Raw genomic sequence first — 65,317 nt, forward strand, 5'->3', positions numbered from 1 at the left:
CTATCGGGGTTGGGAAGTTGTCCATCCATAAAATGGTCTAAGAGCCAGAGACACTTAGATATGTGCTCTGGAATCTAGGAATGAGGTTATCTTGGATCAGGGCTGTCAAATGCGTGGCCCGGGTACGCTGGTCATGCCTGTGTCCGGTTTGGCAAAGGGGAAAAATGTCACAATACATCACATGATGCTGCCACAATGATGCGAGTTTGACAGCCTTGTCTTAGATGATCTCTTGCATAAGCATTATTCACAGATGAGACAGAGTGGGGATACCAGGAAAGTTGATTGTTATTTATGTGACTGATGGGTAATAAACTCTGAAAAATCCTGCAGACCTAACAGATCAGTAATAGCAGAATACAAGAGACTGGCAAGCAAATTTCGCATCCAGCGCTGGGGCCAAAGAGCCACTTTCTAGGTGCAAGTAAAGAAAGTGATTGACTCAGAAACAGAAATTGTGGTTTCCACAGAAATAGAGAGGATGACTCCTGGCAACAAACTTTACAGTTTTTAGGATGCCCATCCTGGGGTGATAGAGAAAAACTGGTTGCTAGGTTACAATCACACCAGCTGGAAGCCAACTGAAGAACAAAAATTGACCTCTCTCACATGCCTGTTCTGAGCTTTTGCACACAGCTTGGAGCAATGGTGTGAAGAGAGCTTGAAAAAAAGGGTTTGATAAAAAGAGGCTCAGGATTGTTTCTGGGGAGGTGGTGGGGGAGATGTAAGATGTAAAAAAGATCTTAGAGTCAAAAGAGGAAAAAGTGAGTTGTTGGCAATAGCCTTGCCTTGCTAGCCCAGATGGATCAGATTAACAACTTGAAAGCACAGATGCGGCTGGACAGAGCTTTAAGCCATGTTGCCCAATTGGAAAGGGAATTCAGGAATTTTAGTGGAGAATAAGATTTTGGGGGTATTATGATCTGTTGAAAAAATAATTGTGTCACCGATTGTGTTATGTCTATCTTAAAAGAAGAGCTGCAACAAAAAGTTTATTTGTTTATTAAGTATCAGCTGCCATCTTCGCTTTCTTTGAAGTTTGCTAGCACCTGCCATAACCAGCCCAGAGGGAGGTGGGAGAGGGGGCATTTGGGAGGGGAAGAGTGCTGAAGGTGTGAAATAATGCTATGGGAAATTTGGGAGTATGGACACTAACAGAAATCAGAGGTGCCAAAGCAAGCCATCTTCCTGCCTTCAAGGACACACCGGCCCTGGGAAAGGAATTAACAGCAGCGTCTGATGCATCAAGTTCCCAGAACATTGGAACGGAACCTGATTGGACTTCTCACAGGGGGGAAGGTTTTGGACATTGGGGATTGATTTCAATATATGATTTTCAATGAGAAAATTCTGATGGATGAGGAAATAATTAAGAAAATAATGGAATGTGCAGAAATGAGTAGATTGACAATGGCAATTAGAGAACAAGAAGAACAAGATTATTATAAAATTTGGAATTTATTTTATGAATGGCTGGATAGAAGAGTAAGAAATTGAAATATGTAAATACAGTATAATATATTATTACTGATAAACGGATGAGTTAGATAGAGTAAGAAAATGAATGTGAAATATATCATTGAAAGTCAATAATTACAATGTTAAGGATAATATAATAAGTGATATATGTGATATAAAATACTGATTAGAACGATTATAAACATATATAAGTAAAATATGTATGATAATGTTATTATGTGCACAAAGAAATATGTACCCAACTGACACATTGTTGAACAGAAAGGTTTTATTTGTTTGTTTTTATTGTTGTTATAAAATTAAATATATATGTGTGTGTCATTGTGTGTGTGTGTGTGTGTGTGTATATGTATATATATTTGTTTTCTTAAGTTTTCACGGGTATTTATATGTATGGTATTCAGCTTGGTTCGGGTATTTTCCCACATCATTATAGTTGTGCTTTTAAAGTTGTAGCAATGTTTCGGCAGAATCTCATCTACCATCATCAGGCTTGTGTATTGTGTTCGTCTGTGAGTCAGACTTTCACAGCCATTTCTGTTTTAAATTTGGTGCTAGCCTATGCTGTGCCAGAATGGTTTTTTTCTTCATCCTAATTGGTTGGGAGTCTTGGTCTGTGTTTATTGTTCTTGGAGTTTGCTGTGTTCTGCTTGATTGGTGTTTCTAATATCTTCTGTCTGTTTGTGGCTTTTTTTGTATCTTGATTGGCTGGCAACATTGTGTTTCCTGTATTGGAGGCTTTTAGTGTGGCTTGGCTCCGAGTAAATGGACGGCTATCATTTATTAGGAAGCTAGGTTTCATCTGGGTGCCTGGTTGGGGTGTGTTTGAGCTGGAGGTATCAGGGGGAATCTGTTTGTGCCCAGGTGTTTGGCTGGCTTGTGGTGTGGAGATTTTTTTTGTTTGAAAGTGCAGGCTTCCAGATAATTGACAATCTGGTGACACCTGAAAGCATGAATAGAAGAGATGACTCCATCAGACTGTGAAAGTTTGACTCACAGACAAACACTATACAGAAGCCTGATGATGGCAGATGAGATTCTGCCGAAACGTTGCTACAACATTGCTACAAATACCCGAACAAAGCTGAATACCATACATGTAAGTACCCACAAAAACTTAAGAAAACAAACATATATATGTGTGTGTGTGTGTGTGTGTGTGTTTTCTTAAGTTTTCGCAGGTACTTACATGTATGGCATTCAGCTTTGTTCGGGTATTTTCCCACATCATTGTAGTTGTGCTTTTAAAGTTGTAGCAACGTTTCGGCAGAATCTCATCTGCCATCATCAGGCTTCTGTATAGTGTTCATCTGTGAGTCAGGCTTTTACAGAATGATGCAATGTGCGCGTGACTCCCCCCCAGCCCCCTGCGCACACGACCCCCGCACTGCACACTTCTGTGCATAAAACCCCCATGTGCCGCATGCCTCTGCACATGCGCACGTGTCTTCCATGTGAGCATCTTCCCCCACACATGCGCATAGATACCTGACAATCAGTTGGCTGGCGGCAGCACACGCATGCACAACGGGGTTTCAGATTTAAATTTGGGGCAGCCTATTGCTGTGCCAGAATGTTTTTTTCTTCACCCTGATTGGTTGGGAGTCTTGGTCTGTGTTTATTGGTCTTGGAGTTTGCTGTGTTCTGTTTGATTGGTGTTTCTAATATCTTCTGTCTGTTTTTTGGCTCTTTTTGTATCTTGATTGGCTGGCAACATTGTGTTACTTTATTGGAGGCCTTTAGTGCAGCTTGGCTCCGGATAAATGGACGGCTATCATTAGTTAGAAAGCTAGGTTTCATCTGGGTGCCTGGTTGGGGTGTGTTTGAGCTGGAGGTATCAGGGGGGATCTGTGCCCAGGTGTTTGGCTGGCTTGTGGTGTGGAGATTTTTCTGTTTGTGAGTGAAGGCTTCCAAATGATTGACAGTCTGGTGGAATCATCCCTTCTATTCATGCTTTCTGGTCTTTTTTCAATCTCTATGGCTTCTCTGATGATTCTGTGGCTGGGGTTTTCTATGGTGGCTAGGGTTTTGGTGCCATTGAAGTTGATGCTATGACCTGTGGCTTCCATGTGTTGGACTAGTGAGGAAGTGTGTTCCAGCTTTTTGACTGCATTTTTGTGTTCATCCAGGCGTGTGCTTATTCTTCTATTGGTCTGTCCAATGAATGTGGCCAGGCATGAGGCACAGGGGACTTCGTATATGCCTTGGCTTTCCAGGTCAATGGCACCAAAACTCTAGCCCTTTGGTGGTCCAGGTCAATTGACAGAGTCAGATTTTGAGGCCTCTTGCAGAAGGCTGAGAGGGTGGGGCAGATGTCACTTCTGGGGGCACCATATTCCATATTCTTCAGATTGCACATATCACATTCGTGCCCATGGGGAAAATGTTTGGGGACTTTGTATGAGGAAGTGTGAAAGCCAGAGAACTGTCATCCAGTGGCCCAAATAACCCCTGATTATTGGGGAGCTGGGGGCTGAAGCCATTTTACATCAGATGGCTAGAAAAACCATAGGGTGATACACCACTAACTTTTTTAAAAAAAAGCATAGAGAAAAATAGGAAACTTAAGGTAAGAAAAATAGTAATCAAAATTATTTTTGATGAAATTTGAATCAACACCATTTTAATTAGACCATGTTGTAATCATTGTGTTAATATGGCTTGGGGGATGGGGGACGATGCATAACCTTTTCAGCCCAACAGCAGTTTTTTTTTTCTTTGAAAATATTTTGCTTCTCATGTAAGAAGCTTCTTGGATGAGAAGCGAAACCCTTAAAAAAAAAACACAAGAAAGTCTAGTTGCCTTTTGGAAAAGCACCTTTGGAACAACCATGGATCTGGATGATTGAAAATCTCCATAGACAACTCCTAGGGAGGATTTGAGAGCTAAATGTGAGGATTTGCAATGTCTCTATGATGGTAGAAGAAAGAAAGCACCACTTGGAAGCCTTGGATGATCTGTTTGGGGATACTTCAGAAGAGCATGAGAAATAGGAACAACTTCTAGCAGCAAATTACCTTGATGCATACTTCTCCAAGTTTACTCATTGTTGTAAAGTTTTGCTGGATTAAAAGCCCTTGCAGTTCCACCAGATCGATTTTCTAGCCTTCAGAAAGAAAAGAACACTGTTTGTGATACTTGTACTACACAGTAATTGCTGAAAAAGTCAATGCCTTTGCTGGTGTATACTTACAATAGCTTCAGACTTTCAGTGATACATTTAATAACGAATTAAATTAGATACGGGATGGGACAGAGGAAGATACAGGTGGAGCTTTGTCCTCTATGAATCTATAGCACCTTTTGGTGGCCATTTAACTTTCATGGCACCTTTTTGTGCCCAGATGTACCAATAAAACATACCCCGTCTCAATGCCTAGTGCCACTCTAGGAAAACAAAGCCCAGGAAGTAGTTATGGATGGAACTAAAATGATAAATACATCCTAATCACCTAGGATGTGTGCATAGCGGATTAGGTAGACTCCTCTTTTTCTGGCAAATTGCATGAAAGAGAATTAGTTCTGAAGCTGCCCCTATACAAATGAGGAACACTAATCCAGATAGTCCTGTCCTGTTAACTCATGTGGTATTTCCTCAGCAACATCTAAGAGCAGCGGCAGCCTTACACAAGAGCTGCTATCTGATCCTTCTAGTTAAAGACGCCCAGCATTTAATCAGGCAGATGAGAAGTGTATCTGTTGCCTTTCCCATCCCCATGGCTTCAAAAAGAGGCAATTTCCTAATGTGTTTTTTTTTCTCCCAATTTCCTTTTAGATCAGCCAGTAAATTCTGCAAGAGGCTTGGCATGTGTTTTGATGACAAGGGTCTCTGGGCTTGAACTCAAACAGAATTAATTGGACATCACAAATTCCTTCACGGGGCTGCTGCCAGTGAAAGGAATAGCAACCTTGAAGTGGATCTTAATCTTGCTCAATTAAGATGAAGGCAAGTCCACTTACTACCAGGCCTTTGGAGTGAAGTTGGTGGATGCCAGTCACAATAAAACGGAGAACTGGTTGTAGGACATATAAATATTTTTTTTTCCTGTGAAGTTGGCTGAATGGTTTGGTCAAAATTTCTAAAGCACACATCAGAAGAGAAACCAAAGATTTGCCCCCGAAAGGAAGCTGCACATGTGACTGATGCATTTCAAGAGAGAAAGAAATGAGCCTAAGCTGAAATCTTTGCACCCAACATGAGAAGGATTCAGAAAAGGGCGGAACAGAGAGAAATTGTCACCGGTCCTGAAGAAATACTATCCAGGCAGAAGATATATTAGTTTGGGATGCACCGTGAGATTGGAGGATAAAAGCATTTAGACTTATATACCAACTTTACAGTGCTTTACAGCCCTCTCTAGGCGGTTTTACAGAGTCAGCCTATTGCCCCCAACAATCTGGGTCCTCATTTTACCCACCTCAGAAGGATGGAAGGCCGAGTCAACCTTGAATCTGGTGAGATTCGAACTGCCAAATTGCAGGCAGCTGGCAGTAAGCAGAAGTAGCCTGCAGTACTGCATTCTAACCACTGCGCCACCATGGCTCTTGCGGCTATGCACCACGGTTACGCTAGTTCTGCCATCATACCAGGCAAAAATGATTTTTTGTACTATTAGTTCAATTATTACAGAATGATTATGTGCAATTCACATCATTCCACCAATGTAATCCTTTCTCTTCTGCCATAGTACCAATGATAACTTACTGGCAACTTCTGGAAGACTTGCAACACTATATATTGAAGGAGTGCTCTCTTTTTTTTGCAAATCTCAGTTTCAATCTCAGGGAAACAATATTCACTTAGATCAGTTTCCTAAATTAGCTATTGATTCAAACAGGTCATGGAACTATCTTGATTCCCAAAACTCTGAATATAGGAAATGTCTGATAATATCATTTCATTTTTAGTTTCCTAGCATCCAAATAGCCATTGATCAATGTGAGTTTTCAGATAGGGAAGTCTAAGATTTTCACAGACTCAGACTATGTTTAAGCAGAAGATCAATTCTTCCTGTCCCAAATCTAAAGTTATACCTAGGGCACATGCTATTAACCTTAATCTGATGGGACACAGTGGTGCCATATATTATCCCATCAGAAGCAGAATATATTTCTTTTAAAAAGGCTTGACCATCTCATTTATAAGACATATCTATTCTCATCTCAGCAGATTTTTTTTTATATTTGGTCTGCCTCTGAAGATTAATTCAAAATGGTCTGGATAAAATGCTTCTCAGTTCTGGATAATAGCGCTCAAAAGAGAGTATAAACCTATTAAACAGTGTAGAGGAATATAGAATATAAGGAAGAAGTGCAAGTACCATTAAGTAAATGAAAACTTGATTCTGAAAAGACAAAATACAAGAAAGACATTCAAAACAATTCTTTCTAGAGGAATATTTAGGCAGGTTTCCAAGTTCATGTTATTACGCCCTGTGACAATAGCATTCCAATAGTCCTTGTTTTGTTTGTTCCATGTCCAGGCCCAATGTAAGGGTTACTAAATCAACTGTAAAGTCCTAACAAATTCAGAAATGTGCCAGGATGTGTCCTCCTCCTCCTCCTCCTCCTCCTCCTCCTCCTCCTCCTCCTCCTCCTCCTCTTCTTCTTCTTCTTCTTCTTCTTCTTCTTCTTCTTCTTCTTCTCTTCCTCCTCCTCCCCCCTCCCTCCTCCTCCTCCCCCGTCCCTCCTCCTCCTCCTGAATTCCCGCAGGGTCCACTTTTGGGATTATTGAATGCCACTTTGCACAGTCAGCTGCATCTTCAGGGTGGAGGCCTGCGGCTTGCATATCTTTGTTGATGGAGACTTGCCATCTCTGTTTTGGATGCCTGTGAGATAGCTGACTATTGACGTCTAGTTGGTAAGCATTCTTGGCAATGGTGGAAGGTGCAGGACATGTCCATACCAGTGGAGCCAGCCTTCTCTCATCTTCTCTATAATTGGTGCCACACCAAAATGTTGCCAAATGGGGTCATATGTGATGTGGTCAAGAAGGGAGATGCCCATTATTCAACAGAGCATTCACATTTCCATGGCATGGAGATAACTTTCGGTCCCTGATTTCTATTTTATTGATGCAAATGCAAATATCATTCAGGGATTTTTGTCAGGGCAAAGATGGAGCAGTAATCAGGAAAGACGCAGCCATGGTCATGCAATCAAAGTCGCCATCTTGATTTTTTTTTTTTTAACCCACTGATACATTGTCACCAAGTGAACTGAAACTGAAATTTTGATTGATGCAATTGGGTCCTCTGGGCTATAGGAGAAAGAAGAGATGGCTTCTTGACTATTATGGGAACAAGGCAAAGGGAACATAAATTCACCTAATCTTGCTGGTATAAATGTTGCTAGTTTATTTGAAGGAAAAAAATAGCCTACTATGGTCATGCTGGGAAATACAGGGGTGGGCTGCTGGGGGGCTGGCAAGGGTTCGAGAGAGCCCCTAGCTCATATTCTGTGCAATTCAGAGAACCCCCAAAGCCCATCCCTACCCCCCCCCAGAGTCCCCACGCGGCCCGTTTTGGTGCGTGCAGGGTGCGTGCGGAGCTTGAGGAGGGTGAAAAACGGGCCTCCCAGAAGTTCAGGAGGGCCGTTTTCGCCCTCCCAGAGGCTCAAGGAAAGCCCCTGGAGCCCGGGGAGGGCAAACACCACCACCCCCGCCGTGGTGCAGGAGGCTGACTAAGCCATGCCCACCTGGTGATCAGGCAGAACCCTTTACTAAAAATTTTCAAGCCCACCCCTTGATAAATATTACTCTTATTCTGAAGTTATAGTAATAGAATCTTGCAAGCCTGAATGCCCTTCCTTTTCTCCCTCCCTCCATCTTCCTGAGAGCCAGGGAGGTCTTGTCTGCAAGGCTTTCTCAGATTACGGTTCTGCTCCAGACGCAGGTTTCTTTATCTGGTCATTGTCTTAGTAATGGCTCTTTCTTCCGTTCCTCACCATTCCTTCTTCCTATTATAAGTGAAGAAAGTTGGATGAGAAGCAAGGACTGGCTGCTTGGGTCCCTCAACACAGTACCTGTGGATCCCCATCTGCAGTTAAGGACCTCCTGATTCCTTCCAAACTCTCTGCTTATTTTTTAAAACTGATCTTTTAAACACCACTCAGAGAAAGGGAAAAGCAATTTAGGAAGTGAAATTAGATGTCCCAGAGGATGAACTATTATATTGTCTTTTTAAAAGATATGCCAGTGTATATGATGTCTGAATTTGTTTTTATGTAGTTTATTGCACAGCCTTTTGTTTTGTAACAGGGTGTCATTTGGGGTTCTAATTCCCTCAAGACAGTTCCAAGTTCCTTGTCTCTATATCATATGACCTTCTGTAAAATGGATCAGAAAATCGTAGGTTCAAGAAACCAACTCTTGTGTTTTAGAGCAAGGGTCTCCAACCAAAGCTGGCTGAGGAATTCTAGGAGTTGAAGTCCACAAGTCTTAAAGTTGCTAAGGTTGGAGACCCCTGTTTTAGAGGACTGTCAAATTTACATTTGTTGCAGAGGTGGGATTCAGCAGGTTCTGACCAGTTCTGGAGAACCGGTAGCAAATATTTTGCGTAGTTTGGAGAAACGGCAAATATCACCTCTGACTGGCCGCAAGTCCCAGCTGATCGGCTGGGTCTTCTTTTGTTGCCCTGCACAGGAGAACGGAGCTGGAAAGCAGGTTAGTGGGTTGGGGAGGGAGTGGAGATTTTGCAGTATCCTTCCCCTGGAGTGGGGTGAGAATGGAGATTTTACAGTATCCTTCCCTACCACGCCCACCAATCCACGCCAACCAAGCCACCCCACAGAACTGGTGGTAAATTTTTTTGAATCCCACCACTGATTTGCTGGTCTTTTCACCAAAAGCCACACATTTGTTTTCCCAGAAATGTGATTTGTAATTTACCATGGCAAATTTCATGTAAGAAGACTCAGGAATATTCTGCATCCTAAAAATATTTTTCCTCTGTTGATTTCCCTAACAACCTAACAATTGTACCCAGCAGAGAATTCTGAACCCAGGTTTGGTATCTGATATATGCCCAATAATACATTTTTAAAAAGAAAGGGAAAAGAACACTAATGCTGTTTCTGATCTAGAAGTAATAGAAGTATATCATCAATTTTTCAATTTTTAGTGTTATATTACCTCATTCCGTTGCTAAAAAAAAAAATTTATCTCATTTTGCCTGCATACAAGTGATTGCATATGAGGAATGCACCTTTGGAATTACAGTTATAAAAATACAGCTCACATAAAAAAATGTAGTTAATAACATTCATGATCCTAAGAAGGATTTATTACTATTGAAATGGGATTTACATCCTTCTGCCAAATAATAATGTAACTGATATTAAAATACATGACCTAGGTTGACCCCAAACTAGTTTAGTTACCACGAAAGAGTTTACTGAAATTGGGAACTGATGTTTATTCCAAGGGAAAAAAGGCTTGCCATGCTGCAATGAGAAGATAGATTTATTAGAGAAATTATTCCAACTGTCCTTGCAAAAGCGTCATTGAAAGGAAAAAAAGGAAGATATTCTCAAGCCTCTATCAGATTTCTGGTAGGAGAATTGTTTTTCCCTGCTGCCTTTGCCTGAGGAGGAGTATGGTCTTGTTAGATACAGTGGATTCTTCTTAGTAAGGAAGAATAGAATTGCTCGTTTTTGAGATTCAGTTCTGTGTAGGATGGGTCATTTGACAATTCTGTGGTTATCTTCAATGAAACTAAATGCCCTAATTTGTGGTGGGGAGGATGACTGATTACGTATATTCTGTTTGTTTGGTTTCTTTCCTCCCAGCAATATTTCGTAGTCTTTCTCCTCCTTTCTCCTCCGCACCAGAGCCATCTCTTTTCCCATTTTAAACCCCAAATTGCGGTGAAAGACTTTCTCCTCTGTCAAGATGCTCTTGATTCAAGGCCATCCAGGGAGTGAGGATAGACAGTAGCGGCTGGAGTAAATGCTGTGGGCCGGCACACAGATTTAGAGAGCAGAGGGAAGGGAAGGCATACCCGGCCAGTTTTAAAAGGACTGGGAGGGCAGCTGCCCCTGTGACAAATTAAGAATCTGTGTGAGAGCATCAAGAATGGATGAGGTTGGGGAGTTCTTTCATCTCAGCCGTAAATACAGCATTAAAAATTAACCTGCGGCAAGGCACCCCACTGCCCATGCTATCATGAGCACGTCTCCTAAGCCTTCTATGCAGAGACATTACGGGCAACTTCTTTTAAAAGCTGGCAACCCTGTGAGATTGTCCCTTCCGGGAGAAAGAAAGAAGGCAGCAGGGTTCAGCTAGCTCCACCTTCAGCTGAACCAGATTGGAGGGAGGCATGGCAGGGGACAGCCAATCACAGGAGTCCCGATGGAAGACCTCCTTTGTGGGGGGTCTAGATTTTTTTTTCAAAGCACAGTAAATTTGGGGGTTTCTTTCTACCTTAGCCCATGCTTGCAACACAACAATGTACTGCAGTGTATCAACTGTTCTTTCCATTCATTAATAGTGGCACTTTAAGCAAGGAATGTAATTTCTAGCTATGTTTTGCTGTTTTTCCAGGTAGCTTGGCAGAGATGCAAATAATCTGTGCAATTTTCATATATAACCTGCAGGTTGGTGCAGTGATTGAAGCACCAGGTTAGAAACTTAGAGAATGAGGTCTAATCCTGCCTTAGGCACAAAGCCAGCTAAGTGGGCTTTAGTGCAGTTTCTCTCTCCTTATCCCCAGGAGGGAGGCAATGGCAAACCACTTTCAAAACCTTGTCAAGGAAACAGCAGGGGCTTGTCTAGGCAATCACCAGGCGTCAACACTGACTTGAAGTCTGTCTCCCTCTCCCTCTCTCTCTCTCACACACACACAAAGTTTGATTGTTCTTCCAAGGAATTTGGCAGAGACAAAATAATCTGTACAATTTTAATGTGCAACCTGTATCCTGACCTGTAGTTCTGTGCACAGGGTATTCTGTGCAATATCTTGACCTATTACTGAGTAATATTTAAGCACCTTTATCTTCAATTCCTAGAGCAAAAGCATTTTAAGCAATGAGAAAGTCCATATTATCTGCAATTAGAAAATTATCTGTCACTAAGCCCTCATTATGTCTGCATGGAGCAGCCAGTTTTACCCTGATCGAAGGCTAAAGCTATTTTGAATGCATGCCTGTGCAAAGAAAATTTATTAAAAGCTAAAGCCCGGCAACCAGAGAACCCTCAATTGGAGAGAAAGCAACCAATTCCTCCACTGTGTTAATGATTGACAGAAACAATTGCAGCAAGATCCCTTATGAAGAAACACTGGAAGCTATCTTATTGATCAGAGTCAAATAGTCCATCTAGGATTCTGGGATTTATTGCACAAGACATTTTGAGGAACATTGGGCTAGTTCAATACTAGCTGCATCACACCAGTCATTCTTTCATTTTAACCCGGACATGTTAAGAACAAGACCTTTGATATCAAAGGTCTTGTTCAGTTTCTTTTCCATACTGAAAAGAAATACACCCAATATGCATATATTTATACATTTATTAGTGGGGAGGGAATCTATGAATCTATCACAAACATCTATGAATTGTTTTATAGACCTGATTTTTTTACATAGAAATGGAACATCCTTTAGAGGAGGAAACAAGATAATCCTAAACTCAGGTTTGTCCACTCTAAGCCATGAGCTTGATCTTTGATGTAACATTAATGGTCTATTTTTCTTCCCTGTAATTTCTGTTCCTTTTTTTTTTTTAAAGGAAAATCTGAAGAGATTGGGAAATCTTATGAGCTATTAGCACTTGATCAAAGTATTCTTGCGCGAGAACACAATATCTTAGCATTTCTGGAGTATTTTAACCATATGCCTAAAGTTGAATTATTTTTTATGTAATTTTAGGGGTCCATGCATGCCATCTAGGAGGGCTGTCATGAATGTGCTAATAATTTTCATTTATCTAAAACAGAATTGGGGAACCTGAGGTCTTCTAAACTAGGTTGCCGAACTACAATAGTCAGTATCTATTATTATTGGTTCTATTTTGGTCGAGAATTCATCGCCTCTGATCCAAAACCAAATGCGTGGTGTCCTTTGTGTCCTGAGCAGGATGATGAAAGCCCAAACAATAATCCAGAAGCTATAATGCTTGGTGAAAACTGTACATCTTTTAATGGTCTTACATGTATATTTGACAAGATACAATGAATAACCATTTTTGATGGAATGATGTAGAAAATGATTACATAGGAAAAAGTCTACATTTTCCCTTCATACGAAAGTGATAGAAATAGTCTTCTTCTCAATGCATGGGTGTTATTGTCATAGAACAGGGGTGTCAAACTCGATTTCATTGAGGGCTGCATCAGGGTTGTGCTTGACCTTGGGTGGGGGCAGGGTGGACATGACCAGTTCAACGTCACTTTAGCACCTGTAGTAGCCTGAGCGCTCTGCTAGTGAAAACAGACTCCCAAACATTGTTTTCACCCACGATGGCCTCCTGCAACCCTCTGCCAGCGAAAAACAGAGCTCCATTTTCACTGGCAGAGGCACCATGGGCCAGTCCTTTGCTGTTTCCAGGGCAGCCCTGTGGGCCAGATCTTAAGCATCCCATGGACTGGATCCCGTCCCCAGGCCTTGAGTTTGACACCCCTGTCATAGGACAGATGTTCTACCTGCATATAGCCTGCTCAGAATTATAAAGCAGGCAAGAGCCCCACTTCACCAAAAAAAGAAAAGAAAAAAGAATCAGCATTTGGAGGAGGTTCATCTCTGAATCATATAACTCAACCTTGAGCCTGGTGGGATTCAATCTGCCAAATTGCAGTAGGAGTACCTTGCAGTACTGCACTCTAACCACTGCGCCAATGAGGCTCCATGTCATGCAACTAAGAAGGACAGCCCTTGTAAAAATACTATTGACCACTTTTAGAACCAGAATCAAAAATAACTGATTTGTCTTCAGCATTGTCTGAGAATATGATGGAAAAGGTTATAGTGGTAGAAGAAACGACAACTTTCTCGCATGTAGCAACTCTCTAAGACCAAATATCAAGTTGCTTCTATACTTGATGTGATAGCTCTCAATAGAATAAACTCAGATTTCAGTACTTTTACTGACCCAAACAGATGAGAGAAGTGGCACAAACAGAAATAGCTATGATTTACCTAAAGCAAAGGTACTGCTAGCATCCCTGCAACAGGCAGTAGTAATACTGAGTCAAATAGCAATAGTTCTTAGACTTATATACTGCTTCACAGTGCTTTACAGCCCTTTTGTAAGTGGTTTACAGCAGGGGTCCCCAACCATCAGGCCCCGGACCAGTACTGGTCCGTGGAACATTTTCTACCGGGCCGTCGGTTTTCCAGGCGCCGCCATCTTGTTTTGATGAGAAAGTGCTTCCGGTGAGCTTTTCCGGTTGGAAAGCGGCATTTGGGTCCTGAAGGTATCCTCGCACCTTAGTTTCATCGAAGGGAGGGAGGGCTTTGAACAAAACTAAGGTGTGAGGATTCTTTCTGCACCCAAGGCAAGAAGAGCCGAGCGACCGTCCCGAATCCCATCGACAAAGGTACAAAGGAGGACTTGAAGGTGGCGGGGAGAAGTGGGGGACGGCTGGCTGGCCGCCGCTCGGCTCACCTTGCCATGCGTGCTGATGCCGGTACCGGGCTGTGGATCATTTTGTGATGCCGGTACCGGGCCAGGCGCAAAAAAGGTTGGGGGCCACTGGTTTACAGAGTCAGCCTATTGCCCCCAACAATGTGGATCCTCATTTTACCAGCCTCCAAAGCCTGAAAGGCTGAGTCAACCTTGAGTCGGTCAGGATCAAACAGCTGGCTATGAGCAGAGTCAGCTGAAATGGAAACTTCAGGACCAGTTCAAATATGGCAATAGCAATGGATAAAACCTTTGATCAAAACAGTTTTAACAGTTCACCATGAAATTGAAAATGAAGTTGGGGCATTCTCCCAACATGCAGTATTTGAAGCCAGTCAACTTTCATGCTAAATAAGCCTTTAAAGTTTATCATGTCTCATGAATGAAGGCAAATATATGTGTCCTGAGATAATGATGTGAAGTCAAATTTGGATCAGTCACTGGGACCAGAGATTTAGGTGGGAGATTCTTCCAATGTAATCTACCGGTTGCCCTGAATGGACTGCCCTTATGACTATGTAGGACAAAACGGGAGGAGGCTAAACACCAAATTGCAAGAACGTAAGTGAGCGGTCAAAAGAGGAGACCCAAACTCATTGGTAGCCTCACACTGCAATGAGCAAGGACACACATTTAATTTCACAGCAACTAAAATCATTGGCCATGCAGGAACAAAGATAGCCAGGGAAGTGATTGAAGCTTGGGAAACAGGCCTCTTGTCAGTTAACAGGAGTGCTGAATTACCACCAGTCTATCAAATACTTAGGAGCTGAGGGCTTGGCAGCACAAAGAAATGACAGCCAATCACCAGCTATCAATGCACCGCGGTGTCTCACGTGGTAAGATGCTAGACCTGCGCACCGCTGAGGTCGGCAGCTTGGCAGTTCAATTCCCATGAGCAAATAAACCGTGTAGGGACAAAAAAGGAGCCTCCCCTTATTGCCTTCCGGCATCCCATAGGTAAAATTAACACCGCCCAAAAAAATTCCTTTCACAGAGGCAGCCAGCCACCTTGGTGATCCCTGGCTAACATGTGCCATAAGCTAAAAAAATAAATGCACCAAACAGCCAATAGGAAGGCGCCACATAAACATGACTCACAGAACAGTCCAAAGCACACATTCCAGTAGAAAAATCCCCTGAAGATGAGCTCCAGCACAAATCTGAAAGCTCCAAAGAGTAACTCTCTGGTCCTGGTGACTGACCCAAATTCGATTTTGCTTTATCGTGTCTGTTTTCATTCAAAATAAGCCATCAAAGGGTAAGTTCTCCTGTTGCTTTCTACAATTAGAGCATCAGAATGAAGCCAAGCAACAGAAGTTGCCATCATTTTAGCTGGGCTCCAACTGTTATTTCACAAATATCACTTCTACTTGGAAAATCTCCAGCAAACGGAGAGACCAAGAAACCATCCTTCTCCCTTCCTAACAGGAAATGAAGGCATTCTGTTATGTCAACTTGATAACTGAAAATACCCTGCAATAAATTCCCCCTCCTAAGTTGGTCTCCCTCTTTATCTACAGATGTTGAGACCTGTTGGCAATGTAATCTCACTGAAAAGCTTCAAAAGAGTTAGGTGAAGGGGAACAATTTGGGAATTAATGATCCTTAGTTCTTAGCTTGAAGAAGCCAGCTTATACTTTTTTAATGTGGATTTCTAAAATTCAAATTTGATGGCAAATTCTGAACATTCTGAACTGAGGGCTAACTTTTGATCATGAAGAAACAAGGAGATTCAATTGAAAAATGCTTTATACAATTCAAACCATTGATCCTCCTAGCCTATAAGTTTACTCTCACTTGCTGCAGCTCACGAGCTAGAATATGCAAGTCTGCTGAAGGAACATTTGCTTCCGTATTTTCCCACAACAGGGGAGATTCTGTCAGCCTCCTTTCCCTAGACTTGGCAGAAATGTTAATATCCATCACGGCTAGAAATTCTTGGAATCTCAGTGCATTTATGGGGTGTTAGATGGGAGGAAGGACTGCCTGGTCATTTTACTGAGTAAATTGCCGAGCTGTGGTATAGTAAGTACAGTAATCACAAATGTTTTGCCCCTGTTGAAGGACTCTAGTCCTAGAAACTAGGATTGAATTCCTAAAATAGCAAAAACAGCAGAGCAGCTGAGAAAAAAGTCCTAGAAACTTTTAAGAACTCTTTCTCATCTTTCAGAGCTACGTTACAAAAGCATACAATTTGAATTTCTCCTTGGCGTTCAGTGTGGATTGCTTGCATGGAAGAAACATAGCGACTTAACTCTGAAAACAATTTTATCCCACTGGATTGCAAACTCCATCAAATTTCCAAAGATCACCCCTTCTAGGAATAAAGATGCATTCGTAACTCGCTTTTAAAGAATTACTCATCTTTAAATCTGCCACTGTTTAATGAAAATCTTAACTTAATTTTCCTTCTTCTCTCCTTTGAAATTGTTCTCACCACATTATGCTCATTTGGGGATAATTTTCCTTTTCACTTTCTTCCCTTCCCCCATGTTTCACTTGCTTGTCACCCTGCATTCTAGAGATTTATATTAAAAATAAAGAAATCAATGTGTTGCTATGGAGACAAACTTTCATCCAATGCAACTATCTCATTTTCCCAATGAGTTTGACTGATGAAAGCAGAGGTAAAAATGATAATGGAAATACCCCATATTTTGAACAACCATCCAGTGCTGTAACACTACATTTATTTGTTTTCTGAGTGCATTGCTGTTAAACACAGTGGTCATTTTGACATAGTGAAAAGGCATGGCTTTACCTCTGACAAATTCACTGTGTGCCCTTAGGCAAAACACACATAGGCTTAATTGAGCCTGTAAAACATGTCTAGTATTGACCCAGTACAAATGTCTCAAGTGCCCCAACAATTAAGTCTTGTACACAGAACAAGACCTTGCCTTGTGGTAGATAATCCAAGCTCTATTTCTCAGCAGAGGATATGGTAGTGTAAGATCTCTTTTGCTTTCACTGCAGATTTTCAGGAGGAAGTTTGCATAGGCCCCCTGCTCTTCCAGAAAGCACAATAACTATCCATCACAAGGAAGGGAGGGAGGGAGGGAGGGAAGGATGGATTTAACATTGAAAAACACATTTTAAAATAACAGGAAAAATGGTTAGAAATTCTCTTTTTTAATACTACTGGATATTTACCAGCAGTACCATTTATATATATAAGCCAAGTGGAAGCTTAGCACAACTAATGATTTTTTTCTTTTTTTAAAAAAGCAGCTTTTAATCTTAAAATTAAAATGCAGCCACACCTCTTTTGATAACATCAAGACACCATTTGCAGTATCTCAGCTCATTAAAGTTTTTTTTTTTTTAAGTGTAGCTCTTAACCTCAAAAAAGTGTTTCTTTTCTGCTATACAATAAATTCCACCATGGCAACTAGGCAGACTTTGGTCTTCTGAATTCATTTTGAAATGACCCTGAGGTAATATTATAGTGTAGAAGATAACATACAGGAGGAAAAAAGCCTTTTGGTAATAATGGATCTTCTGAATGAAAAAAGTGCAACTCTATGGAAATCAAGAGCCAAATGTATATCAGAAGCATTAAAATAAGACCTGGCTTAAATCATAGAACAAACATTATTTTCATTTAAAACTAATTGGACGACAATTTTCAAAAATGTATCTTATTAAAAAAAATCCTCCAGAGGATCAGAGTAGAAAAATCTAAAACCAGTGTAATAGAAATTTCCTGTATTTTCCAACAATTATTTGAAACCTGCTCAAACATTTATTGAAAGGCACCTCTAGCTATGCCTATATAAAACTTTACAATGATATTGCCATACCTAGATCAATACTTATCCTTAATCTTTACTTCTCTTTTCCAATACTTTTCTCATCACCAAAACAACATGTGACTTATCAAACTGAGAGGGATGAATGGGGACTAATCAGGTTTCTTTTCCTCCATTTATCCAGCAGTGCTCAAAGCAGATGATTTATCAAGGAATTTTAAGGCCACAGGTTATGGAGGGGCATGTCCTTGATCTGGTGATTTGCAAGTTATGGGTTCTGCACTAAAATAACCTGAATTATTTGAGTGATCAGAAAGCATATTAAAATAAAATCTGCACGACATTAAAAATAACAAGAAATATCACAAGATCAAACTCTGATGTTGATAGTTGGCAGGGATTTATTTTTATTTTCTCACATAAGAGAACTGGAACACTCTCTGTACATATATATATACACAAAGCTTGTTTGCATCAGATCAAAAGCAGGGAATTTGGTGGGAATCATATTGATTTTATATAGAGAAAAAGCAATGCAGAAAAACAGGAAGAGTGACTACAGTGTTATCTTAAACCACAAATGGATCATGGCCAGCTTCTGAACAAAAGAAAATAGAAACAAAAAAAGAAAACACAAACCAAAAAACTTGGAAGCCAATAACTAAATGGCCTTCCCTGGGGATAGTATTTCAGCATTAAGAACAACACACAAGAATGATTAAAATGTAGTAAATCTAATGAAATTTTAGAGGGCTAAATAAATTTGTGGAGGGGCTGCACTGGAATAATGTAAAAGAAAAATATTTGCCTCAAAAGGGCATCAGCAAGATTCAATTCAATGTGAACGCATTATGGTAATCAGCATATGGTGAATTTATACTTATATTTCTGACAGCAGAATCCGGTGTATGCTCAGGTGAGCAGAGATAATTCTTATCCAGACAACATCAAGTCCCTTTGCAACTTCTGAAACTCAACCCTTGATGGAAGTTGGAAGTGAAGTCCAGAGGAATTTGCACATTATCATGCGAAATCTGTTGTCCTAAATCTACAGCAATTAAGTGAGGCCACAGGAGTGTGTTCTAGTTGTACATCCAAAAACAATTTATCAGTGATTGGCCAAATTAAGAAATGAATGCCACTGAATTGTGGGTCAGAGAGATAAGAAATGGGATGTTGTCACTTGTGAACTTAAACCAGGCTATATCGTGGCAAAGGAGATTTTTATTCTACTTATACACTGAGCGCTAAACTCTGCCACCATCAATGCAGCCCTATAATAAATAACTCTATGATAAGTTGGATATAGAGGGAAAGCATTGAAGCATGACCCTGTAAGTATAGACATGTCTCCTGAATGGAAGAAACCATCAATATTAAACTCAAGCAGCTAGGGAATTTCCTTTTTTTATTGTTGTTAAAAACATTGTCATTGTGTCCATGAAAGATGCTACTGTCTCATTGTTTCAATTGTTTTCTGCCCCAGCTAACATGCATCAATACAGGTGGGGGAAAACATTTCTTCAACATGTCAAATAAGGTACTGAAATATGAAACAGATACACATTGATGTGTGTTGCATATGCACACACTTATTGTTTATGTTTATATATTTTATATATATAAACAAAAATAAACAATAAGTTAGATATGAAGTTTGTTCTGGGATAGAGAGCGTATCAATGGTTGGAATAACGGTTCTCTTGTTCCTTTTCTCCCATCACCCTTTCTTTTCCAAGTGCATGGTGCCAAAACACTCATTCTGTACGCAGAATTATATGGATCCCTGAATCTGTGAATACTGGTCCACTCATCTCACCAGTCCTCAGCGCAAAGGAGGCATCTTCAAAAGGTTTCTGCATTTGACCTGTCAGACAGAAAACAATTTTCAAGTGAAAAGTGGAAAACTGACAGCCCGATCAAGAATATCTAGAATTAATTCCAAGCATGAACGTCTAGAAGTAGGAAATGTTGCCCTCACTGGTTCTAGCTCAACAGAAAAAAGCCAAAGGCAATCCTATAAAAGTAGTCCTTGATTTACACCCACAATGAAATCCAAAATTTCCATTGCTAAGCAAGGCAGTTAAGTGAGTTTTGCTTCATTTTACAACCTCTATTATCACAGTTGTTAAGTGAATCACTATAGCTGTTAAGTTAGTAACACCACTGTTAAGTGAATCTGATTTGCCTATTGACTTTGCTTATCAGAAAAGATGATCACATGACCCCAGGATACTGCAACCATCATAAATACATGACAGCTGCCAAGTATCCAAATTTTGATCATGTAACCACGGGGATGTATTAATGGTTATAAGCGTCAAAAACAACCACAAGTCTCTCTTTTCAGTGTTTCTGTAACTCTGAATGTTTACTAAATGAATGGTTGTAAATCAAGGACTACCTGTAGTAGCTATGAGCACACAAAAATCTGTAATATAGGATTCCATATTCATAGACTGGACTTTTACACCTTTATGGCCAGAATCTAAATATTTGAAGACATATTAAATGATCTTACTGAAAAATATCACCCAAATATTAATTCTGTTCCAGTGCTGGATAAATATATGTGTTTTCCTTTTAACTGGTGAGCACTTTTTCAGTGATAGGATGTTAGTTAAGGATCCAGTTTTGTGCACACATTTTCTAATATTTGGAGCTTCTGGGATTAAAATGGCAGGCTGTCCCTTCCCTGACACATTCTCCATCGACATGTTCCCTGGAGATCGTCCACCATTTCAAATACAGAGGAGCAGAGAAAATACATCAGAACCCACATGCCCTGTCAAGCTCAAATGTGATTGAACCAATCTTAATACCTAGCATGTGTGCATGTTTTGACTGCAGAAACCTGAATCATTCACCATATCTTATCTGCACTTTCTTTGCTGCCCAATTTACCCTCATGATTCGTAATCAGGAGGGCTCTGCATGTGCAGAACCAAGCAGCAGGGTGGCATGCATCACTTCAATATGCATATGGGAGAGTTCCACTCTCCAATGCTTCCCCCCGCATCAGACAATCTTCAAAAATAAAGTACAACAGAGAAAGGATCCTAATCTTTTTGCTGTGCGCTGTGTCTAATTTTTAGCAGCAGAGATGTGAGTGTAGGGCCCCTCTTTCAAAACTTACTGCCAAGTTTTGAAGGGACTTCCTTTCTCTCCCATCTGACTATAGCAGAACTATTCTGCAGAAGCAGCTCATGACAGCCCAGGGAATGTCTTTTGAAATCTATAGAGAAAAACAGCTGGGAGAAAGGCAGTTACTAAACTCCTGTGATGCATCAAAAAACAAATTGGATCAGTATTCAATTTACAGGGGTTCAAAGGTTTACCTCACCCTTATCAAAATATTGGATCTTTTAACTGGCATTTACTTCCCTTCAAGTCTTGAGTATCAGTACCAAGGACAGAAAGAAAAAGAAGGGAGCCCTGGTGACTGAACTTAGCACCAAAAATTAGGACTTGCTGTCCTAAGATGCCAAAATTGACCCAAGTAGAAAGGAAACTGGGTAAATCTCGGGTAGAACCCTTGAATTAGAATTGTTATGTACAGTATTGCCACTGCTATAGAAAATGAATCCAGAAAGCTTAAAGGCAGCGTTTCAGATGAACCCGACAGAATTTTTATTTTTGCATTTTCTTTGCATGCTGCATATAATCCTGTGGGTTTGTGTGTCTGAGAAATTAGTAGAATTTATTATTTATTTGTGGCTTTCAATCCATCTGCCACTTTTATAATTATAACTCTAAACTTCTTCCAGGACTTGTCATAATGGCTTTAGCCTGTTATTTCCCCCACAGTTTTAGCTCATAAAATGACTAGAAGGGAAAACGAAAAGATTTAAAATTATAATCCTGCTGGCAACAGAATTTTATAGGGAAAAATCACACAAGTATAAAATATTTCTTTTTTGAACTGAACTTTAAAATGGAGGATATCAAAAAAAGAGACATCTTTTTTTTCACAAAGACACCAAAGCTTGTTATGGGTGCAAATGCATGCTCTTGCAATGCTCTATATCAGGGGTGTCAAACTCGCGGCGTCACATGACGTATCAGGACTTTTTTCCCCTTTGCTAAACCGGGCATGGGCATGGCCAACACGAGACACATCCAGCCCACAGGATGGGAGTTTGACAGCCCTGCTCTACACGCTATCATTGCAATCCTAGTTTTGCTCATTCTTGAACAACCACAGTATGAATGGTCTGACCACAACAATGTAATTCGCTGCTATAGGATTTTTTTTTTGAAAAGAAAAAAATAGGAAGACTGGTTTAAAAATGCAGGATGCATTAAATTGAATTACCACCACAGAAAAGCAAGAAAATAATTAAGTCATTCAAGTCAATTACTTAAATTGTTTCTCATTTCATAACTGAATTTATAACTATTTGTAATTAAGTATTCAATTTTGAAAAAATGCACATATTTCCAGAAGAAATGTGGATATTAATTAACTGTAATAGGATATGCTACTTTGCCTTAAATAATTGGTTTTCTCCATGCAGCTGTGTAGCACATAATTTATAACCTTCAAATAAATGTTGATTTGGATTTATTCTCAACCCAAAAGTTCTTAATTTCTGAATCAGGAAAAAAAAACCATCTGTTTCTTCATCCAGAATTTAATAAAGCAGAGGAAATGTCAATTGCTCTTGATTTTTTAGAAGACTAAATGAGAATGCTTATGTTTTTTTCACTTCTAAACATATCCAGGATTCATAATTGTAGCAAATTATGGTTAGCAATCCCATCGAAAGAGTACAAGATGACAGAAAGTGGTTATCATGGAAGACCTGCTTGTGCTCCTAGTCCCATCTAGTGGACAACAAAATTCCAGCAGCATTGCTACTGCATCATTGTGCCTGTCTCATCTAAACTCTCTTTCTTTCAGTAAGACACCCAAGACCACAGCTGAAGTGACAGTTTCTAAATGAGACCCAACTACCAGTCACTGGCAGACTATGATTAATAGCTTTTTCATTACTTTGCAATCCCAAATGCCAATATTAGCAATCATCTTTTCTTCTGGAAAATATTTGACTCGGGAAGGAATTACTGCCTCTGAACAATAAGGCAGAATTTGTGAAGATAAAGGACAATTTAAAAAATAGTATCTTCTTGCAAACCAAGAATTTACTCCCAGGAAAAGAAAAGAAAGTTTTTGACCAAAGTTAGCAACTTCATTTTTTTTCTTCCAGTTACACATAAACATTAACTATCAAGGGCAAAGTCTATTATTGTAAGAAGGAACTAAGGTTTTGGATGATAAACAGTAGCTATGCTAATTATTTCATCTGTCTTGCAAATTCATGTTCTATATATTGATATGAATTTACATGCTTATTTCTTTAACATTTTTTTAAAAGATCCTTGCGAGGATATTATTAAATATTTTTCTCTAAATTTATTCTGCCACTACTGATGGATCCAATTTGGAACTTCTATTTTGGGATTACCTAAAGACCGTATATGTTCCAAATACTTCTCATCCTTGAAAAACATACAAATGTTATTATTAGAAGCTCATCAAGACAAAAACCAAACCCTGCCACAAAATTGCTCGTAATACCTTCTTAAGGTCCTGAAGACAGGAGAAAAGTTAACCAAATGCTTTGGGCGTGAAAATCCAGATCTGGCTTTATTACACTGTAACCACTTGCCTTTAAAGTGTACTTTCACTAACCATGAGTTCAAAAGCCTTTCTTTCCTAATTGACCAAGGTGGACACAAAGTCAGAAGATATAAGCAGCATAAACGCACATGAAATACAGTACATAAATGCCTATATTAAAAATGCAAAGCTTTTCTTTCTGGAAATACTGTTAAGGTCACTTAGTATAATGATTTCAGATTTTTATTGATCAAAGTATCGGATATATCGACCTTTACACGAGAATTTCAGGCTCTGACAATTTGATGGCTATTGGTTAGAGGATATCTCTAGCATCTGGTGTAGACTATGAGTTCATCATAATTAATTAAATTAGTTACTTGAATACTAAATTATGCCATTATTTTCAAATAGCTCATTTCAACAAGATGATTGGGTTAAGTTGGTAGCAGATCTGGTCAGAGCTTTCTCTGCATGGAGAGAAACTATAAGGCACATATTTTTTTCTCTGCAATTTTTGATTCACCAGAGTCAGGGACTCAGAACAACTTACAAATTAATCATGTTTAAACGGTCTATATATTATCTGCATTATGTTCATTACAGTATACTTTCCTAGCAGCATATATATTTGAATTCAGGTTCAAGAAAGTTGCACAAAAGCATTATCAATCATTAAGGGGAACACTGCCTCATACCAGATATTTTATTCCCAGGTCAAACAATTGCTGCCCCTTGTTCTAGAATGAAAAGCTGTGTTGTTTGATTCTCAATCTCTTCTAAAGAAATTATTTTTGTAGCAAATATTCAAGATACAAACTTAATGAGTCTAATGATAAAGATGCCCTATCAAAAAACGAATTATTCCCTCTCAATAGCTTCTTGATTCTTGAGCATGCCTCAACATCAAGAAAACTCAGTATTTAGAGACTGTCACCACCCCTGGAATGCTTCAAAACAATGGAGAAAACAATGGAGAAAACCTAAAGAATGTGGACATTTTTCGGCATCTGGGATCCTACCTCCAAGGCAATAGCAACATCAGCCTGGATGCATTGGTGAGAATTCACCGGTGGGTTATGTGGCAGACAAATGCCAACCCGTCTTAAATCTACTTTTTACAAGACAACCATCTGCCCTGTATAGCGCTGAATGCTGGGCAGCAACAACAGGGACCGAAAGTTATCTCCATACCATGGAAATGTAAATACTTCATTGGATATCGGAGATCTCCCTTCTTGACCACATCACAAATGACCCCATTTGGCAACATTTTGGAGTGGCACCAATTATAGAGAAGATGAGAGAAGGCTGGCTCCACTGGTATGGACATGTCCTGCACCTTCCACCATTGCCAAGAATGCCTACCAACTAGAAGTCAATAGTCAGCTATTTCACAGGCATCCAAAACAGAGATGGCAAGAGATATGCAAGTTGCAGGCCTGCGCTCTGGAGACGCAGCTGACCGTGGAAAATGGTGTTCAATGATCCAAAAAGCAGACCCTGCAGTAGTGGGAATACACTAGGAAGAAGAATAGCTTCTTGATTCTGCACTTGCCATTGCAGCCCACTCATTCAGAGTTCTCCTATTCACTTCTATGAGAAGGTATTTCTAGGCCATGTATCATCCCATACTACCTTTCCTACAACCTGGTGACATGTTCTGTACTCAACTTCTTGAAATTTCCAGTTTCAAAGAAAATGAGGTTTCTAGCTTTTAAAACTAAAATCATACAAGCAACAGCTAGTGAAATTCAGAAGTTTAAGGCCAGATCAAGTTTGGCAAAATGGGAGAACTTCAGCCCATGAGATACAGTATTTTTTTTCCTTCTCAGATGAGGAAAACAAGCAGAATAGATGATACAAAATAAATATGTTAGTAGAATCAATTAGCAGCAGTTTAGTAGAATTCCAGTGATCTTGGTAAACAAGTCAACATCTCAATTTATGAACTGAGATCTCAGGCATGGAAAGGCGTTTCCCAATACCTGCTAGCTGCAACTCTTGTTCACTGTCATTGAGCTTCAGCATCTTTTAATTTTCAAACAAAAATAGTGTCTCATGAAAGCCAGGAGAGACATAGCAACAGAAACATTGTTAGGCCTTTTCTATTAGCGCCTTTTATTTTCAAAACAAGCAGATAATAACCCACACTTAGGAATCTGATTGATAGAGGAAATCTTTTACTATTTTCCTGTAAACCTTTTTTTTTTCAAGGCTAAAAGATATCTGATTTCAGGATTTTTAAGACAATGGCCCAGAAATGGATGCAATTGTCCTGGGTAGCATACTTGAGGCCAAAGACAGATTATCCATAGTGTTTCAAGGTACATTATGCTGTGCCCAAGGCTAGGAAAATTAACCTAATGTAAAGGAAACAACCTTCAGATGGTAAATTGCTTAACAATAAAGTATCCATTAATATAAATATACAGTAGGAACTAGAGAGAAATAATGATTCAGCTGGGCTGACAGAGCAGGCAGGAAGGTTTATCATATGCAGGATGTGTTAGGAATGTAAGTCACCTAACAGTTGGGTTGGAAAATATATAAACCAGGATAGACATTTTAATACTGTCTCTTTAAGGGAATGCGAAAATTGTAATTGGGTGTGGTTCCTCAAACGGCCATAAGATGGGGCCAGAAACCTGGGTTGTTCTGTCCTATTGAGAGTGTTGCCATTCCTGTATTTCCCTGTTGATTGTTGCTGATCATAGTTCTTGCATTTGATGTAAGTCTGTTACTGAACTGTTTTTGATACTGGACTTTGATTTTGGATTATCCCTCGACTGAAAACTAATTGCTTTAACCGTGTATGACTTGGACTGTGTTTGGGCTTTGCTTAACAGTTTTACTGGAAGTAAAAACCTACATTTTACTATATACTGTATCGGTGTGCTAGTTGTGTGTTATTCTTCACCACTCTCACTATGTCTCCCTGTGTGCGCTCATTCTCCTAACGGGGAACTACCTCAACAGGATGCATGCAAACAATGCAGCATCTTCACCTATTATGGCTTAGAACGCTTTTCATTAAATGCTACAATTATTTTGATCCAAAGCAAAATCCAAGATGCATGATAGACTCCATTTCTCAAAGAAATTTTAACAAGGCACCTAACATATTCAATAACATCAAATAGTTAAAAAGGAGTCCTTGAGCAATGCAGACAAGTGTCAAAACAGCATATTCACAGAATATGAATACTCAAGTTACAAAGTGGGCAGCATTTGTAGTAAGTCATTGCAATAAGTCATTATGACTATTATTAAGTGTTGTACTTTATGATTCTTGACGAATGTATCTTTTCTTTTATGTATACTGAGAGCATTTGCACCAAGACAAATTCCTTGTGTGTCCAATCACAGTTGGTCAATAAAGAATTTTATTTTATTCTATAAGTAGAGGTCACCAAATAAGGGGCCCTCTATCTTGTGACAGTTGTCGTAAAAAGCAGTATTTCCAAAGGGAGATAGACCATAGTTGGGCTTAATTGTGGCATTGTTAATTTGGCCAAAATTAGGAAATGCTGTTATCATTAGCATAAGACCTCTCAACAAGACATCGGTCAACTTTTGGAATCTTAAATTCTCTTCAATAACTCTAAGCAGCACAATGGCCACATTTCAGCTTTTTTGCCTATGTGGAATTTTAAATAGCTCACCCTTTTTTTCCATTATGTATGATTCTCAGAAACTGCCTTGACCAATCCCTGCAATTTTCTTGGCAAGGTTTTTTTTAAAAGTAGTTTGTCATTGCTTGGTTCCTCCAGCTGAGAATGAGCCCAAAGCTATGTGGATATGTGCCTAAGGGGAGACTAGAACTCAGTTTCCCAGTGTCTAGCCTTATGCCTTAACTGGCTCTCAGTTCACCTCTTAGAAGTCTCCTATTCCTATCTAGAAAATCTCTTCCTCCCAAAAAATAATCAGACCAAAAAGTGCAGCCATAACTCTTTTAGTGATAGAGGTTTCATACTGGAAGTTCCCCTGAAGGTTGAAGGGCTGAGTTGTGGCTTTTGACTCCTCAAAAGTTGCCAATCCCAGACCTTTGGACATTCTGATACCCTCTGTCCCCTCTCTATGTGTGTTGTTGTATATACTTTTATATGTACTCTCATTTTGTACAAGAAAAATAGTAAAAAGTTGGTTGCTTCAACAATATATGCTGTAACAAGGACATAGCTTCCGTAACGCATGATCTGATTAGTGAAAGGTATGTTATTATTAGGTACATAATCTGCAAGCTGAACACATAATATCCAGAACTTCTTCAAAAGAATTATCCCAAAATTAAGCTTCCTTGAAGCATAAAAGAGAACAGCCTACAACAGCCCAGACAACTTTCAAAGCTTGGTTTTCTTTTCGAGAATTGGCTTGATAATATGGCCATTGTTATAGGCTCTGATTGTCTTGAGCAGGAGTGTCAAACTTGGTTTCATTGAGGGCTGCATCAGGGCTGTGTTTGACCTTGAGGGCCAGGGTGGATGTGGTCAACTCAACCTCACTCATGTTAAGGGCGCCTGTGGTGGCCCAAGGGCGCTGCCAGTGAAAATAGGCTCCCGAGCTCTTTTTTCAGTTGCAATAGCTTCCTGAAACCCTTTGCCAGCAAAAATGGAGCTTGGGAGGGCCACCCATAGCCCTCCCGACATCCATTTTCACTGGCAGAGGTACTGCGGGCTGGTCCTTTGCTGTTTCCAGGGCAGCCCCACGGGCCAGATCTAAACACCCCGTGGTCCGGATCTGCGCACCCCTGCCCAGGCCTTGAGTTTGACACCCCTGGTCTTGAGGGTTGTTCTGTATTCAAAAACATTGATTTATTCATTTTGCTCCCTCTTTAGCATGTACTTCACAAAAAAGCAATTATTTCTAAGGAGAGGAAAAACCAGTGTCCTTCCTTTTATAATCTTGATGGATATCCCCCAACCTGTTCAGAAAGCAGGACTGCAGCCCCATAAAATCAATTGACTCACCTCTTCCAAAAGTACCCAGGTCTCCCCCTGCCTTGGCTGAGCTGCAGTCACTGAACTGTGATGCTAAGGATTCAAAATCTTCCTCCCCAGATTTAATCTTCTGGATGTAGCCTATGGAGAACAGGGAGTAAAAGAGTTAAGTATCAAGAGGTCTGCTATGAAAAGGGAATATTTCTAGTTACAAAGCTAGGATTACTTAGGATGTTACTGTTAATGCTACTTCTAGATAATCGCAGGGGTTTCTTTTCATTTTTTAGGAAGGAAAGATCCACAAAACCATATTTATTTTTTTCTACAAAAAAACAGTATTTCCATATAGAAAGCTATGTATCATAAAACACATGATATGCCTAACTTTGCTTATTCTCTAGAATACTTTTTTTTTTTTTTTGATATGGGAATTCGAAAGGTTGGGGGAAGGGGAAGCATTATCTTATATTTGAAGTGGCTGAATCTGGGTAAGTTTCACTGTGGATACCAATCTCCCTCCTAAACCATTCTCTTTCTGTTGTTATACTGTACATATATTATCCTAAACTGCCTACAACTACAAGTTATTTATTCTTAAAATACACTATCGAAAACCTACTTCTTCTTTTGTTGTTATTTTTGCTAAAAACAACCCTCTGTACTGCAGTTCACCTATTTCACCTTCATCCTATCTGGTTTGGCTTTGCAGGACAACTGTATTTTTTTAAAAAAAAAAAAGATGAAAAGCATCATATGTGAAAGTTACCCATGTATGCCTAATTGCTTTCCAGTAGTTTTCTATAAGCAGGAATTGTCTTCTTATACAGTAGTACTTGTAGCAAACAGTATTACCATTTATTGTGCAACATAAGACAGTCAAAATAAGTGAGCCCCCATTCACTAATTTTAGGGAGAAGTTACAATCAAGAGGAACTTTCTCTCTTCCCAAATACAATTATTGTTAATGTGAAAGTGAATAATTTGATTGTCCCACTCCCCCACACCATCTTCAGTCCTTCACTTTTGCCTGTTTGGGGGACTGAACAGGGAGTCCTCAGTATAATTAAGTTGGCTCTCTATGCAATTTAAAACCTAGAAAATCTTACTTGCATAATAATAAATTGAGGGGGAAGGAATCTACCTGTTGTTTTGTGTTACAGCTAATTAGGTTTTATAAATATTAAATCTAAGTTCTTTCAGTTATGCTTTAAACTGTTCTCAACTTACCTTTATAGCAATGTAATTTGCCTTGATTTCATAAGAACTTTTTCTTTGATCATTCCCTTGCTTCACTCCCCGATGAACACTTATGTGTACTGGCATCTTGCCTCCCATATAAATAAAAGCAAATTGCTTTGCAGTTTAGGAAACATCTTTTCAAAAACCATAGGTTAATTGCAACGCAGCAATTATTCATTCTTCGTGTTTTTTAAGCCTCCATATTTGCCATACAGCATGATCTTTTGGTTATTTAAAAATTGCTTATAGTTCCTATGGCCATTATGTTCCTTGTAAAACACATGCAAATGTGTTCCGTATCTGTATTCTGTTCAAAGTGTTTAAGAGTGTTTTATCATTTTATTTTCATGCGAAGTTTGCAAACTTGTTTAGGCTGTTGAGAGTCTGCAAGCAGCCAAAGGGTACTCAATGAGTCTTGAGGTTGCACTGGGACTTGAATCTAGATCTTGTGCATGCAAGTCTAATATGTAAGCCATTTCAGTTGTTACATTCTGATACATTCGGTATCCCCAGTGGTCACTAGCAGCATTTCTAAAAACACTCAAGATCCCAATGAAGAAATGTGTAACCTCTCTTTGCTAGTTATATCAGCACAATGGTGGTTGTTTGAAGCTAAAAGAAATATATAAATGGAGACTCAAGAGAGGCTCAACAGAAATGCTGATGTTTACTTTGTATGCATCACAATTAAGGAACAGAGTCGGTGCTCAGCTCAACACTACTTTACAACAATCTGCAGATGCTGCTGTTTTTTGACGAGTTACATTTGCTGGAAACTGGGCAATTCTCTTTCTGTCCTTCAGAAGTATTGGGAATACAACTTTCAGAATTCACAGCCCATATGACTTAATATGGTCTGGGTACACCTGGAGAGGCTGTTCTAATCTTATCTATTTATAACAACAAAAACCTGCTTACATGGCAGTCCAGTCAGGAAGAACTGTGTGACAGAGTCCAGTACTTCTTTAATGGCACTGCTTAAGCATTATTGTGTTACTTGCAAGACAATTGAGCAGATGTTACTTACAGATGTACACTGAACAAATTTATGGAAGTATACTGAAAACCAAGATCAAATGAACTATTTCTTACAAAGACTAGCTAAGCATTCAAGCAGGATTTTCCAACAGAGCACTCCAGAAATACATTTCTGATTTCTCTCCTGCAGTGAGACGTGTTTATGCAGATCAACAGCACCTGGATAGAAAGCAAATGGCACGTTGGCATTTGAATTGTCCAAGAAGTGCTGTTTTGGAAAGGATGGGAGGTAGTGGGTGACTATCAATTCACCTAAATAAAATGAGCTGCAACTTATCAAGCCCTCTAACTGCAGAAAATGAGATCTACTTCTGAAGATGTTGTATTTTGGGATGCACTCTTTTTTCCTATGAGTATTTATATAAATACAAATCACATATTTAGTGCTCCAACAAGTATACAAGATCCTGTATATGGCTACTGTCCCACCATGTTGGTCTCTGGACAATCTGGGGCAGGCCCATGGTTATCCCTGAACTCATGAGCCACCTCAGACTCCACTCCTAAAGAAGGCAGACTGAAGTTCCCCAAAATTGTAGATCTGGGGAATTCCACTGCCAGCTCAGAAATTAAGGTAAGAAGCACAGGAGTTGCTGTGCAGCAGGGAGGCTGGTCTAACAGCAGCAATCCCAACTGATTTCTAGAGGTCAACTTAATGAACAGGAGCTCACTGATCTGGCAACCTGTAGTTCAGCAACTTCGAAGCCAGTAAGAAATTCCCAGATAACAATCATCCCACCCTCCATCCTGGGATCTTGGCTGATGCCACACCTGAAACTCAGCTGGAAGAGCAATGTCCCTTCTAGTCCGAGCCAGCTGTAAAGTGGTACACGCCAGATGATCCATTCATTAATGGTTAAATCACTGGTGAGAGAAGCTTTATTAGACCGACCTAGCATTCAGAAGCAGGAGCCGAAAGCCAGGGCTTCTGAAGATCTACTGATAGGGTATCAGGGTCTGAAATTGAGAAGCTAGAATGTGGAACCCCTATAAACAATAGTCCTGCATCCCCCAGGAGTGGCCTGCTCCTTTTCTCCCACCATATCTCATCTTGCCTATCACTATCATAATATTTTGGCCCCAACAGCAGCCCCATGCCCATATTATCATTTCTTCAGGTTTTGGGGTTAATGAGTAACCGAATATAAATATCCAAGCCCCTTAGTTCCCAAGACAAGGAACCAGCTGTTATTCAGAATAGAACAACAGAGTTGGAAGGGACCTTGGAGATCTTCTAGTCCAATCCCTGGGAGGAGCAGCTAGGCACCTCGAGACACTTCACCAACTCTCAGAGTTTGTCAGGGCACCCTATAACCACCTCTCCCTCTACTATGACACACCTGCACACACTAGCATAAACAGGCACCTCTCCTCAGCAGCTACCACAGCAGTCAAGAGGGTCTCTTCCCTTATACACACACAGTCAGTTCCTCTTCCAACTCTCATCACGAGGAGGAATTCACAGACACTCACACCAACATCCAGGACCAGCCCTCACTTGCTACTTCCACAGGCTAGTAGAGGCTTTCATCCCGTCCAGCTCCCCCACCAAATTTACCTCTGGTTCTCACCCAGAGAAGTTTATGGAAATTTTTATCTGTAATGGGAGGCGGAACATATTCAAGAGGAATTAGGTTACTGATGATCAAGCCTTCATACTACAAATACCAATAGCTAGGGAGCAACAGTGGCTGAACTATTCTCTCCTCTTCTATTTTGACATCTTGAACGCCTCTGATTGATCACACATGGTTTCTTAGCCTATTGGAACCCTGCTAGATCACGCAACCAGCCCAACCTTATTCATGAGAAGGAATAATTCCTTTAAAATCATGTTCCTTAGCATCTTAAGTTTTAAGATTTGCAGTCTTTTCCTCTACTATTATCATCTTGAGAGCCAGCAAAAACCTCAATTGGAAAAAAATCTTTTTTGGGAGGTCACTTTGCTGCTGCCTTGTTCTCTGACTAACTTGGCTGGAGTTCATCCATTAGAGAGATTACTTCCTCCCTCTTTGTCCCAGCTATAAAGAACATAGAAGACTCCTTTGCTTGTGATAATTAATTTCTCTGCTAGAGGTTTCAGCGGGGCTAATTTAGTAATATTCTAAGATCACTAATATCCATTTCTGAAAGAACTACTGCGATGCCGAGAACATTGTCTTCCAATAACTTAGTTCTTGCTGCGTGCAGGTTTGGGGATACCATGGACTACTGCCAGGATCCAAATTGAACTTATCTAACATTAAACTATCCTCAGGCTATGTAATTCAAGAAAAAGGGAAATAAGTAATAATTTTGGGAAGAGGGAGAATGTGACAAATTCATAATTCAGTACTAAACCACTTGATTTCATTTCTTTCCCTCTTAACAATAAACAAACAAAAAAATCAAAACAGATGGAGTAGAGAACAAAAGATGGCAATATTTGCAAGTCCAGGCCTGCTATCTTTCAAATGTTCTAGCTCTGTAGAAAAGCTTTCAGATTTAATCTAGCTGCCTTATGAAAAATCTTCATGATGCACATAGCTTTGCTTCTAAACATTTTGTACCTGTTTGACAAAACTAGCAATATAAATGGCTCAACACAAGCAGCAAAGTGTCTGTTAAATGAAGGACAGTCCTCAGCTTATTGCACACACAGTTGTGTGACTGTGACGGTTATTAAATGGGCCATGTGGGTGCCTCAGGGGTTTGGGGAAATTCTGGAGGCCTTGGACTGCTCCTCACCAGACCTGAAGGCCTTAGCCAGCTACAAGGTCCACCACCTTATGCAAAACTGCTGCAGGCTGGGAGGTCTCAGCTGGCTACAAAACCCACATAAATTGCTCCACTTACCTCTCAGCCGATGCAAGGCCCGGCCTTCCTACAGAGGTCAGCTTGTGCAATGCTGCAAATAAGTACCATTCTCTATACGCTTCCCAGATGTGGTGGGGTGGAGAACATTTCTGTTTCTGCACCCCACAGAAGAAGCTCAGCTTTTGCTTTGTGCGTGAAAGGTGGAAAACAGTTTAAATCATGAAGATTTATACACACATGGAAGGATATGTGTTTAGGGAAGGGAACTCCTCTGGTGGGGAGCCTAGATCTTCATGATGTAAGCTTCATCTCTGCACTCTGTGAAAGAATGCCAACTGCTCCTTCAGCCAGCCCCTAGAGACAAGAAGGAGTCATTTTGGCAGCTTGCAACTTTCCCTGCTGGTTTCCCTACTGACTTTCTGAGGCAGCCAGCAGGAAAGATCACATGATCACGGGGCACTTGGAAACTAGTGCAAATAGATTTTCAGGTTCCTGAAAAGTGGTCATGTGACTTCAGCGAAGTAGCAGGGTGACATGTTATGATGGCCAGACATGCTTTATGGTCATAAAGCATCCTTTCGGAGGCAATTGTACCTATAAGCGTTTGTTAAACAACTGGTCATAAGTTAAGGACTGCCTGTAAGCAGAGAAACATGCCTTATATCAACTCAAATCATAAGATACTCTAGCTGTTAGTGGTATTCAAAAATCTCTCAAAATCTCTTCAAAAGGGATCTTTCAGGAGCTCAAAATTGAGATGTCTTTTGTTTCTGTACAAATCAGATAACAGGTGAATGTTTTCTAACTGGTTGTGCCCAATGGTAAATACCAACAGAGGTCTTTCACAGCTTTTAAATCAACTGCTCACACATATCTAAATCATGTAACTAACTGTGAGTAACCCCAAACAGACCTCCCAAATCTAGCAAATCAGGCAAGTTAACTCATAAATGAATCTGGACAATCACTTTAAACAATTTAACACATTCACAAAGCTTCTGTCAATTCCCTTACCTCACAATGGTATTAATAAACACAGTAATAGCAGAGTTAAAATCTACTAAACAAATACATGACAGGCAATGATGATATACCTGTCAAACTGATGGCTCCCAAAGGATCTATTTAAACAATTCTGAGCTATAATTATGTTCATTAGATATGATACCTCTCTTCACAGATATCCAATGAAGCTCAGCTATTTGATTGCGACTGAGATGGGCATTGATGCAATACATTTTGTGAGATTTTGTTGTTGTTTTTGTTTATAATTTTACTTGCTCATTTTTAGAAGATAATAACAGGCTGTTCTCACTACATCAACAGTATCAATCTTTCTTTATCAAGTCAAAGTACACATCTTTTAAATAATTATATGAAAACTTCCACGACCTTTGCAGCAAATTGAGTATTTCAAGGGCAGATGGAGGTTCTAGCAGAAAATGGATTTCCTTCCCTCCTGACCATAGTGTTTCATATTTTGTAGAATTATAAAAAAGATAATAAAAGTGACAAATGCATACATTCCTAACCCTGCAGCCGAAAAGTTGGATGAAACAACCTTTAATCACATCTTTCTTTCTGTCCTTAAGTGACATAGAAGATTGTCCTAACACAAAAATTATCAGATGGGATTGTCTCAGGGGCTTTCAATTGATACTTTAATACATTTTAAGCAACACTTGAATATAAGAACTACACCGGGAACTCATATAAAATAAGATTAAATTGTCTCTCTCTATAACCTTATCAGATGACGGAGGCCATTTATTGCTGCTGCAGAAACAACTTTTCATTTACCTGGTATTCTATCTGAAAAAGATAACATGCAGAAAAAAGCTGGTCTCAGAATTTCTACTTGAAAATGTAATTCTGGGACTTTGGTTTGCAGATAAAGGACTGTAGCTCCTGGAATAGTGACCTCATGTTAACATGTTTGCTCAATTTCAAGAAAATGTTGACAAAAATGTCCACTTCATACTGTTTTTATACTCACAAAATTCAAGAAAATTCAAATTCTGTAGCAACTCTACATTAAAGTCAAAGTCCTTCAATTTAGGGGTGTTATGAGTCCAGGCATAGATTAAAGAAGATTCCTAACTTCTAGTTATACTTTATCTCAACCTATCAGAGGCACACCATGTCCAGGAAGATTGAACTAGCCAGTTATTACAATTCATCTTAGCAAAAATTTTAAGCACAGACCAGACTACAGTGAAGATGACAAATACTCTTTGTCTTTCTCAAGTCATACACACACACACACACACACACACACACACATTAACCAATGGTAGAGAAAGAACATTCAGAAAGCATTTCTGTTACCACTTCTCTTGGCGCTTCCCCACATTATTCCATGCAATAGTGATCCAACTTCCATGGGAAAAAGTAAATGGACTAAAAGTAATCTGTTAGCTGGCACTTCCATGGTAAAAATTATTCAAAATAAGAATGGACAAATAGCTTTTCAGCTGCCATTTGGTGCAGATAGACATCTCCCTAATTCACTGAACTACTACATGGGGGAAGAGGAACAATACAATCAGACTGTAAGTTTCTGTAATTATAGCTAATCTCTGGGCAGCCCCAAGGCACTTGTTTGTGAGGTGGGCAACTATATTAATTGGTTATATAAATATTATCTCAATAAAAATGGTTGTAGACATCCCATGGAGTTGATTTCATGGACTTGTATACCTAATACAACTGACACTTTTCCTCCCCCACTTCTTTTGCCAGAGGAAGAAGGATGGCTCTTTGGATTCTGTACTCCAGGAATCACTAAAGGAACTGGAAAACTATCAAAAGATAACCAGATATTTCTTATTCCACACACACACACACTTTCTTATGCAGAGAACTTCTATTCTGCCTCATTGTTGAGATAGGATAATAATTGAAAATACAAGTGGCATCCCATGGAAGATTTTTATTCCTGCAGTAGTGCTAGCAATGCCAGTACCAACAAGGACGTATCAAGCTCTATTGACCGAGGGTTGGTTTTATATGAGTGCTGTAATCCTATCAGACAGTTGAAGCATCTCTTTAGAGGCATACTTTTGAAAGCCAGATATTTGCCAATAAACTGTGACGTGCAATTGGGAAGAGAAAGGATTCCAAGGGCTTTAACCAATGAGAGAGGGGCTGACTACTACATATAAGCCATGAGTTCCACCCCCATCCTGCCAGTTTAGAGGCTCATGAAATGTAACTGATTTTAAAACCCTGCCTTGATATTTTTCACAGAGGCTCTTGGACTCAGAATTACCAGAATTTGGGGGAAAGGAAAGTATGATATAAAGGTATAATCATTTAAGAATAGAGCAAGCAAAGTATTTCACTGGGGCTTGACAAATACAGGCATGATATTCCCCTCTGAAAAAAAAAATCTGAAAAGTAGCCAGGGGTGCAGGGGTTGCCTAAGCACCCGCCACGGTCCGCGCAGCGCCCCAGTGGGAATTAAATTGGCAACGCCCCCTTGAAGCTTTAGCAGAGTAAACTAATCAAAAGTGATTTTTCAAGATGAGTCTGCATGATAAGTTTTATTGTTTGACAAAAAAATAATAATAAAAAGCACCATTAGAATGCTCTCGGGCAAAGGATTTCACATTTAAAAAATAAAACAAACAAACAAAAACAACAAACAAACCCTGCTTAACAGACAGAAAAACAGCCACGATGCTTCACCTCTAATTGGACTTTCTCTTTGTTCCCTTTCCTTTGATCAGCATTGCTTCTCTATGCTTCTTTCTAGCTAGTTGAGCTGATAGCATAACTTTGAGTCTGGCCTGTCTTTTGGCTACAGTTGTCTTCCTCTTCAGTTCCAGATTGGCCCTCTTTGCTTTTAAATCCAAAACAGCTGGAGGGGACCATGTTGCAGAAATGTGGAGTAGTTGCAACCATCATTTTAATGAAGCATTCTTCTATGAAAGGTGCCATAACATTTTGCTGGTTTTTTAAGGTGCCACACATGTTAAAGTGGGAAGCTCAGGCAGTGCAATATGCCTTATCTTTTATGATGGTGGGTTGGGGACTGCAACTATTATTTGACCTTTAAAGTCTCAGAAGTGGAAGTAATATCAACGTTAAGTCATATTGGCCAAATCTTCGCTACAGGTATCCCGCACAGCTACACAAAGAGCAGTGAAATCCAACTTCCTAAAGAGAAACCGCCTTCCCTCTGCCTTACAAGCCCGATCCCAGAGCCTTTTCCTTCTGACCTCGCCCTCCTTCCCAAATCTAATCATCCCTCCCCACACCGCCGACAGGACCCTGGAGGCACCGGATCCTAATTATCAAGGGTGGGAATTATCAAGGGCGGGAAGGGAGTAAAAAAAGAAAGGGAAAAAAATTCAGAATTGTTAATCCGCTCCAAGCTGTCTCTTTTTTTTTTTCCCCCCTCCATGCGACTTCGCTCAGGAGAATTTTCCGGTAAATGAACATTGCTTTCGCTCTCCGGAGGGAGCTGCAGCTGTCTGGCTCTTTCCACACCTCCACATCCCCGGGAAACCTCTCCCCTCCACCGCCCCATGCCACCTCCAACTTCTTCCCTTCTCCCGCCTTCCCCTGCCTCGCAAGGTAGGTAGCCAAGCCGCTGTTCGGCTTGTCCGCTTGCCAAGCCAGCCAGCCAGGGATGATTTGCCACCGTGGGAATTGGCTACCTCTCCAGCTCGACTCCCTCCCAACAATTCGGCCATGCATTTTATTTTTCTTTCTTTTCTTTCTTTCTTTCTTTTTTTGCATGCCTTGAGAAACACAACTTCCTTCTCCCACCCACCCAAAAGAAGATGATGATGATGACAGCGGGAGGCAGGAGTCACCCTCTCCCTTGCAAGCCCCCCAGCGCCCAGGGCTGGCGAAAAAAGCAAGAGCCGTTCTTACGATCTCTCTCTCTCTCTCTCTCCCTCTCTCTCTTTCTTTCTTTCTTACCGGAATACAGTCAACCCCTTTCCAGCACGCGCGATCCACCACTGTCGTTTTGCACCTTGCAAATGCAAAAGCCACGGAGGGCTCCGGGATTTTGTTTTTTTTTTTGTTTTTGCAAAGAGCAGCGTGAGCAAAGAAGAGCAGCCAGCCAGAAACCTGCTACCAGTAGTCCAAACTAACAGCGCTGCTGTTCGGAAAAGAAAAAAATCGGAATTCCGATTTTAGTCGGAAGAATATCATGTATGCAAATAATAATAATGGGGGGAAAAACACCCGACCAACGGAAGCAAAATTTTATTAGGTATGTGTTATGTATGTATTCTCCATTACCAGTATGAAATGATACTGTTCAGGAGAAAGTTTTATCACCTCATCTTGTATATGGATGTAATAGGTCTATTATAGGTTTTAGTAACCAGATTTTGTTAGAAAGTAGAATAGAACAGAATGGAATATTGGAATGGAACAGAACAGGAATAGGAATGGTTAGGGAGAGGGAGAGGAAGAGGAAGAGGAAGAGGGATAGGGAGATGAAGAATAGGGACAGGACAAGAACTGAACAGAACAGTGGAATGGAATAGAATGGAATAGAAAGTAGAGTAAAGTAGAGTGTAGAGTAGAATATTAGAATGGAACAGAACAGAATAGAGGGATGGGATGGGATGGGATGGGATGGGTCATAGCCCCATCGAAGCTTGAGTCAGCAGAGGAGATGAGCCGGGGTTGAGGCCAACTGTGGTTGAGGGAAAAGCCTCATTGGCTTTGAAGGGATGTGGGGAGGAGCTGGACAAGGCAGCCCCAGGTCCCTTGGTCTTTGGATGGCTTGTCAGCAGGAAAGATGACCAAGAGAGAGGGGAAGAGAGGGCAGGCAGTGGAGATGAGGAGCAATGAAGCTCAGGTGACAGGGACCACCCCCTCCTGATCCCCAAGCACAAGAATGGAGAGGAGGTGGGAACAGTGCACGCCAACCTGACGACTTGGGAGGAGAGAACCCACCCTTCTTCACAAGGCACACGTGGGAACTCAGACTTAAGGAGACGCTGTGGCTCCCCAGGAACAAACACTGAATTTGTGGAGTTTTGTGTGCCATTGCCGACGTCTGGAATTCGCTGGATTTGCTTAGTTCCTTTGCTTTGTGAAACTCACTGCCATGTTCCCTTGCCTCACTGGATTTCTTGCCTGGAAGCTGTTGTGCTAATAGCATTTTGCTGGATTACTAGCAGCCAAAGGCTGCTGGAGGTGTATGTGTGAGCATTTTGCTCTGGAACTTACTATAAACGTGGGAGCATTTGGGAGGAAAGTTGGAGCAATAAAGAGGAGTCTGAACTATCAGCTGTGTTGCTTCTGGGACTTGCCCCAAATGGAATGGGAACGCCATTTCTATCTATGCTGCAAGAGAGCCCAGGATGGGTTGACTCCTTCCTGTGATGTCATAGTTGAGTCTGTACTAAGACAATGGTCCCCAACCTTTTTTGTACCAGGGACCAGTTTCAAACCCTGAGCGACAGATATTCTCTTCTATTGGGACATTTAAAACGGAGGGTTTCAGCTGCAGATTCAGGAACTGCGCCGGGCTGAGGAGCGCCTTCAAAACAGCGCTGGGCGGCGGCGGCCCGCGGCTCTCTCCGCGGCTCAGGACAAGTCCCTGCAGGATGGCTGAGAAGCCCCACCTCTCAGCCCTGTCTCCCTCATCTGTCAGTCGCTCTTCGCTCCTCCATCAGCCCAGGAAGAAACTGCTTCAAAGAAGCCAGCAGGGTGGCTTTTCCTGTCAGCACAGCTCCTCCAAAGCGCCGGTTCACCCCCACCCCGCCGCCCACGGTTCAATCCAGCGCTCCATTCTGCCTGCCTGCCTTCGTTTCTGGTTGTTTCGGAGCAGCTTCGGCTGAGTAAAAGAGGCAAACAGTTATTATTCTCAGCCAAAGCTACTCCGAAACAACCAGAAATGAAGGCAGGCAGAACGGAGCACTGGATTGAACCATGTGTGGTGGTGAACAGGCGCTTCGAGAGGAGCTGTTTTCACAGGAAAAGCCACCCTGCCGGCTTCTTTGAAGCAGTTTCTTCCCAGCCATAAGTGGAGGAGCGAGAGAGTGCGAACTGAGAGAGTGGAACGAGGATGGTGGGTTGGGGAAACCAAAGCCGCTGAGCCGGAGAGCAGGACAGGCTCTGGTTGCTTCTTCCCTCTCCTTCTTTCATTTGCCTTACAAGCCCTCCCAGAGCCTTTTCCTTCTGACCTCGCCCTCCTTCCCAAATCTAATCATCCCTCCCCACACCGCCGACAGGACCCTGGAGGCACCGGATCCTAATTATCAAGGGCGGGAATTATCAAGGGCGGGAAGGGGAGTAAAAAAAAGAAAGGGAAAAAAAATTCAGAATTGTTAATCCGCTCCAAGCTGTCTCTTTTTTTCCCCCTCCATGCGACTTCGCTCAGGAGAATTTTCCGGTAAATGAACATTGCTTTCGCTCTCCGGAGGAGCTGCAGCTGTCTGGCTCTTTCCACACCTCCACATCCCGGAAACCTCTCCCCTCCACCGCCCCATGCCACCTCCAACTTCTTCCCTTCTCCCGCCTTCCCCTGCCTGCAAGGTAGGTAGCCAACCCGCTGTTCGGCTTGTCCACTGTCACAAGGCCAGCCAGCCAGGGATGATTTGCCACCGTGGGAATTGGCTACCTCTCCGGCTCGACTCCCCTCCCAACAATTCGGCCATGCATTTTATTTTTTTCTTTTCTTTCTTTCTTTCTTTTTGCATGCCTTGAGAAACACAACTTCCTTCTCCCACCCACCCAAAGAAGATGATGATGATGACAGCGGGAGGCAGGAGTCACCCTCTCCCTTGCAAGCCCCCATGCGCCCAGGGCTGGCGAAAAAGCAAGAGCCGATTCTTACGATCTCTCTCTCTCTCTCTCTCTCCTCTCTCTCTTTCTTTCTTTCTTACCGGGAATACAGTCAACCCCTTTCCAGCCTGCCTGGCGATCCACCACTGTCGTTTTGCACCTTGCAATGCAAAAACCACGGAGGGCTCGGGATTTTTTTTTTTTTTTTGTTTTTGCAAAGAGCAGCGTGAGCAAGAAGAGCAGCCAGCCAGAAACCTGCTACCAGTAGTCAAACTAACAGCGCTGCTGTTCGGAAAAAGAAAAATCGAATTCGATTTTAGTGGGAAGAATATCATGTATGCAAATAATAATAATGGGGGAAAAACACCCGACCAACGGAAGCAAAATTTTATTAGGTATGTGTTATGTATGTATTCTCCATTACCAGTATGAAATGATACTGTTCAGGAGAAAATTTTATCACCTCATCTTGTATATGGATGTAATAGGTCTATTATAGGTTTTAGTAACCAGATTTTGTTAGAAAGTAGAATAGAACAGAATGGAATATTGGAATGGAACAGAACAGGAATAGGAATGGTTAGGGAGAGGGAGAGGAAGAGGAAGAGGGAGATGAAGAATAGGGACAGGACAAGAACTGAACAGAAGAGTGGAGTGGAATAGAATGGAATAGAAAGTAGAATAGAGTAGAGTGTAGAATAGAATATTAGAATGGAGCAGAACAGAATAGAGGGATGGGATGGGATGGGATGGGATGGGTCATAGCCCCATCGAAGCTTGAGTCAGCAGAGGAGATGAGCCGGAGTTGAGGCCAACAGTGGTTGAGGGAAAAGCCTCATTGGCTTTGAAGGAATGTGGGGAGGAGCTGGACAAGGCAGCCCCAGGTCCCTTGGTCTTTGGATGGCTTGTCAGCAGGAAAGATGACCAAGAGAGAGGGGAAGAGAGGGCAGGCAGTGGAGATGAGGAGCAATGAAGCTCAGGTGACAGGGACCACCCCTCCTGATCCCCAAGCACAGAATGGAGAGGAGGTGGGAACAGTGCCGCCAACCTGACGACTTGGGAGGAGAGAACCCACCCTTCTTCACAAGGCACACGTGGGAACTCAGACTTAAGGAGACGCTGTGGCTCCCCAGGAACAAACACTGAATTTGTGGAGTTTTGTGTGCCATTGCCGACATCTGGAGTTCGCTGGATTTGCCTAGTTCCTTTGCTTTGTGAAACTCACTTCCATGTTCCCTTGCCTCACTGGATTTCTTGCCTGGAAGCTGTTGTGCTAATAGCATTTTGCTGGATTACTAGCAGCCAAAGGCTACTGGAGGTGTATGTGTGAGCATTTTGCTCTGGGACTTGCTATAAACGTGGGAGCATTTGGGAGGAAAGTTGGAGCAATAAAGGGGAGTCTGAACTATCAGCTGTGTTGCTTCTGTGACTTGCCCCAGGTCATCACAGGATAGGATGGGACAGGACGGGATGGAATATTGGAATGGAATGGAACACAACAGAACCATATATTGGATTGGATTGGATTGGGAATGGGTGTTGGTAGAGGTTACCGTGAACCTATCTATGCTGCAAGAGAGCCCAGGATGGGTTGACTCCTTCTTGTGATGTCATAGTTGAGTCTGTACTAAGACAGTGGTCCCCAACCTTTTTTGTACCAGGGACCAGTTTCACGCAGAAACACTTTTCAAGGACTGGGGGGGAAACGGATGACACTTTTTCAAGGAGGGGAGAGGGGAGGAATCGAGTTTGGTGGTTTGCTTGCAGGCGTTTTATTACCTGACTAGATAACATTTGATGTTGTTACCTAGTGGGTAATAAAACATCTGCCAGCAAACCACCAAGTTCAGGGAGCACCAATGCCTCCTCATTGCAACCCTGAGCGACAGATATTCTCTTCTATTGGGACATTTAAAACGGAGGGTTTCAGCTGCAGATTCAGGAACTGCGCCGGGCTGAGAGCGCCTTCAAAACAGCGCTGGGCGGCGGCGGCCCGCGGCTCTCTCCGCGGCTCAGGACAAGTCCTGCAGGATGGCTGAGAAGCCCCACCTCTCAGCCCTGTCTCCCTCAGCCTCATCCCTCAGGTGTCTCCCTCCCTCCCTCAGCCTTATCCCTCAGGTGTCTGCCTCATTCCTCTGTCAGTCGCTCTCTCGCGCTCCTCCATCAGCCCAGGAAGAAACTGCTTCAAAGAAGCCAGCAGGGTGGCTTTTCCTGTCAGCACAGCTCCTCCAAAGCGCCGGTTCACCCCCACCCCGCCGCCCACGGTTCAATCCAGCGCTCCATTCTGCCTGCCTGCCTTCGTTTCTGGTTGTTTCGGAGCAGCTTCGGCTGAGTAAAAGAGGCAAACAGTTATTATTCTCAGCCAAAGCTACTCTGAAACAACCAGAAATGAAGGCAGGCAGAACGGAGCACTGGATTGAACCGCGGGGTGGGGGTGAATGGGCGCTTCGGAGGAGCTGCGCTGACAGGAAAAGCCACCCTGCCGGCTTCTTTGAAGCAGTTTCTTCCTGGGCTGGTGGAGGAGCGAGAGAGCGACTGAGAGAGGAACGAGGCGGGAGGAAACCAAAGCCGCTGAGCCGGAGAGCAGGACAGGCTCTGGTTGCTTCTTCCCTCTCCTTCTTTCATTTGTGTCCTTGATCCCTGATCCCAGCAGCATTCACCGAAGGCGAAGAAAGCCGCCATTTTTATTTTATTTTTATTTTCTTTGCAGCCCAGTACCAAATGATCCACGGCCCGGTACCGGTCCGTGGCCCGGTGGTTGGGGACCCCTTTACTAAGATATAAAAGCCAGCCCCCGGAAGAGACCCCAGCTTTGGCGAAGATACTTGACAGACTGAAAGGTGTCTTTGAAAGCACAAATGAATACAGAAATATGATTTACCCCCTCTGGATGAATCAAGGGAGAGGCTGGGCTCTCTCGCAGCATAGATAGAAAGGGCGTTCAGGGTAACTTCTACCAACGCCCATTCTCCTCCATGCTGCATCGAGAGCCCAGGATGGGACATACCAAAGCTTGCATGTCCACGGGTGGGTCCTCATCCAGCTCATCACACCGACTGTTGAACCACTCGTTGAAGCACCCATCTGCCAAAGGCTGCAGTTGCCTAGGCAAAGACATCAGACAGAGATGTCCACGTGGCCGCACAACAGATCTCCTCCAAGGGTGCTTGGGTCACCCAGGCAGCCGAAGTGGCCACATTTATGGTAGAGTGCGCCTTCAGACCTCGAGGAACCAGAAGTGCCGCAGCTTTGCCTGCACAGAGCTCTGTAAAGCTGCTCCCAACGTGCAGGAGAGAGAGAGAGAGAGAGAGCCCTTCTCTCCTGGAAGAGCAGCTGCCCAGATCCCTGGGAGCTGCTTGAAGAGAGGGAAAAAAAGTACTGAAGATCACTGGTGATTGCTATCTAACAGAACCCTTTCAGAGACACAGCTACTGACTGAAAGGAGCTGAGTCAAAAGCTGGAGTCTCTCCCAGGGGCTGGCTTTTATATCTTAGTACAGACTCAGCTATGACGTCATAGGAAGGAGTCAACCCTTCCTGGGCTCTCGGTGCAGCATGGAGAATAGGACTAGAACAGAACACTTTTTATTGGCCAAGTGTGATTGGACACACAAGGAATTTATCTCCGATGCATAAACTCTCAGTGTACATACAAGCAACAAGTGATTTGCATCAGTTTTTCTCTTGCTCTCCCTCCCTCCCTCTCTGTCTAGAAACATAACTAGAAACAAACGTAAATATAACTAGTGCAAATCGCTTTATGCTTCTGACCAAAGCTTTTGGTCATCCTACTGTATTTATTTTGCATATGTAAGTCATCATACTTTATATAGGACACAATATACTGTGGTAGTTGTAAATTCTGGGCAAAGATTGATGAGGTATAGGTCAGATGAATAAATGGATAGTTTTGGCAATAAGCCAAGCAATGGAAGCCTTTCATAGATCTTCCCAATTTCAAAATGTATTTTACTATTCTAAGGCCTAGACCTAATAACATAATGGACTATGAGATTCCCAGGAATCAGCTCTCATACCAGAATCAGCATGGTATTGGGCATATAAAATTTGTAGAATTTGAAAGCCTCCCACAGAAATATACAAAACTGAAAACAAAAGGGGTGAAGCAGGGGGACCCTTCTACCACCTGCTATCACCCTGTAGCAGTGATGGCAAACCTTTTCAGCACTGAATGCCCAAACTGGAACATGTGTGCATGTGTGCATACCGGAGCGCTGGAAAACCGAAGACCAGCTGGTTGGTATGCATGCCTATTTGGGGGGCGTTTGTGGGACTGTTTTCAGGCCTTTGGGAGCTGTTTTCTGAGCTATTTTGGGGGCATTTTTGGTGTGAAAAATGGTGTGAAAACAGCCCAAAACCAACCTGAAAATGGTCCAGAAATGGCCCCAAAATGGCCTGGTTTTGGCCATTTTTAGGATGTTTTGGGGGGCAAAAATGGCCCAAACCCCCCCAAAAAACAGCCCGAAAATGCCCAGAAAATGGCCTGAAAAACAGCCTTTTGGGGGCCGTTTTCCGGCACTCCAGCACCCTCAAGAGCAGCTGGCAATGGCACGTGTGCCCACTGGACGGCTCTGCGTGCCATAAGTTCTCCATCACAGCCTTACACTTATTAGGCTCCACAAAAATATTAAAGGACAGAATTGCATGAAGTGTCAGGTGGCCAGGTGCAGAAAGGAGGATTATAGACATTATGTTCTCACATTCCTTTGCTTTTACTTGCCATTAATTAGTTCCAGGGCCTCTTCCTTGCTTCGTGTGATTTTATCTTCCCTCCATGATGCGGGTCTCCTGGACTGATTGTGTTTCACCAAGAGATGTGAGCATCGCACTTTTGTTGGCTCCCCTTGACCATTCTTGCTGTTGCCAGTGGGGCGTTCCCATTGGCTGGCATTTGTGATATGATTGAAATAATAAACCCGCCCTGCAAAATAAAATAGAATGATGTTAGTTCTAAGGCAAAGTAGATCATTAAGAGCTTTATTCTTTCTTAAAATAAATTTCCCATGATCTTCCCTTCCCATCGTGATATTTCGGTTTTAACTTCTGTCCAGCATTTAATCCACCCTTTCTCCTCCACATCAGCAGGTTGATGTATTACGTCTCAAATTTGTGCCACCAAGTGATCCAAGATACTCTCCCCAACTAATACCAAGTACAGCCCCAGTACTATGTTATTTGTGATTTTACTGAATGTGTAAAATTTCACTAAACTATGTTAAAGAACAACATATCCCAGGTAAGTTTTAATAAAATGTTTTTGGTTATATCAAAATGAAATTTTTGTGGAAAAGAAAAAAACAGAAATGTTCAATGTAAAAAAGCATTAGATACCACATTGATTTTCCAACAGAATGTATGGGCAATGGATATAAGGAAAGAGCATGTAGAAGCTGCTTGGAACATAACGTAAAGACTTACATCACAGAATGTCACAAATGTATATACATTAATGATAGGAAAATAGATGGCTCATAAAATGTAGTAAAAATTTATATAAGGGGATTATTGCTGCAAAAAAATATACAAGAGAAAGGCACTTATAGAGAGCACAATTAAAAAGAGCAGGGAATAGCTAAGAGGAAAAGAAAATTCAGAGTGATTTTGATGGGAAAAAAATGGGTTTCAGAAGAGGGCTAAACAAGGAGCTTCTAGCAGAGTTAATGTAATTAAAATTGACAAAATGAATTGGAATTAAACTGGCACAAGGCAATGCTAGGAGTATTTTGGAGATTTGTGGAATGACAGGAATAAGCTGAATAATGTAACTGGAATGAATATTTAAAAATGCAGGAAAAAAATTAACTGAATTAGGAATCTTATGGGACAGATAAATAACATGTTGAAAAGTCCAACGGAAGCAAATGCTAATAATATAAATTCTCAAGAAAACTAATAATGAAAAGTTGTACATGCTATGAGAATGTTAAAAATGATAAAGATTGCAGATGTTGAGAGCAAAAATCTTAAAATAAGAATGTGTGGATTACTTATAGAGTGGCTATGGAAACATAGCAAGCAAAAGGAAGCAAAGGTGAATGCAAAAACAACAGGGAGATTAAATGTGCTTAGGAAGATGTTCGGCCAAATTCTGATAGGAAGGTTATGAAAGGTGATACTGAGCAAAATTTGTGAAGTAAACAAATATTTATATTAGGCAGAAGGTATGTGTTTTCCTTTTCACCATATCATGAAAAATGAATGAGAAATAAAAGATTCTTGTATGTTTGTTGATTAAGAGAAAGTACCTGACAGAAAGCTTAAATGTTTTGTGTGAATGTACTATTAAACATTGGTCACTAAGCAGTGAAAGATGGATAGAAAAGATGCATAATAAATGGAATGTTTAACCAGCAGTTCAATGCCAAACATACAGACCAAATGTATGATGTTCCTTTGACTGCTTTAACGTATTTAGAGTACATCTTGAAGAGACCAAAAAAAATGCTACTTTTGCTGCCCTCTTGTGGTGCCTGGAAGCTGTGGGGGGCCTGGTTGTAGTACAACAGGCTTCAGCAGAACTCTGATAAACCGAACGGCTTTAAGTACATGGAGTTTAAGGATCCAGGAGCTTCACATCTTTAGTTCTGGATGGGATTGCACTCCCTGAGACAGATCCTCTGCACAATTTGGGGATCCTCATAGATTCATGATTCCTGCTCAAAGAGCAGGTGGACATTGTGGCTAAGAGAGCGCTTTTGTACAACTTTGAATTGTGCACCCTTTCCTAGATTGAGAAACCTTATGCTTAGTAACTCACACCGTGGTCATTTTGTGCTTAAGACTACTCCAGTGCACCCTACCTGGGGCTATCCTTGAAGAGCATTTGGAAGTCAGCCGCATGAACAATCTTAGGGTGACCCATGCTACACCATGGCTGCACAAACTGCACTGGTTGTTGGCTTGCTTCCCGATCCAATTCAAGGTGTTGGTTATCACATTTAAAGCACTTTATGGAATGAGTCTAGGAACCATCTCAGCCCAATGGGATTGGCTTGCCCCACTTGCTCTAGCAGATGGGACACGCTCTGGATCCTGCCAGCCAAGGAATTGCAGCTGTGGGGGGGGGGTGTTTCCCAGGAGAAAAGTCTTTTCTACCATGGTTCCCGATATTTGGAATATCATGCCTCTTGAGTTGAAATCTACCCCCATCCTCTTGGCCTTACGAAAGAGACTAAAAACCTAGATTTGCCAACTGGCTTGGGGCTTAATGTGGGCATCCCATTTTGGAAGTGACTAGTAGAAGATCTCACCTCAACCCCATGCATGCACTGGTTCTTTTTATCCATTTCAATTTTAATTGTAATATTTTAGCTTTTAACATTTGCTGTTTTAATTTTTAATTCTCTTATTGTTTTTTTTAAATGACCTGATAAGTTGGCCAGAGGCGTTTGAACAGGACACAGATTTAATAAACAAAATTAAATTATTGTGGTGGTATTAGTAGATATGTTGATCAGGAACATGAATATACACATATCTTGTATGCAGATGATGCTAAACTTCCAGCTAAGAACCTAAATGGTTTACAGTAAATGTCAGGCTGTATGGCATAATGAGAAGCATACAAAAATGAAAATAATATAATGAAGGTCAAGGTTGTTGTGTTGGACAGGAAAAATGGAGTTAACAATGGCAAAATATACATGAAGGGAAAAAGCAGATTAAAAAAAGAATTTATATATGCTTATTTGAATGGTAACTAAAATTGGAGAAATGGATGAAGACAATCTAAAATACAAGCAGGCTGGGTACAAAAATACAGAGTAGTGTGTTGCCTAGTATAAGTGAATACTGAAAGAAGCATAAATGGCTGTACATAAAGAATATGTTTCTGCACATTTTTACAAAGAAATGAGAATTCAGTATGAAAAGCATAAAATGCAGATGGGAATGGCCTACTGAAGAAGCTTGAGCAGTAAAGCAAGAACATATGATTATAGATTATAGACTGAATACAAAAAGGTGAGCAAAAAAGTAGATTGAGATAACTTGAGTCATATTGAAAGAATTAATGAGGAAAAAATACTGGAAGATTGAATTAGTCAAGAGAAAAGGGAAGTCCAAAAAGTTGCAATTGGGTGGAATACATTAAATCCTGAAAAAGATAAGAGGTTAAAAGATCAAAATGCAATGTACAGAGCACAGTGGAAGCAAGGATGCTTTGCAAGACTAGAATGGTATGAAAAAGAAGAGTAAATGGTTGTTTTACTACATTTTCTTTTTTTGTACTGCATTTATCTTTATTTTCTTATTTGTTCCATTTCTATAGCTTAATATCTTAGGCTTACTATTTTGTACTCACTCTGTATAATATTGCTTATCATAAAAAAGAATAATATTATAGGTATGTTTCACTGGAAAATCATTACCCCTCAAAGATATGATTTGTAAGCAACAAAAATCAAATTTCTATCATTTTGGTAAGCTCAGTTGCTTGAAGAAAAATAGCTATATGAATAATTTTTCCATACAATATGCACATCACACACATAATATGCAATTTTACATGATTCATTTTGGCGCCAAAAGATTCAACAAGATTATAGGTAATGTTAAACTTTACAATTACACCTCCTGAGTCACTAATAGGATAAGAAGAAAATTGTTTTTCTCTGTAAGACATCTTTTTTAAAGAAATTGGGCCAAACTGTCAGGCTGGATAAATCTTAATAACCTAATATTCTTTTTCTCATATTTCTCATACTTTAATCACTGTAATTTACACCATTTGCAGAAAATACTAAAAAAAAATTCAATTTTATTAAATGACCTGAAAAACAGTCTGGTTTAGAATGAAATTTTAAAAATAAGCATATTGTATTTAAAATCTCTTCACTTCAATCTACCTGTCAAAAATAGATAAATCTAGGCGATTCTTTTAAATACAGAAAGAAAAATTCAGACAAACAATTGATTTTCAGCCATTATGATTTTATACTATTTTCTAACATGTGAAAAAGTTTAACCTACTTTTCAACTACTTTGCTCATAAAATACAGAAGAAAAGCTAATTATAGCTAACTCTCCCATACCGACTCTGGGGCAAAGGAACAAACTTATTAAGTTGAAGAAGACTGTTAAGCAGTGAGAATGCAGATCAGATTATAATATGATCATAGCTCATCTTCCAGAAAGTACTGTTAGGAAATAACTATTTTAGGTCTGGATTATATTTTAAGCCTTAAATTCATTCCAAGATCAAAAACATTAACAGAAATGAGGCTTGGCTGCATGACACTGAAAAAGCTGTTCCTTGCTTTTTAAAAACACCGTAGTCAACTCAATAGTTCTCAACTTACAACCGTAATTGGGACCAGAATTTCAGTCCCCAAACAAAGTGGCCATGAAGTGAGTTGTCATATGACCAGATCCAATTTTACAACCATTTTTTACCACAATCATTAAACAAATCAGCATGGTTGTTAAGTGAATTACATAGCCTTTAAGTGAGTTGTGTGGTTGCTAAGTGAATTTGGCTTCCCCAATTGACTTTGTTAGAAGCTTGCTGGGAAGGTCAGAAATCACAATTAAGTAACAGCAAGCCAACACTACTCTCATAAATGTAAGCCAGTTGCCAAGCACTCAAATTGTGGTTAAATGATGTGTCTGTGTGTGTGTGTGTGTGTGTGTGTGTGTGTGTGTGTGAGAGAGAGAGAGAGAGAGAGAGAGAGAGAGAGAAATATTTGTAATTTCAAAGACATGTAATGTTTTCCAAGGCCAATGTAACTTTCAACCATTGTTAAATGAAGTTGTAAGTTGAGGACTACTTTTACAGAACTTTACAGAACAAAACTTCTTAGTCCAACTGAGACTGAAAAAACGTCTAATGTAAAATTTTCCCATGTAGTGCCCTGACATTTGAACCTGGTTGTAAAAATTCATTTCAATTTTTTTAAAAAATAAAATAACTTACAAATAACATGTCCTTCTTTTCTAACGTATTTGAAAACTTCGGTATAGATGCTACATAGAGGGCTTCCTACAAACACCAATGAAACTGATTGAAGTTATAGTTTATGTCTTTCCTAATCTGAGGCCTATTGCCTTCTTTTTGAGGATCTCATCAATTTCATTCAACTACAGCCTTCCCTGTTCATACAATCTATTCATGTACTTGTTCATTTTCTTTATTATAACTAAATCTTCTTGGTATAAATATTTCTATTATCATTCACTTTTGCATTCAGTCCACTCTCACACCTGATTCTAACAAAGTTTTACTTTCAAATTTACAATGTCTCATAAACTGATGTGTATTTTGATGTCAGGCACCTTTAAAATTTTATGAACTAGTAAAAGTTTGTGAATTTATATGCAAAACTGTATGAAATCTTTAACCCTTATTTTTTAAAAAATAGAAGGAGTGTTTTTATTTGCAGAGCAGGTTATGGTAATAACAGTCATTTGCTAACAGCATATGAAAGATGGGAGGCAGATGTATACAGTTAGATGCTGTGACCAACATCAACTCTCTTAACTCTAACACAAAAGTAATTAAATAAGCAATGGAAGCAAAAAAAAAAAGGATGTGGTTTACAACCTGAACCTAGTCTAACTGCAGGAAGGGATAAAGTTAACAGCAAGGATTCACCTCAACAATTACCATGAAAAATATAGTAACAAAGAAGTGCAATATTTTGATTGCTTGGTTAAAATTTCTTCCTAATGTAAATAGAGAGCACAAACTTAAATCTGTTTAAAAAAATCAACAAAGCAAAAGTATTTTTGGATATGTAAAAAATTTTAGAGCAAGGCAATACATTTGCCGGATGCACATTTTTGCACTGTCAATCTGCCTGAAAAAAGACGACAAGTTTACAGAAAGACAACATTATAATATATACATCTGAAATTCCTTATTTCACATAATTTTCAAAAAGCAGTACCCTTACTTACAAGCAGGGGCAATCTTTTATAATGTGCATTAAAAATAAAACTCTGAACATATCTTAATTCCTCACATCATTCAATTATCTATTGCCAGTGGTGATAAAGAGCCTGTATCTGCTATTTTAATGATCAATACCGTCTCTAAGTCTCCACTTAAAATAATAGAATGATGGAGCACACATATAATGTGGAATGAACCACATTTTGCTACAATTTTTTTATCATATCTCTCTAAAAGAATCTTACAGATTCTAAGTCAAATCCCAAGATCACTCTAGTTTTAACTAAGTTCCAAGAATCTTGACTTTATCATAAAATCACAAGATAAATACTGATTGATCCCAAAACTTATGGGGAAAATTGTGATCTGACACAATTTTGCACCATTTTTATTTCTTTAGGCAGCACTATTTTCCAACTGTTAATCCAAAAAAACCAACAAAAACAAAATGAACTTAAATATTGAATCTATCCGGAATAATGGGAGTCCATTTGCTTTTCCCTTAAACCTTAAGAACAACATCTGAAACAACTTCTCAATTATTTTGCCTTGTTTTAATGCACAATTTTATCCTTATATCTATCTATACATTATATTTTTTGAAGGCAGCACTGCACACCCATGATTTTCAGAAGTTGCCGTGAGCTCCAACAAGGTACTGATGAATGTTATCCGCCTTGTTTTCTTCCCATATTGAAAATTATTTTAAAAAATCTAATATATGAAGAAATTAATATTTTGGGCAAGTTCTTATAGTAATAGCACTTAGACTTATATAGTGCTTTACAGCCCTCTCTAAGCGGTTTAGTCAGCATATTGGCCCCCAGCAATTTGGGTCCCCATTTTACCCACCTTGGAAGGACGGAAGGCTGTCAACCTGGAGCCTAGTGGGATTAGAACTGCCAAATTGTAGGCAGCTGGCTGCAGCAGAAGTAGCTTGCAGTATTGCACTCTAACCACTGTGCCACAATTATTATTATTATAATTATTATTAATAATAATAATCTTATGCTACCTCATGTACATCTTTAGGGACATTTATAAGAGAACTTCATTGTGGAAGCTGAAGGAAGTCCAAAGACAACAAATCAAAATATACAAATGGGTCTGCATAGTTCTGGCAAAGATATGGAACTCAAGAAAACAAAAGCTAAACTATTAATGCTACAAACCTAACAACAAGACTCAGTGTGAATTATTTACCTTTTAAAAATATTTTTAAAAGCTAAAAGGAAAAACAAGGTTAGAAGCTACCGAAGGTGTGGGGACTATGCCATGTTTTCAGCAAGTTTATGCAAGATTATCATCAGTCAGAAAAAGTTAGATAGTGCATCCAATCACTAAATACCTGACTCTTTGGAAATCATGTTCACCTGAAGAAACAATGAAGTATATGAACTTTTCAGAGCGATGGCTATCTATGATTATCTCCTCATGAGAAAGTGTGAATGTGTGTCTAGGCACAATTCCTTATAGTAAGGAATAAGTCAGCTATCTGCTATTTAGATCTGAGATCTAAAAAAATTTCTAAGAACAGTGTCAAAAATTTATCAGCAAACTGAATACTCAAAATACAGCCGAGCTTGTTTGATTACAGTATGGCTTACTTTATCTAATGAAAAGACTGATTAATGTAAACTGTAGGACAGATCTTGTAGGACCCTAATAACAAGGAGATATTGTAACAATCTGAAAATCTAAGTTACATAATTGAAGCTTAGTCTTTGCTATCCTGAGAGTCTCAAAGTCTGAGTAAGATAGCCTTATCTGGATACCGTGGTAGTAGTGATTAGAATGCAATACTGGGGATCAACCCTGACAGAGCTCAAGGTTGACTCAGCCTTCCAAGGTCTGTAAAATGAGGACCCAGATTGTTTGTTTGGGGGCAGTATGCTGACATTGTAAACCGCTCAGAGACCATCATAAAGTACTGTGCTGAAAAGCACCACAAGGCAGATGTAGGTCCAAGTGCCATTGCTATTGCTAGGAAGGTGTCAAGATGCTGGGGGAAAAAAGAAGTTAAACCGTATTTCAGATGTTATGGAATCAGACTGCTGCTAAAAACAAAAAGCCTCAATCAGTTCCACCTGATTTCTTAGGAAAATACAATAGCATAATTGCATATATGACAATCAAAAAAAAGGGGGAAGTTTGGTTCACATTGGTTTACAGACTGCAGGCAGTTTGCACAGCATGTCAAGTTTTATGTTCTAAACTAGGTTTGGATGTGTGAAGAGCTTTAAGGTCACTTTAATCCCCTTCCAAAACTGGAAAAGGGAAGCTTTTTTTAAAAAAAATCTATGCATTCTGCAGGTCACGGAAGGGATATCATGTTTTCCAATCCTGACTTATACAATATGTATGTCATAAATAGTGCCAGAAATATTCTGACCCAAACAGGAAAAAATGGTATGTTTGAATATATGAACATATATATGAATATATGAGAAACCTTGCAAAATAGAAAGTGTTCCTGGGATATGAATATATTCATGTACGTAAACAGGGAAGGACACAGAATGTAGCACAGCTGTATATGTATGCTTCAAAAATATACAGAGCCCAAACCTAAAAGCAAATTTCTTTAAGATAAAGAAAAAGCCTACGTACCATGTTCCCAGACCTGTGCAATATTCCCATAACCCATTATAAGTTGAGAGAAAATGAACCAGTTACAAAAATCCTATAAACCTGGGTACAATCTTCCTCCCACATTATAAATGGTCCCAAATAAATCGTGACATTTGTAAATACTGCACGCTGACTATACAACAGCTATTTATAATTCTAGCCAAAGTGGTGTCATGGACCTGGTGCCCATTGTAAATTATATTGCTATCTAATTTAAAAATTTCAGTGCCACTCAGAGTTACTATATCAATGAGATGGGCAGCATAAGAAATTTAGTAATAAAATAAAGTGAAATCTGCAGGGGAAGCCCAATGTGATCATATTTAACTTCAAAAACAGCGATCTCAAAATAGGTATATTAGTTTAAACATAAGTAAAAGCAGACTTACTGCATGGTGTTTCTAGATCTCTGAAAGAAAAGGTTACTTACAATATAATGAATGCAAACTCAGCTACGAGATGCAAATAGATTTGAGAGGATGTCACTGTGGTTAATGAACAGTCATGAGACAAAAAAGGCTTTCTTTAAAAAGTGGAAGTCTAAAATTAAGAGGAACAAAAAGAATCCAATGCCAACGAAAGCAAATTTGACTTTTTAATAAAGTAGTTAAAAAATTAAAGCAATTTGGAAAGCCTATGTAGGACCTTCAGCAAAGTGCTGCAGAATGGAATGTTCACATTCAGAATTTTACTCATCCAATGTAACAACCCTCTCAGTTTCCTGTTTCTTTCTGACTGATACACATTCTACAAGCCTGATTGGCATGTTCAGTCATTATTCATTGGGGGGGGAGGGATAACCCTTTCAGTTTTTTTGTGTTCCACAAATCTTCAATACATCCTACCTTTTTCTTTTTCGTCCTCCATTTCTTAGCAGTTTTCTTCCGTGGACAATATGAGCCTGTCTAATGCTCTGAGCAAGTAGCTTGCCTAAATGCCTCTGTACTTCCTGATTTGATCTGTAGTCCTTCCTCTTTTTATTCTTTCCTGGGACTCACACATGTAACCCTTTCTAATGCTGTATGGGGAGAGGTTTTACCATTTGCTTTCTCAATGTTTTTTCTAATTCTGCAAATATTAAAATAATTTAGAGCAAATAGTAACAAAACATGCATTTTTCCAGTTTGGCATTAATAATCAGCAAGCAAATCCATCAAAAGTAGAGGGAGAAGAATCAGAATAGCTACACAATTAGATTACAAGATTAAAAAGAATACTAAGCAAAATAAAGAGCAGCATTTGCCATAATTGTAGAAAATGCAGTCAGCAAAGCCTTATTTTCTAAAAGAATTATATCAAACAGATGCAACAGAATTATGTTTAGATTTAATAGACGTACTAAAAACTTAAAAATCTATAACTTTAGATGGCATATTGTAGTTAAACATGATCAAACTACAGTATTTTAGGGAAAATCCAGCTTCCAATATATACCAGTTATAAAATTTCAAATGGATGATTATTTTTCAACCTAGCCTACCTTCTTGCAGAGTGGTTACCAAGATAAAATATGGGCAGGAAACCTGCCTCCACCTTGGATGAAAATTGGGGAAGAAATGTCATAATGCAATGTAGTTGCTATAATCAACCATTATTCAAAAGGTAATTACTTTTTTCTTTTTATAAAAATATATAATAGATCCAGAAACTGTTTAAGATAAATCGATTGAAATCAAAATCAAAGGCTGAATTAAATACTTCAAAACAGCACTTTGCTGAGCAAGAATCAGTGTAACTTCTAACATATTGCCTTAAAAACCTTTTAAAATTCAATTAGTTTTAGAAAACATGTAAAGTGGCCAATTACTATACTTTTGTACAAATGCCATGAAAAATTTCCCAAAAGCTTCTATAAAATATGTGAGAAGAGAATAAATCTTATCAAAAATGGTTTAAGCAGGAAGTTGAGGCAATAAATGGCTAGTATGCATTAGTCTCCCAAAGAACTGTTACATGTTTTAAACAGGCTAGAGAACAAGGTAACAGATAAAATTTGTAGAAGTTGAATTATTTCACCTAATGAAATCTTCCCATTTGTATACCTTCGAACTGATGAGCAGGCATGAAAATGGGAAAAGAGATTCAAAACATTTATAAAATCCTATCTTCCAATAAGATAGAAAACCAGCTTGGTGAGAAATAAATCAAAGCTAGATATAAAAAAAAAAAAAATAGGATAATGGTGGAGAGCTCAAAAGAAGTTAAATCATTCTGCAACAGCAGTAGGAACTGCTGATGACAGGAGTAACTGTAAATTTTTCGCAAAATGATGAATATGGAGAAAGCTAAGGGGCACTTTCTGTTGTTTTTAGAAAACTAGAATTTAAGGTCACACAACGAATTGCCACAAGCAAAATGCTTCACAAAATGCGTAACTTGGGGAATTCACAGTTCTACGACCAAAGAGTGTGAAGAGGGGATTAACTAAGCAAATTCACAGCGAAGATATTTTGGAGGGGGGGGTTTCCCCCTTAAAATAAAGGAGAGCGTCCATGTTCAGGAATTCATGCTGGATACTGTTTGCATATTTGGGACGGGAGTAGTGGAAAAGAGATGCAACTTGAATAGCTTCAAGTTCTGCTGATTTGTTTCCTAAATGCTTCCGAATGCCCCCACCCCACCCTCCAATTGCTAATACTCTGATTACTGCAGTGGAGGAATCCTTCCTCTGATTCATCAGAGTTCCTTCCATGGTTTTTCAGAACAACTCCTCCCCTCTCCCGCCCCAGAAATGCACACATCTCTTATTTTGAATTCACAATATCAGGTCAAAAATGTAACTGGGAGGGTGCCAAATTACATTCATTTACGTAATTCTGGAGTTTTTTTAAGTTGAAAACACAAGATTCCTAATGAAATCGGGGATTTGGGGGGGGAGGGGTTGGAATCCCTTAAGGGCAGGTAGGGATGGGTGCTTATTTCATTGAAACGAATAAGAAAAAACGATGGTAAAATTAATTGGAAGTTTATTGTTTTATTGTTTCAAAACACCGTCAAAAGAAAGGAACAGCTATGAGGAGAGGGGGGTGGAAAGGGAGGGGAATGGAAGAAAAGGGGAGGGCAAAAGATAAACGGATTTAACAGGGAAAAAATGGGAAGGGAGGGGGAAAAACGCGATATACATGATGCCCGTTTTATAAAAAGCCTGCACTGGTTTTCGGAGGAGCCGTAGCAGCATGCAGCCCGACCTAACACGTAACGCCTTATTCTGAATACCCCTCAGAAAGCCTTCCATCCAAACGCATATGCCTCCGTTCGAGACCGGAGATTTTTCTCCTCATCTTCAACCGTCTTTTCACGGGAACTCTTCTTTTCCAGAGGGGGAAGACCGCCACTCCCCTCGGGCAAAAAGGCCTCATCGACCCGCCGCCACCACCACCACTAACCCCCTCCCCCGTGTGTCAAGGCCTTCTCTCGTCGCTTCAGACGGGGACGTGCACATTCAAACTCCCCCCGTCCCTCCCGAGGGACACCCCCAGATCCAGCCCTCAACCCTTCCCTCCGCGGCGGTACCGGAGCTGCGGCTCATGCGCTTCTCCCAGCCCGCGGGGAGCTTCTCCTCCTCCGCCATCTTTCCTCCTCTCACGGCACAAGAAAGCGCAGAGCCGGCCACGCCCACTCTCCCTGGCAACGCCACCACCGCGCGCGCGCTCAATAAGCACCACGCGCCGGCCTTTCTCGCGACAACTAAGCGCTTTCTCCCCGCCATTGACTGCGCTGGCGGGAAAGCCTCGTTCCTATTGGCGGGTTTTGTGAAAAAGAAGAAAAAAAGAAAGAAAGAAAAAAAAGAAGGCGATGGAATCCCGCTCGGAGAAAGCCTATCTAACCTGTCCAACATCTGAGCCTCGTTGAAACGATTGGTAAAAGCACCCAACGGTGCTTTTTCAAGAGGCAACTCGGACTTTCTGGTTATTCTCTGAAGACGTTTCGCTTCTCATGCAAGAAGCTTCTTCAGCTCACATTTTTTCAACATAGACCACCCTGGCCTTGAATGGCTGGGTGGACTGGACATTAACATTTGAACCGCTATAAGTCCATGTATTTGCCACACGCTAAATAAATAAACCTCAGGAAGCTTCCTGGATGAGAAGCGAAACGTCTTCAAGGAACATCCAGAAAGTCCAATTGCCTCTTGAAAAAGCACCTTTGGGACAACCATGACCTGGATGGCTGAGAATCTCCATAAACTATTGGCAGAAGAGAGATGGTGAAGGTGGAGGCTGCTGTGGAAGGTTTGAAAGGAGGATGAATCTGGGCAAAGGCTTTAAAAGGCTAGGCTCTTTTGAAGCATGAGGCACAAGGATGGAAAAAAATTTAATATCCACAAATTGGATAGCATTCTCTAAATTGGTGACTCCTGCACCATTTTGAATTGCATCTTCAAAAATCTCCAGTCTTTAGCTGGAAACTGAGAGTTTGAGCTCAAGGAAAATTTGCCTATAATGAAATCAAATTACCATTGAGTCAATACCAGCAGAGATGCAGGCAGATAAGTTGCTCACTTCTCCAATTCCAAGATTAGTGACTGTTTTGAAATTCAATCTGCAAACTGTAAACGTGCTAAACTTAAGTGCTGTAAGAGGATAGTATTAGTCTTATTTGAGCCTCCTCACTATTTCCAGTCTTGGCGTATGGGTCCTCCGTGAGCTGCATAACACAGTCCTGCCAGGTTTTTATTATTACATTTATAGGCTATTTTCTTTCATTGTGGCTCAACCTGCAGTACAATTGCCAATGTAAATTTCTTGGGTAAATTTTTAATGTCAGAGACCCATTTACAGTCTAGCAAAGATCATTTTCAGCCCTTCAACCGTGAAATTACAGGTAGTGCTTACAACAGTTCATTTAGTTTAGAAATTACAGGTAGTGCTTACAACAGTTCATTTAATTACAGGTAGTACAACAGTTCATTTAGTGACCAAAGTTGCAAATTCACTCAAAAAAGTAACTTCTGATAGTTTTCACACACCATTACAACATTCAAACTTTCTGTTGACAGCCAGCTGCCTGCAATTTGGCAGATCGAATCCCACCCAAGGTTGACTCAGCCTTCCATCCTTCTGAGGGGTAAAAGCAGGGCCCAGATTGTTGGGGGCAATATGCTGACTCTGTAAACCGCTTAGAGAGAGCTGTAAAGTACTATATAGTGGTATATAGGTGCTATTGCTATTCTCAGTGTCATGTGATCAAAATTCAGACGCTTACAACTGACTCATGATAGTGTCCCAAGGTCACATGATCACCTTTTGCAACCTTCTAACAAGCAAAGTCAACGGGGAATCCTGATTCGTTTAACAACCGTGTTACTAATTTAACAAGTGCAGTGACTCACTTAACATTTGGTAAGGAAGGTCAAAATGGGGTAAAATTCATTTAGTTTTAATTTGCTTTGTTGTCATGCACCTCATACAACGAAATTAAATGCCATCTTCAGTGTACATTATACATAAAAAAATAGCAACAGAAATTTTGGGCTCAATTGTGGCAATAAATCAAGGACTACCTGTACATGGAAGTGCTTGAAGCTGAAGTCTCTATTCTCACTTGTGACAAGCGCCAGAAGATTCAGTCTCCCATTGTAACAAATGCAATCTCTCAACCTCTCCCACACATGGGCTTGAAGTTGGACCACATAAAAGTGAGTACATTGTTGCACATGCTTAGGATACTTGGTCACTTTGAGCAGGGTTGTCTCAAGAAACAGGGTTGGGTTTGGGTGGAGGAACGCAAGAGACCTGACATGGGAGACACAAAGAATGACCAGCAACTGAGTGTCGGTATGCTAGAATAATTGCTTGTGCAGTTGGGTAATATAACATTGTTTGCCTAAATCCAGTATGGCATAGTCCAGTGGTCTTAAACTAAAATCACAGGTGCCCTAGGGGGACAAAATAATTTTCCCAAGGGCTGCAATATTGAAGTGTTAAGTACTTGACACAAAAGTCTTTGATAAGTAAAATTTTATGATATGCAATTGATGTTAAAAATATTCCAAACTACAGCTACTCTTGCCCAATAGCAATCATGTTATGTTTGCTCTGTGTTAGTCCTTTGCATACTTCATTGTATCTTCTCTTCCTCTGGCTTAGCATTATGGTAGAATAAAGGCAGCAGTTTCCTTTATCAGATTTCAGAGAGTGCAAGAAGGGAGAACTAGAATTAGAATAAGAATAGAATAGAACAGAACAGAATAGAATTCCTTATTGGCCAAGTGTGATTAGACACACAAGAAATTTGTCTTGGTGCAAATGCTCTCAGTGTACATTTAAAAAAAAGATACGTTCAACAAGAGTCAAGAATCATAAGGTACAACACTTAATAATAGTCATAGGGTACAATAAGCAATCAAATCATACTAGGAAACAGTCAATATAAATCGTAAGGATACAAGCGACAAAGTTACAGTCATACAGTCACAAGTGGGAGGGGATGGGTGATAAAGATAAATCTGGAAATCTGTGCACATTTGTTTAGCCCCCATTCTGCATTCCAGGTGCATTTGATACCAAAAGAAAACTGTTCTCACAAAAAGGCAGGTTATTGATTGATTATGTGCCATCAAGTCATTTTTGACTCCTGATGATCATGTAAGTATACTTCATGGTGATCTATCCCTAACTCAAATTTTCCACTGGTGCTTTCACTACCACTACAAGGGAGTCCATTTTGTTGCTGGTCGTCCTCTTTCCTTTCACCTTTTCTGCCATTAGAGCCTTTTCTAGAGAGCTGTGTTTTCACATATTGTGTCCAAAATAGGATAATTTGAGCCTAGTCACTTGTGCTTAAGGGAGAACACAGTGATGAATCACTGAATTGATTTGTTTGATGATCCATTATAGGTAGTTCTCAACTTGCCACAATTGAGCCCCAAATTTATGTTGCTAAGTGAGAAATTTGTTAAGTGAGTTTTGCCCCATTTTATGACTTTTCTTGCCACATTTGTTAAGTGCATCACTGCAGTTGTTAAATTAGTAATCCAGTTGCTAAGTGACTCTGGTTTCCCCATTGCCTCTGCTTGTCAGAAGGTTGCAAAAGATGATCACATGACCCAGCAACCATGCAACTGCGAGTCAGTTGTCAAGCATCTGAATGCAAATCACATAAACATGGGGATGCTACAACGGTCGTAAGTCTGAAAAATGGTCATAAGTCTCTTTTTTTCAATGCCGCTGTAAATTTGGTCACTAAGTGAACTGTTGTAAGTTGAGGACTACCTGTAATTTGTTTTCTTGTCTGTCCACCATATATTTAGGAGTCTTCTCCAACACCAAAGTTCAAAGGTGTCAGTACTCTTCTTCTCCTGCTTCTTCAAAGTCCAATTTTTGCTTCCATAAGGTGTATCTCTAAAAGCCTCGGTGGCACAGTGGTTGGAGTGCAGTACTGCAGGCTACTTCAGCTGCCTGAAATTTAGCCGTTCAAATCCCACCAGGCTCCAGGTTGACTCAGCCTTCCATCCTTCCGAGGTGAGTAAAATGAGGATCCAGATTGTTGGGGGTAATAGCTGACTCTGTAAACTGCTTAGAGAGGGCTGTAAAGCACTATAAAGCGGTATTTAAGTGCTATTGCTATCACAGGGAATACCATAGCTTGCACCATTCTCATGTTTATACTTATAGATACATCACAGTATTTGAATATCTTTTCCAAGACTTTCACACCTACTCTACCAAGTATTATTCTGTAGCATTTTTTGTGCTTGTTCCTTCACTGTTGATAATTGAGCCTAAAAGGCAGAAAGTATCCACCATTTCAGTATCTTCATGCTAATAAGGTTTAGAGCAGTGTAGATGAGATTCTTTCTATATAGTGTAAGCAAATAAAGACCTGAACTTTGGCTGGATTGTTCTATGTCAATTCTCGGGCTGGGTCTGACGTTTTCCAACTACCTACAATTTGTTAGTCAAAAAAGATACCAACACTCCTTATTTTTTTGCCACTATAGGTACAAATTTCTTCTATTTTTATTATAACATTTTATAAATTACAGCAGATTCCAGGATGTTAGTAAAAGAGTGACAACTGCTAATGAGGTGTAAATAGGATTGGAAACTTAACTGGAAGCTAAGGAAGGGAACATTGTATTCTGAACAAGCTCTTTACTAAGGAATGTAATTGATTACACTTTTCTGCACAACTCCATATATTACTATGATGAATCGGAATTCTAAATTATTTTACTGCTGTCAATAATAACTCTTACCAATAAATACGCATTAAAATGTAGAACTATATTTCTGTAGAAAAGAAAATACTCATAGCCTTTGTCAGGCTTAATTATAAATCTTTTTATTTTTGTGGGATTTAAAGGGCAAACTGTAGTCTTTTGTCCCTAAAATGTAAGTATACTGGTACTGATTATTAACACCAGGATAGAGGGGGAGAAGTGTTCTATAGGCTAAAAAATGGATCTGGACTGGGACTGCCAAAGTAGCTTGTTCCTAGAAGAGGCTCACAAAAAAAATTACTTGCTTGAATACTTGAAATATAGATTCCATCTATACTTGTCATTTTGCATGGCCTAGAAGGCTTTTCTATCACAGTGTGTGCCCTCAGGAACATCGTGCCCTTTCAAGATCCAGTTTGGCCTCAACACTGCTGGCATTTCATAAAAACTTTTAAAACATTGCTATGGGGTTGGAAGATTACCTTGACCTGTGAGAGTGATAGGTCATCTGTTGATTTAGGTTTTCTTCAGTTGTCATTAGGTATAGATCTCATTGTTCAGTAACCCTATATTAGCCACCCAGGTTACTATTCTTAAATTAGTAGCCATATAAATTGATTCAAATAATTAGTTTATAAATAATTGCTTTTAATTTAAACATAGGCTTTTTTATTGAAAAGACCATGCTCTGCTATACAATTTATTTTTGTGACTGCGAAAGACTCTCATGTTTATAGGTTACTTGTATTTGTTGTGATTGTGTGACATTGCTTCAATTTTTTTAATCAGTTACTTTGAACAACCCATAATTATAAGTGTGTGTAAGTATGTATGTATGTATATGTATGGTATTTAGGTTTCTTCAGGTATTTTCCCACGTATCAATAGTTGTGCTTTTAAAGTTATAGCGACATTTTGACAGAACCTAATCTGCCATCCTCAGGCTTGTGTATTGGGTTTTTTCCTAATCGTGTGTCACGAAAAAACCCAATACACAAGCCTGAGAATGGCAGATGAGGTTCTGCCAAAACTATAACTATAGCTATAACTTTAAAAGCACAACTATTAAGACGTGGGAAAATACCCAAAGAAACCTAAATATCATACATATAAACACCCGCGAAAACATAAGGAAATACACACACACACACACATTTTCGTAGATTTTCACGTGTACCAGTATGTAGGTCTTGGCGTGTTTGGGTCTTTTCCCATGTAAGATTGAGAGCATCTTGACAATATTTTGACGAGGTCCCACTCGCCATCTTCAGGCTGCTGTCGGCTTCATGCTTGTGCGAGCAAAGCGTGATCGGAGCTGCCGTCTTCCTGTATATACTGGTATGTAGGTTGGCTGTGTTGTCATTTCTTGTATCATGACCTTTGCTAAACTGGGATGTGCGTGGCCAATGAATAATGCATCCGGCCTGTGGGCCGCGAGTTTGACATCCAATATAGATATACCACCCATATATGTAATATATATGCTTAGTTGTCAGTCCCAGCAATAGCCACATACCTATACATGCAGTATATCATTCCCCTGTAATCAGTAAGAATGTTCCTTAAGCACATATTAGAATATGCTTTGATAAATCCAAGATTTAGTTTTTCTAAATAGCTCCCATGTAAAGATGGGAAATATGCTAAATGACTAATATACCTGTGTTTAGGCAAATGTAAATACTTTCTGCAGTTTCATTAATTTTTGTATGTGTGTTACATAATCGGGTAATTTTTAAACCAGTAATAATTTTTATGGTTATCATGTAAGCTATTAAAAATATATAGACAATCATGTATGAAATCACTATCCCAATAAAATGAAAGCATTTCAAATTAAAACCAGTTGTCAAATGTTTTTTTAATTTATATTTATTAAGTATTGTAGTTACAGTAGTAAAAGCAAATACAAATTAAACTCTGAAAGTATAACATGCTCAAAGAAAGAAAAAGATTTTAAAAATCTGTAAAGTATTTCCAATCTTTATCAAAATAAAAACAAATTTGATAACTTTTTATCCCCTGTAAGATTACAAACAGGTATGTCATATTCCCATAACCCAGCTATATATAAACTCATGAATAATCAACTTTTCAGTCCTGGTATTAGCAAACTAACTTTGTATTCCTTCCTTTCATTTCTAACGATCTCATTCTTTAATTCATTCAGAAGTTGTCATAGGATTTGGTCTGTTCGGTTTTTCTCCCTTCTTCCCATCACAGTGGCTTCTTCAAGACTTTAGTAAATCTCTTTTTTAAATCCGATAAAAAGTCATTATCCAAGTCATTGTCTTGATTTGTCATTTGTATTTCCACTTTGATTTTCAAAGCTTTAACCAGCTTCTGGATATCCAGTAAAA

The 65,317-nt window shown here is 40.1% G+C and overlaps 1 protein-coding gene across 2 annotated transcripts; it reads right to left on the minus strand.

Moving 5' to 3' along the window:
- Positions 1 to 18,237: 18,237 nt before the first annotated feature.
- PIN1 (peptidylprolyl cis/trans isomerase, NIMA-interacting 1) lies at positions 18,238 to 58,394 on the minus strand. 2 transcript variants are annotated; one of them, XM_026713745.2, is made up of 4 exons: positions 58,307 to 58,394; positions 45,992 to 46,192; positions 28,448 to 28,558; positions 18,238 to 19,721 (listed from the first exon to the last, which is right to left on the minus strand). In XM_026713745.2, the coding sequence occupies exons 1-4, from the start codon at positions 58,362 to 58,364 to the stop codon at positions 19,612 to 19,614; spliced, it is 480 nt and encodes a 159-aa protein (XP_026569530.1). In that variant the 5' UTR covers positions 58,365 to 58,394; the 3' UTR covers positions 18,238 to 19,611. The 2 variants fall into 2 exon arrangements, with proteins under 2 accessions (XP_026569530.1, XP_026569531.1); XM_026713746.2 differs by lacking the exon at positions 58,307 to 58,394 and adding an exon at positions 55,639 to 55,746.
- Positions 58,395 to 65,317: the final 6,923 nt, after the last annotated feature.

The sequence above is a fragment of the Pseudonaja textilis genome, chromosome 2, assembly GCF_049901715.1.
Source record: "Pseudonaja textilis isolate UNSWEBS1 chromosome 2, rPseTex1.2, whole genome shotgun sequence".
Lineage (NCBI taxonomy): Eukaryota > Metazoa > Chordata > Lepidosauria > Squamata > Elapidae > Pseudonaja > Pseudonaja textilis.

Excerpts from the sequence above, each read along its gene's own strand:
- PIN1 (XM_026713745.2), bottom strand. The coding sequence starts at position 58,364 with ATGGCGGAGGAGGAGAAGCTCCCCGCGGGCTGGGAGAAGCGCATGAGC. Across the intron at positions 46,193-58,306 it reads GCGCATGAGCCGCAGCTCCG|GGCGGGTTTATTATTTCAAT; the intron begins GTACCGCCGCGG and ends TTTATTTTGCAG. Across the intron at positions 28,559-45,991 it reads GGCCCTGGAACTAATTAATG|GCTACATCCAGAAGATTAAA; the intron begins GCAAGTAAAAGC and ends TGTTCTCCATAG.